Below are 66621 nucleotides of genomic sequence, written 5' to 3' on the forward strand. Positions count from 1 at the left end.
AGGGATGAAGGGTTTGAGGTGCAGGAGGGGGGTCTGGGCTGGGGCCAAGGGGTTTGGAATGTGGGAGCGATGTGGGGTGCAGGCTCTGGGAGGGAATTTGGGTATGGGAGGAGACTCAGGGCTGGGGTAGGGGGTTCGGGTGTGGACTTCTGCCAGGTGGTGCTTACCTCAGGTGGTTCCAGGAAGTGGCTAGTATGTCCCTGCAGCCCCTAGGTGGAGGGTCAGAGGGCTCCACGCGTTGCCCTGGCCTGCAGGCACCACTCCTGCAGCTCCCTCGGGCCGCGGTTCCTGGCCAATGGGAGCTGCGGAGCTGGTGCTCAGGGCAGGGGTAAAGCGCTGAGCCTTCCTGCCTGCCCCTACGTCTAGGGGCCACAGGGACATACTAGCCACTTCTGGGAGACACAAAGAGCGAAGGCGGGCAGGGAGCTTGCCTTAGCCTTGCTACGCCTCTGACCAGACTTTTAACTGCCCTATCAGCAGTGCTGACCAGAGCCAATGGGGTCCCTTTTTGACTGGGCATTCTGGTAAAAAAACAGATACCTGGCAACCCTAGCCTCCCTCCTGGGGCCCCGGGGGTGGGGAAGATGCAAAGAGGAGTAAGGGGGTGGAGCCTGGGGTAAGGGCCAGCAGCCAAGGCCCCAGGTGAGGGGCTGAGGTCATGAGCAGAGCTGGGTGGTTCTCCATCCCTGCCCTGCATTGGGGCTGGCCTGGGCCCTAACCGCACCCTCCCTGATGATCCTCCACTCTCCACAATGGGGGCATACCCCACAGGGGACCTCTGTTCCTGACGCTGCATCTGTGTCGGTTCCTGCTATCTTCAGTTTCAATGAGGTATTGAACCCAGCTTTCTTGAGCCCCTATCCAGCATTTGCCCCATAAAGCCAAGCTTTGAGTTGCTTTATGCATAGTTGATATAGGTTGTGAAAAGTAATGACCAAAGATAATGAATTAGGGCACGTTCACAAGCTTTTTGTTCATCAGTACAACATTCCAAATGACAGATCTGAAACAGCTGCATGAACTACTGCAGACCCCAACACGTCTGGGATGTGTAGACTTAAAAACTACCAACCCATTTTCTTAGAACATTTTACATGTTTAAAAACCAAACCCTCCTCTACTTTTCTGCCAAGACCTGAGCTCATGATGCTCAGATTTTCCTGCAATAGGTGGGGGCCTGGCAAACATCACTCCAGAAACTAAGCAGGGAGAGACCCACAAACCCAGGTCTTGTCAGGTAGATGAAGGAGGAAACGATTTTTAAATATAAATATATTTGAGATTTTCAGGGTATGCCTGCTGTGTATGTGTCGTGGCTGGTTTGGAGAACTTACAGTGTTTGCAAAGTATTTACATGACGTGAGGAGTTCCCCTTTCGATGTGCTTATGTGGTCAGCACAAATCAGGAATTAAGCATTGCGCCTTTAAGAGAAGCACAGCACATGACGTGTCAGCTTGCCAAGCAGAAGAAGATGTCTCCATGCGGCAGCTGTAGAGCACAGAGCGTTTCCTAGGTCTCTCTTCTTAGGTGAACGCTGCTGGTGCAGGTCAGCTGTAGATATGTCGGTGGGAGTTTGCAGCGGCCTGGGGAGGGCAAGGAGAGTGATGGGGACAATGTGCAGAATGCTATGCTATGCTGCTGCTTGTAGGGAGTTCTGAATTCCGGATTGAAGCCTGCTCTGAGTTGCTTAGAACTGCCTGTATTGTTAACTAGGTTTGCACCAACGTGTTAAATAGTTTAAGCAATGTAAAGTGAAATCTGCTGTGCAGAAAGCAAGGGGCTGCAGCTCTGTAATTCCATAAACCAATCTGAAAGGGAATGGAAATGCTTCCTATAGTTCATTTATTTCAGAACCTTGTGCACTGCCAACAGATGGGACCTGTGACTTGGTGGGATTATGATTTGCCGATTGCAGCTGGATCCTGTTTTATTTGGGAATGGAGTGAATGAAGTTTGTATAGTAATGCTGCTATGTTCACCTCAGGACAAGAAAGCAGCTTTGGATTCACAATTTGTGCCAGTAACCCTCAAAAACCCCGAAGTTTAGATGTTAAAATGTTTTTAAAAATAACTCAGTTGGATTGTTTACAAGTGTATCTTAATATAGAGAATGGATTTAAGAGCTGAAATTTTCAAAGCCACATAACTCAGCAAATTCAAGAGGCAGTTAGGGATTTTCGTGCACAGTTCCCTTTGAAGTTAATGGGAATTGTGAAGCTAAATTCCCTAGTCAGCTTTGAAAACTGCAACCAAGATTTGGGAGAACTGTTGCCATTGAGCAGCATTGCCCACCTCAAGCATTCAGAAGTCATGATTAGCTTTAATTCATGATTAAAAAAATTAAGTCCCCCCTCCCCCGCCCAATGCCTTTTGGTGTGTGACCTCTAGAGTTCACATCTTCAAGCTTTTATCCAGCATCATGAAGGCTATAAATATATATATTAATGAAAGCTGAGATTCTAATACAGGGATGGGCAATAATTTTCACAGGGAGGCCACTCAATAAATTTTGGTGGCCGGCTGCTGCTGGCTCATCTGTTTGTCCCCCGTGGGGGTAGGATGGGTCTCTGTGCGCTGCCCATGCCTACAAGCACCATCCTCGCAGCTCCTATTGGCCGGTTTCTGGCTAATGGGACTTGTGAGGATGGTGCTGGGGGCAGGGGCAGCGCACGGAGCTGCCTCCCCTGCACCGGGGGCGCACAGAGATGTGCCAGCAGCAGCTGACCACTTCCAGGAGCGGTGTGGGGCCACAGCAGGCAGGCAGCCTGCCTGAGCGCCCTGCTATGCCACGGGACTTTTAGTGGCTTGGAGTCAGAGATTGCGAGGGGGCAGAGGAGGCCGGACAGAAATGTTAGTCATGGCGGGCTGCACAGAAACGTTAGATGGGCCAGACCCGGCCCATGTGCTATATTTTGCCCACCCCTGTTCTAATGTAATCTTACCTGACCTCAGAAGCTAGAGCTCTAAAAATGCCAGATGTTGTGGGACTGATGATAAAATTGTGAGATGTGGCCTCTCTGTATAAATCCCCATTGACCACAGCTTTAGCTCTTTGGGCTAATTATTCTTTGTTGGAAATGTACTGGTATTTCAGTTAGAACTAGTTTGGGTCATGTGACCATCTCAACTGTACAATGCCAGCACTAATCACAGCTGCCTTGTTGGAATAAATAAATGAAAATTTAGGGTCTGTTTCTGCTCCAGTGAAAATTGATGGGAGTTTTCAATTCTGCACTGATGAAGTCAATTGGAACACAGTTTTGGGGTTACTCTTTTTTTTTTTTTTTTAATATTTATTTTCAAACTTCCTTTTTATTCACTATTAGACTTGCATCCTATTGTTCTTGTTTGTTTAAATAGCATTTTGTGACCTTTGCTTACTTTATACAATTTGGTTTTTATAGTGCCTGAAGAAGCCTTAAAAAGCTACAGAAAAGCCAAGAAATGCACCCCAAGTACTGCATTAAAATGAAACATCCCAAGAGACAGTATGTCTGGGCAAAAAGGTATCTTTTGCTAACATTTCATAAAAAAATATATGGAGGTATATACTTAGCTCAGAGAGCTGGAAAGGACCCCAAGAGGTCGAGTCCTGCCCCCTGCCTTCACTAGCAGGACCAAGTACTGATTTTTACCCCAGATCCCTAATTGGCCACCTCAGGGATTAAACTCACAACCCTGAGTTTAGCAGGCCAAATCTCAAACCACTGAGCTAGCCATTATTTATTCATATTATGCCAGTCCCCAAAGGCCCATCAGGATTGAGGTACAATTGTGTCAGGTGCTGTACAAAGTTGTTAGATGACAGGTCCTGGCTCCTTACACTTTAATTGAAAAAGATGCAACAGGTGAGTATTCACAAACAATAGGAGGGAAGGTGAAGATAACAGAACAGTAGAACATGTAGTTATATAGGCAATCTATGTACATGATATAATGGTTCTAAACCAATATTTTATTTATTATATAAATCAGCACCCTTCACAGCCCTCTATCTAGCTTCTTTGCTGAGCCTTCTGTGTTTGAAGAGACAGGTTCTGTCTGTCCCAGCATGTATTTGCACCAAAAATGGTGACCATAGGGAAGCAAAAGTGCAGAAATTTTGATTGCATGATCCTGTCTGCTTGGCAACATGAGGATATCATGTATACATATTCTTATAATAGAAAATATATTGGTCTGCAACTTTCTGCAATCATAGTTCATCCTCTCTTAAACAGGATGGTGATATTCTCTCTACTTTTCAGCCATTAAGGTCAGCTGGTAATGTGTATGTGATACAGCTGATTGGGGCAGCGGCCAGAATACAAATCCATGTATTCAATGTTGTGTATGTGTCTTGGAAAAATGCTTTGCAAGTATATAACACTTCTGAGCCTTTTCTGAAATACTAATATGGATACAAAAATACACAGAATGGGATGGGTCCTGAGTTTCAGTGAATGATAGCAGTGTTGTTAATTTCCCTGGCCCTAGTTTTGTCTAATAGCTGTCTTCAGATATTTCCATATTCTTCAGTGTTACTCTTTCACTATTTTGTGGTTGGCTTTAGAAAAAACAAACATTCTAATGTGCAAAGTAATGCTTTGAGTGGAATTTATTGGTGCTCGGTATTCTTACTCATCAGTTTTCATGCCTGGTGCTAAGGAAAAAAAACGTTTATGTAACTGATGATGGTGAAATGGTATGGGTCTTGTTAACATGAGAAAGACCATCAATATTTATGGAGGACTGAGAAGGTAAGGCAGTTATATCCTGTACTGGTTCTTACTGGTTATAGCCTCCAAGATTAAAATGGTGCAAAAGCAACCATGTTTCTCTCCTAACTCTAGGGGAAACAATACTGCCTTTGCATATATGGCTTGCATAGCCAGATGACTGTTTTATTTGAACTTAATTTGTTTGGAAAATGTTCTTTATAGTGATAAGTTTAAGGGAGTAGAGAGCCCTATTTAGCACTTTACTTAAGCCACACGCCTATTCAGTTCAGTGAGTTATGACTCATAAGTGCTGACTAGGGAAGCCTGTTTAAACCGGTGGCTCTCAACTTTTCCAGACTACTGTCCCCCTTTCAGGAGTCTGATTTGTCTTGTGTACCCCAAGTTTCACCTCACTTAAACTACTTACTTACAAAATCAGACAAATAGAGAAGTGTCACAGCACACTACTGAAAAATTGCTGACTCATTTTACCATATAGTTATAAAATAAATCAATTAGAATATAAATATTGTACTTACATTTCACTGTATAGTGTACGGAGTAGGGCTGTCAAGTGATTAATTGCAATTAATTTTTTCATCGAGCTGTTAAACAATAATAAATACCATTTACTTAATTTTGGATGTTTTCTACATTTCAAATATATTTTCAATTACAATACAGAATACAAAAGTGTACAGTGCTCACTTTATATTTATTTTGATTACAAATATTTGCACTGTAAAAAACAAAAGAAATAGTATTTTTCAATTCACCTAATACAAGTATTGTAGTGCAATCTCTTTATCATGAAAGTTGAACTTAAGAATTATGTACAAAAAATAACTGCATCTATTACTCCCCACTCCCATCACGATTTTTCACATTTGCTGTCTGGTCACCCTAGCGTGCCACATGCACTGGTGTCGGAAGTTTTTCCTTCAGCAGTATCCGTAGGGGACCAGCTCTGGCGCCCCTTGGAGTGGAGCCCGCATGGCGCAGCATAAGGTGCGCTGTGGTCTCCCCCCCACCCTCAATTCTTTCTTGCATGAAACTGACAGTGGGGAAGGAGGGCGGGTGATGGAATGGACACGAGCAACACATCTCGAAGAACATCAGTTACGGAAAAAGTAACTGTCTTTTCTTCTTCGAGTGCTTGCTCATGTCCATTTCAGATTAGGTGACACCAAAACAGTACCCCTGAAGGTGGGTAGAAGTTCACGGATGTATAGATTGCAACACAGCTCTGCCGAACCCAGCGTCATTCCTGGCTTGCTGAGTGATGGCATAACAAGCGGTAAACGTAGACAGAGGACCACATTGCGGCGCTACAGGGATGTGTGCCAGGAAGGTTGCCAAAGACACCTGATCTCTCATCAAGTGGGCTCTGACAATTGGCAGCAGTGGAACCCCTGCCAGGTCGGAACAGGTCCTTATGCATGAGGTGATCCAATTGGAAATCTTCTGTGAAGACACTGGATGAGCCATCATCCTATTGGCTGTAGCAATGAAGAGTTGAGTCAATTTATGGAAAGGCTTGGTATGTTCTAAGTAAAAAGCCAAGGCCCTCCGGATGCCCAGTGCATGAAGACCCCTTTCACTAGTCTTGTGTGGTTTGGGACTGAACACCGGGAAGAAGGTGTCCTGGTTCATACGGAAGGTGGAGACCACCTTTGGCAGGAAGGCCAGGTGGGGCTGCAGCTGAACCTTATCTTTGTAGAAGGCCACGTACGGCGGTTCTGAAGTCAAGGCTTTAATTTCCAAGACCTCATCTCGCTGACGTCACTGCCACCAGGAATGCGACCTTCCATGACAGATGGGAAAGGGAGCAGGAACCCAGTGGTTCAAAGGGCAGGCCAGTGAGCCTAGAGAGGATCAAGTTAAGATCCCACTGTGGGACGGGAGCCTGCACGTGTGAGAAGAGTCTCTTCAGCCCTCTCAAGAATCTGACCGTCATGTCATGGAAGAACACCATCTGTCCTTTGATCAGCAGGTGAAAAGAGGAGATGGCTGCAAGATGCACTCTAGTGGAAATGTGTGCCCTGGTTCCTCAAATGGAGCAGGTAGTCCAAGACAGCCCGTGTGGAGGAACACGAGGGAGAGATGCCATTCAGACACCAAGTGGGAAAACCTCCTCCACCTGGCCAGGTAAGTCAGTCTAGTTGCAGGCTTCCTACTTTCCAGGAGGACCTGTTGGACTCCTTCTGAACAGGTCTGCTCCTCCAGGTTCAGCCACACAGCATCCATGTGAGAGGTGGAGGGACGCGAGGTTGGGGTGTAAGAGCCGACTGTGTTTCTGCAACAGCAGGTCCGGTAAGTTGGGCAGGGGCCAGGGAGGAGCCACTGACAGGCTCATGAGCATGCCAAACCAATGCTGACAAGGCCAAGCTGTGGCAATTGTGATAACCTGCGCCTGGTCTCTTGATCTTTGCCAAAGTCCTGATGATGAGTGGAATGAGCTACCATACCCAAACGCATACATCAGGCTCCCTGACCATGACAGGAAGAAGGCATCAGGGAGGGAGCCCTTGCTCAGAACCTGTTGAGAACAAAACTGGTGCCATTTCCTGTTCTGTCTGGTAGCGAACAGGTCCACTTGGGGAGTTCCCCACCTTTGGAAGATCATGAAGGCTACCTCTGGATGGAGTGACCACTCATGGAGAGAGAAGTCTCTGCTGAGCTGGTCTGCCCATGTATTCCTGATGCCGGGAAGGTGACAAGCTTCCAGGTGGATATCGTGGCTGATGCAGAAGTCCCACAGATGGAGCATCTCCTGCCAGAGAGCCAACAAGTGCACTCCCCCTTGCCTGTTGATGTAGAACATTGAGGCTGTACTGTTCATCAGGACTCTTGCCACCTTGCCCGACAGGTGGCGCAAGAAGATTCTGCATGCCATCCAGACTGCTCGGAGCTCTTCGAGGTTTATGTGTAACTGTGCTTTCTCTGGGGACCACATCCCCTGTGTCTGGAGGTTGCTGAGATGTGCCCCCCAGCCGAGGTCTGAGGTGTCCAACGCCAATGCGATGGAGTGAGGAGGGTTGTCGAATGAAACCCCTTCCAGGACTGTCCTGCGGTCGGTCCACCATTGCAGTGAGGTAAGTTTCACCTGGGGAATGGTAATCTTCTCCAGGGGGTCTTGGGACTGGGAATAGACCGTCACCAGCCATTGTTGCAGGGGCTGCATCTGGAGCCTGCCATGGTAGACTATGTAAGTGCATGCTGCCATGTGGCCCACCAGGCGCAGACAGACCCTGGCTGTAGTCAGAGGGAATGCGGAGACTGCTGTGACGAGGTTTGCTATCGTGTGGAACCTTTCCAGCAGCAGGAACCCTCTGGCACAGGTAGAGTCGGGGACCGCTCCGATGATCTCTATCCTCTGCACTGGCAGTAATGTCAACATTTTGTTGTTCACCAGTAGGCTCAGAGAGCGGCACGTGGCTTGAAGCACTGCAACATCCCTTTGGACTTGAGACTTGGAACCACCCTTGACGAGCCAGTCGTCGAGGTACAGGTAGATCTGGATACCCTGGCACCTGAGGTAAGCCGCTACCACTGACATGCACTTGATAAACAACCTTGGTGCTGTTGCCAAGCTGAATGGGAGGACTATAAACTGATAGTGGTGGGGCCCCATCATAAACCCGAGGAAGTGCCTGTGTGCTTGAAAGATCGCTACGTAGAAGTATGCATCCTTCAAGTCGAGGGCGGCATAGCAATCTCCTGGATACAGAGAGGTGATACTAGAAGCCAGAGACCATGTGGAAGTTTAGCTTCTGTAGGTATTTGTTGAGGTCTCGCAGGTCCAGGATAGGCTGTAGACAGCCCTGAGTTTTTGGGATTAAGACGTACCAGGAATAGAACACCTTGTTCCTGTACTTGAGAGGAACTTCTTCCACCGCACCCAGCAGTAGTAACCCTGTTACCTCCTGCACAAGGAGACTCTCGTGAGAGCAGTCCCTGAAGAGGGACAGGGAAGGGGGGCAGAAAGGAATTGGAGGGTCTGTCATAGTATACTTTCCTCAGTCTGAACCTTAGAGTCCAAAAATGAGGTACTAGTATGAATTCCTCTAAGCTTAATTACCAGCTTAGATCTGATACGCTGCCACCAATCAGGACTCTGAGTGCCTGATAACTCTGGTCTCCCCAAAACCTTCCCTGGGGACCCCCAAGACCCAGACCCCCTGGATCTTAATACAAGGAAAGTAAACTCTTTCCCTCACTAGTGCCTCTCCTAGACTTTCCCTCCCTGGGTTACCCTGGAAGATACTGGGATTCAAACTCCTTGAATCTTAAAACAGAGGCTTTCCACCTCACCCAGAGGCAATACAGATTCAAGCTCCGTGAATCTAAACAAAGGGATTCCCCCTTCACCCTCCCCCTCCCTTCTTTGTCCCTGTCTCCCACCACTTCCCTGGTAAGTACAGACTCAATTCCCTTGAGCCTCAACTGGGGAAGAAATCAAACAGGTCTTTAAAAGGAAGTTTTTAATAAAAGAAAGAAAAAATAAGAAATCTCTGTAAATACAAGATATAATATTACAGGGTCTTTCAGCTTATAGACACCAGTGAGAAAAAAGCCTCCCCAGCAAAAATACAAATTTTAAAAATACTTTCCAGCAAACTACACATCTGAAACTAAAGAAAAGACAAATTTAAAAGACTATAACCGCCTTCTACTTAATACTGCACTAATTATGAATATATAAGAGACCTGTAGCAGGGAGATTGGCAAGAAACCTGGTTGCACATCTAGTCCCTTCCAGGACCCAGAGAGAAACAAAGCAAGCCCAAAAAACCACAAACAAGGCGTTCCCTCGAGATTTGAAAGTATCTTGTTTCCTTGATTGGTCCTCTGGTCAGGTGTTGCAGGTCACTGTTTGTTAACCCTTTACAGGTAAGAGAGACATTAACCCTTAACTATCTGTTTATGACAGGGTCTAACCCCATTCAACTGTGGTGAGGACCCAGCAGTCTGACATTATAGTGGTCCAAGCTGGAAGGAAAGGGGAAGGTCATCAGAGAACACAGGAAAAAGATGGATCCGGGGACTAGTCTGGTAGGTCACCCTTGGGCGCACTCTCAAAGTGACTGTTTGGCCCCCTGCTTATTAAGGGTCAAGCCCAACTGGGCAGAGGGTGGAGGCGGGTAGTTCGGGCAGCACTTGTAGCCCTTGGCTCATTTATGGGGTTGGTCCTGGTGGCTCCCCTGGCCCTGATGCTGCTGTGGTTTGAACTGCTTATGCACCAGGGCTGGGACGTAGAGACCCAGGGTTTTCAGGCTGGTGCGAGAGTCCTTGAGGCCATGCAACTTGTTGTCTGTTTGCTTCTCAAATAGGGCCCCACCACTGAAGGGCAGATCCTGCAATGACTTCTGGGCCTCGGTGGACAACCCAGAGAGGAGCAGCCAAGAGACTCGTCGCATGGAGATAGCGTAAGCCATGGTACAGGGAGCAGTCAGGTCCTCATCAAGGATCGCTCGGAACTCCTTCCTGGAAGCCTCAGGGAGCGACCCTTTGAACTTGGCCATGGCTTGTCGCATATTGAAGTCATATTGGCTAAGGAGGGCTTGATAATTGGCTACTCTCAACTGAAGTCTGGAAGATTAATAAACCCTTCGCCCGAGAAGATCGATCTTCCATCTTTATTTTTGGGGGTGGCCTTGGGTTGTCCCTGCCTCCTCTTGTGGGTCACCACCTCAACCCCAAGAGAATTGGGGGCTGAGTGGGAGTATAGGTACTCACGCCCTTTGGTCGGCATGAAGTACTTATGTTCGGCCCTTTCAGAGATGGGCCGGGAAGAGGGGGTCTGGCACAGGGCATTAATGGTTTTGGAGACCCCTTCATGAAGGGGTAGGAGCACCGTGGTGGTCACCAAAGAATATAGGACATCAAACAAAGTCCGAGGACTCTTCCAGTTCCTCTGCCTGAAGCACCAGGTTAGAAGCGACCCTCTTCAAAATTTCCTGGTGTGCTCTGGTGTCATCCTGAGGAACCAAGTGAGAGGGCCCCATCATACCCTCGTCTGGTGCTGATGAGGATGATGCTGGTGCTATGGGAACCTCCATGTCCATTGGTGGTCTAGCACCTTGCGCCCCTGGGTCCTCCTGGACCTGCAAGGTCTTACCCCCTGAAGCCTTGAGTACCAGAGGGGGATGGGATACTGAGGCCACTGGCCCCTTCGAGGCTCCCAACACCGATCGGGCAGCCTGGGAAGGTTGGGCGAACCCCCAGGGGTTCTATGGCTACCATAGCACTTGCCACTGCACTTAGGGCCATGGGGCAGGTTTTGGTGCTGATAATGTAGTCAGCTCCGCCAGTACTGGGGCTTGTCTTGCAGTCAGAGAACCTCACTCTGAGCCAGAGATACCAGCAGAGTAGTTGGTACCAGGTGACCAGGATCGGGGTGAGAGGTGGCTCTTGTCTGACCAGTGTCGGTTGCTGCATCCTGAAGCCGACCTGTCTGAGCGAGATTGTCTTGGTTGGGCTCTCAGGGTCCGACAGCATTCGGCAGATCTGCATCTGATACCTGGTGATCCACGCCTCACGCTACTCGACTGGTACCAGGACATTGAATGGGAGCGGGAGTTACTACGGGTTGGTTGCCAGGAGGATCATCCTGAGTAGGGCCATCTCCTTCTTGGACGATGATGGCCCAGCAATCGGTGATCTCTGGTGTCTGATTGGTCCCAGGATCAGTACCAGACCCTTAGAGAAAGTCTGGGCAGGTCCCGAAGTTCTTGCTGCGTGGTGCATGTCCCAGAGGGTCTGCGCCATTCCATCAGCGATGTACACCTTCAGTCCCTTGATCGGTGCCCCTGGTGTGGGCTCATCTTATTTATAATGTCACCTGAAAATGAGCATAGGTGTTCACATTGCACTGTTGTAGCTGCCATTGCAAGGTATTTACATGCCAGATATGCTAAACATTCATATGCCCCTTCATGCTTCGGTCACCATTACAGAGGACAGTCTTCCATGCTGATGACACTTGTTAAAAAAATGCCTTTATTAAATTTGTGATTGAACTCCTTGGGGGGGGAGAATTGTATGTCTCCTGCTCTGTTTTACCCACATTTTGCCATATATTTCATGTTATAGCAGTCTCGGCTGATGACCCAGCACGTTTGTTTTAAAAACATTTTCACTGCAGATTTGACAAAACAAACAAAAGGGATCAACATGAGATTTCTAAAGATAGGTATGGCACTCGACCCAAAATCTGAGAGGGATGAGGTGTGGAGCATGCTTTCAGAAGTCTTGAGAGCAACACTCCGATGTGGAAACTACAGAACTGAACCACCAAAAATCCACCTTCTGCTGGTGGCATCTGACTCAAATGTTGAAAATGAACATGCATTGGCCTGCACTGCTTTGGATTGTTATTGAGCAGAACCTGTCATCAGCATAGACGCATATCCTCTGGAATGGCGTTTGAAGCATGAAGGGACACATGAATCTTTAGCGCATCTGGCACATAAATGTCTTGTGATGCTGGCTACAACCATGCCATGAGAATGCCTGTTCTCGCTTTCAGGTGACACTGTAAACAAGAAGTGGGCAGGATTATCTCCTGCAAATATAAACAAACTTGTTTGTCTGAGGGATTGGATGAACAAGAAGTAGGACTGAGTGGACTTGTAGGCTCTAAAGTTTTACATTGTTTTGTTTTTGAGTGTAGTTATGTAACAAATCTGTATTTGTAAGTTGTACTTTCATGATAGAGATTGCACTACAGTAGTTGTATGAGGTAAATTGAAAAACTCATTTTTTACAGTGCAATATTTAATAAATATAAATGAGCACTGTCTACTTTGTATTCTGTGTTGTAATTTCAATATATTTGAAAATGTAGAAACATCCCAAAATACTGAATATATTTCAATTGGTATTCTATTGTTTAACCGTGCAATTAAATTGTTCAAGACTAATTTTTAAATCATGATTGAGTTAGTCCTGTGAGTTAACTGCAATTAATCAACAGCCCTCATATACAGCAATATAAACAAGTCATTTCTACATGAAATTTTAGTTTTTACTGACTTCACTAATGCTTTTTATGTAGCCTGTTGTAAAATTAGGCAAACATCTGGATGTACTGTACCCCACTGAATACCCCCATGCATACATCTGCCCCTGGTTGAGACCCACTTAGAAATAGACAAAGAGGCTTTGTTAAATAACCACATCTGCTATTGCTCCTCTCCAAATATGAAAGTGATGGTTTGTTAGAGTAATACTGCTTTTCCTCCAACACGTTCTTATGAAAACTCAGACTCTGGAACTTGTCACACCTACATTGACTTATATAAACAACTGACATTTCTGAAAACTGTTTTTAAAGTGATGGAGACAAGGTGGGTGAGGTAATATTTTATTGGACCAGCTTTTGCTGGTGGGAGGGACAAGCTTTTGAGCTTAACATTGCGCTTCTTCAGGTCTGGGGAAGGTAACTAGAGTATCTGAGCTAAATACAAGTTGGGACTATTAAGCAGATGGGGCAGGGCAGAAGGGAAAAGCACACCTGCTATAGGAGACAACTTAACATGAAGTGGGCAATTAAGGGTTAGCAGGCTGTAGGATGTTACAGATTGTCATAATGAGCCATAAAACCAGTGTGTCAGATTAGTCCATGGTGATGTCTAGAATTATTAGGTTCCCAAGCTTGTCTTCTGAAGGTGTTGTTCAAGTTTCCTTTGAGGACAAAGAGGTTGCATGCAGTGTGATGACTGCTTAATAGAAAATGCCCACCCACGTATGATTGTATTATTTCAATCTGTACTATAAACTGATCATTTATAGAAAAAATGAACAATTATGATAATGAAAACATATCTAACGTGTATCTTTACGCACAACTCGTCTCCTAAACAGAGTGGAGAGAAAGCTATTACTCTGCAAAATTACATTTAACTCAAATAGCTTTTAGTCAATTTGAACCTCTTTGAAGAATTGACTTGTACATTCAAAGCAAACTGTGGGACACCTATTAAATATCTACAAAATATTGGCAGTGCAGCAGATCTTCAAACTGTAGTAATTAATACTTAATATTCAGGTTCCAACAAGCTTTTGGAAAGACAATCCAAGAGGGAAAACAAATGCTTCTATTGTAATTGAATACTTAAGTTACACTACTGTCATTTCACAGTAAATCTGACTAATCTTTGCAATGGTAACCAGAACTTGATATTAAATATTAAATCAGATACTTCTATCAAGACTCCTGATTTGCAAGAATGTTGCATTGTCTTTCATTTGTCCTTTCCACCCACCCACTTTCCTTTACTAAGCTATGAGGCTTCATATACGCTACCTTCCTCCCCAACCGCTGTGGGCAGGGCTGGGAGAAAATGTTAGCTACTGCCAGAAGGGCTAAGGGTAGCAGAACCAAGCAAATAAAAGGCAGTGCTGTGTTCATCTCAGCTTTGACAGAGGGCAACTGTAGGATCAGATACCAAAGGAAAAATTTTCAAGGGGCCTTTGAAGTGGAGAGGCACACCTGTTTGTGAACATAACTCATTTAACATGATTATATGTGTGAACCACTGATTTGAAAAGTAAATATTTGCTAGCAGCAGAGAAATACAGTGTCTATAATTCCTTAGTTGTGGTGGTGTAGATTCATCAGGTTCTTATTGCATATGCATGAGCAAGCATATGTTTTTACTTGCAAGAAAAGTACTTTCTTCATGTAAGATCAAAATCTTAAATATTTTTACAAAGTATCTTGTTGCACTTTTCCAGGATTTTTTTTTTTTTTTAATAAAAGGTACTTGGAGGACTAAGCTTCCCCCTTAACTATAAGAAAAGCTTCAGAATGCCTTGGAATACAAGTCACGCTTCTGGAGCTACATCTTCAGAAGTGACTCAATATGTTAATTTGTTGTTATGGAATATAGTCTTACAGGAAAATGTTAGCACTAAACTATATTGGTAATTGTGATGTCTTCAATTTACCTGTACAAAGACTAATGTTAATATTTTGATTTCTTCAAAGCTAGTTTAATACAGAATTGCTATAGCTGTTCTAAGCACTTGTACACAAAACTGTTTAAAATACTACCTCTGGGCAAGGCATTTTTCAGTAGCTGCTTTCAGATGATTAAAACAAAGGCTTTAAACTACAACATTAACTAGTAATCAAAGCATCGCTATTTCTTATTACACCCTCTGGTGCCTCTGATGATAAGAAATGCTAAGAAGAATGACTAGCAGCTGTTCTGGCCTCAGCAGTATGCTTGAAGTTGGATAGTATAGCCGTGGTAAACAAGGTGGATGTTATGTCTGCTTACTAGTCTCCTTTACTGTGACAGCAGTATCAGGATATTTTAACCTGAATGGAGAGAGATTAGGAAAGTGTCCTAATTTTAAAGAGAACCCCCACATCCAACATACTCATAAGTTAATGTCAAGAATCACACAATTTAAATTTGACAATATTTCATTTATTGTGTTTAAGAACATTCAATAAATATCAAGTTTTCAGTTTCAGATTTGCAATCCTTGTGCACGGAAAGTCTGATTTTTTCCCTCTGGCATAAACTCCATTGCCAGCAATGGGTGTATGAGAACAGCCAGCCTGAAGAGGCTAATAAATACTGTAATACTCCTAAATAGCAGGTTTCTGAGCATACTCCTTCTAAATGGTATGTTACAGATTCATCACACAAATTCTTCACAGAAGAAAATAAGGCTTTACTACAAACTGTTCTCTGAATATTGTTCTTTTACTAATAGTGGTCATTTCTTTCATGGAACATAGTATTTAGAAATACAAAGTAGACATGGATTGTTAAAAATATCAGGAATTTAATTTCATATATGAAGAGTAAATTGAGATGCATGTGATCAGTACTGAATTGTATGAATTTAGTTGTAATGTACCTCTAAGTTTCACAACAATTCGGACCAAATGCTCACAAGAGAGGAAAAGGCAACATTTAAAAACCTCTTGCATTGTTTTGTGGGATTTTTGCTTGTTAGAACATTAAAAAAATAATCTTCATAAGTTTGGAAAAAACAGTTTAAAAGCAAATCAAAATAGTTTTAATTGCAGTGGGTTATTGTATTAAAAAAATAAATATTTAAAGAAAATTCCTTCCCTTAATGAGCATCACATTCAAGTACTTCCATTTGAACATCCTTCTAAGCAATACCTGCATCAGTCTGGTTTTCACTGCTTATTTAAAAATTGTGGGTTGTTTTTTTTTTGTTTTTTGTTTTTTTTTAATGTGTGAACACTAGTGTAAACCAAATAAAACTATAGTTAATCTTAACATACACCTCTGAATCTTGAGAAGATTCTTCACAGCTGTATATTACTTGTTACTTCTTATTTAGCAAAAAATAAAAATAAACTCTCAGACATTCTTTATATACATGAATTATCCTGCTCTGGGACTGAGTATTTTCATTCTGCAGTCCCTCTAACCCAAGGCATAACTTTGGGTATATCTTTCTGCGTCTTAGCTTCCTGGAAGCTTTCAGCAAATCTCTCTCTTGCTTTATCCCAGTTCTTTTTGTTCTTGCTGTTGATGATCTGAACATCTTCAACTGAAGCTGGTCTACTTGTACCCAAGCCTGCATGCATCTTGTGTATCTCAACCTGGATCTGTCAGACACATTGAAAAGTGTTATGCATTCCATATTTCAAATACTTCAACATTACTGTCAGGGGTGAAAGTAACTTAGAAGACTTACCAGTATGATGGAGTCCTTAGCAGGGCATGGCCTCAATGGAAAGAGGCGGGGCAGCTGCAGAGGCGGCTGGGAGCTCAGGGGCAAATTAAAGGGCCCAGCGTTCCAGCCACTGCAGGGACCCCCGGGCCCTCTAAAGCACCGCAGAGGCGGCAGGGTTCCGGAGGTGACTGAAAGGGCCCGTGCTCCAGCTGCTGCAGGGAGCCCAGGGCCCTTTAAATCACCACCGGGGCCCTCCTGCCACTGTTCTGGGGTAGCGGCAGCAGGGCTCCGGCGGCAATTTAAAGGGCCCAGGGCTCCCTGCAGTTGCAGGAGCACCAGGCCCTTTAAATCCCTGCCTGAGCCTAGCTGCCGGAGCTCCAGCAGTGATTTAAAGGGTCTGGGGCTCCCCACAGCAGCTGGAGCCCTGGGCCCTTTAAATCACCACCACAGGTACACCATAGTGGCTTATTGTCACCTCTGATTACTGTACACCTATCAAGCTCTGTAAAACATTAAGAAACCTGCTATGTTTGACTAACAATAAAATACCCAAATCATGAACACTGATCTCATGTTGATAAAAGCCTGCTACTCATCTCATTCATTTTAGAGGTGATCTGCCAAAAAACAAAACAAAACCCCACAACACCCCAAACCCTGAACTTTTTAGATGCTGAACAATCTAAAGAAACATAAGAGGATGTTTTAGCATGTATGCAACTAGCATGTTTTTTTAAATTTGTGAGGCACAGTCCACCCTCTACCTATTCCATGCAAGTGCCAGATTCTCACTCCATAATATAGCACCTACCACTCTAAAATCCAAACCCAGTATCTATTCTATCTGCATTCTGCTGCTCCACAACGATCCTTTCACCTTCGGAAACTGACACAGTGGCTGTGCTGGATGCAGAAGGGGTGCATTGGGAACGTGCTGCAACACAGCACTGTATAGATTCTGGGCAGCTCAGTTACCCTTAGGCAAACAGAACTTAAAACAGAACTCCCACAGCTCTCTAAGTTACACTTTTTTGATGGGAGATGTGGCAAGGAGGCCACACTGGCTTCCATGGCAGCTCAAAACTGGAAGGGCACGAAGTGGCTTAAAGCCACCTTAGCCCTTTTCTACTCCTCCGTTGGTTGCAAGTTCTGTGCTATGCCACTGTGGGGCACAGCAGAGGATCTTACCCAAAAAGTCTATCTTTTAAAATACTTGCATGCTCCCTATAAAAGGGAGAACACAAAGGAAATTAGTTCTCTAGGCTTTGTGTGAAGCATTAAGATAACTGAACTACTGATTAGCTATCTAGACACAGTCTGTACCCCAGCCCCAACCTCAATTCCCTAACAATGTATACACCACTAACATTTTCCAGTGAAGCACGGCAACTATTGATATATAATTTCAAAATACTAGATTAATAATTTAATAGCGAGTACTGCCCTGCTGAAATGCCCCACATCTAGTACTTTGAAATCCTGTAAGTTCCTCATGACCTAAATGAAACTAGCATTTTCGGTGCAAATGCATTTTTATATCTCTGTGTAACCTGTAAAGCAAAAAAGTCACAGAAACCTACCGGATTCTTCATTCCACCACCATCCTTGCCTAGCCCTTCTCCTTTTTTCCATCCCATCTTCTCCAGCATTTTGCGACCCTTGTTGCTATCACTGATTTCACTTTAAAAGTAAAGTAAAGTTAGCTAAAAACATGAGGAAGACAAAATAGAATTTTAACTCTATTCCTAGTGTTTGCGGTCTGTTTTTCAAATGCGTGCACAACTGCTGCTCCTGCAAACTAGGCAATTGCACTTGCCATTACCTATATGCAAGCATGAGGGGCTGAACATGTTCATGTCTGCCTCCAGACTATGCTGAACACAATGCAAAAGTTAAACTTTATTGAATTTTTGTTGGCACTGACAAAATCTGTTTCAAGAAATGAAGTGACTTTTTTTAGTATACACTAGCTTGTGAAATTGAGTTAGTCATCCTTTGCGAAAATTGCCATTTTAAGTGAAGGGACTGTTCCAATCTTGGCTTGCTATACCACTGTGGGGCACAGCAGAGAGTATATGAACAGAAAGTAGTAACTCTTGTTCTCCAAATGAATTGCCTCCACAGAGCCTCATTGTACAGTCTGAGTCCCTGGCAGCTTGACACCAATACTATCACTACAAACCCTATATGTCCTGAGCCCCTTGTTTCCCCATCCCAAACCACCAGCCTCTGCGTCCATCATGACCACCATCAAAACCCTCCTCTGCCCACCAATCCTAAGTGCCCTATCTGCAAGTTCTCCCATTTGACAACCTTTACTATCCTTGTCTTCCCTATGCCCCAAGTTTATCATTAATCTCCTCTTTCAATAGGAAATGTCTACAAACAAACAAACAAACAAAAAAAAAACCCAAAAAACCAAAAACAAAAAAAACACCCCATGTTTGTTACCTCAGAATTATGGTTGGCTCAAGTGTATATTCTACCAGTGCAATCATTAAAATCAGGGATATCGCCAGGTAAGGCTACATTAACATCCTGAGCAATGTCAATTCACCTGCCGTATTACTCAAACTTCGTAATTCTTAAAAGCTTATTTGTCACAACAAATGTCTTAACTTCCAACACACAGCCCCCTACAAATGCATACATTCAATTCCTCTAAAACCCACTCTTAATGATAATCTTGGTAAGATTATGATTTGTCATAATTAAGCATGTGAAACAATGTGATTTAGAACAGTGGTTCTCAACCAGGAGTCTCGGGCCTCCTAGGGGGCCTCGAGCAGGTTACCGGGGGCAAGGTCTACGGGCGGGGGGGGGGGGGGGGGCCTCTAAGCAGGGGCAGGCATTTAGACTCGCTGGGGCCTAGGGCAGAGCCATAGCCCCACTGTCGAAAATGGGGCTGATACCCGCAGGAAAGGCTGAGCCGTGCCAGCTCCATAGGGGCTGAAGTTGAAGCCTGACCCTAATGTAGTATGTAGCTTTGTGGGGGGCCCTGCAGCATGGGGCCCCAGGCAATTGCCCGGCTTGCTACCCTTGATCTCCGGCCCTGGCTTTTATATATAGAAAACCACTTATGGCAGAGGTAAACCATGGTGTTTTTACAGCATGTTGGGAAGTGGGGGGCGAGGGGGGCTCAAAGAAAAAGGTTGAGAGCCTCTGATTTAGAAGAAATGGTTGTATGCATTGTGAGTGACTATATGTTGGAGATGAAGAATCTGAGTAAATGTAGATGTTACAATGGCTTATAAGTAGAGCTCTACCAAACTCATGGCCAAGAAAAATGCATCATGGACCACGAAATCTAGTCTTCCCCCATGAAATCTGTTTTCTGTGTGCTTTTACCCTATTCTATAAGGCTCTCACAGGGGAAACCAGCATTTCTCAAATTGGGGGTTCTGACCCAAAAGGGAGTTGCAGGGGCGGGGGGTGTATCTCAAGGTTATTTTAAGGGGGTTGCGGTATTGCTACCCTTACTTCTGCGCTGCCTTCAGAGCTGGGTAGCCAGAGAGCAGCAACTATTGGATGAGTGCCCAGCTCTGAAGGCAGCGCTCCAACAGCACAGCGCAGAAGTAAGGATGACAATATCATACCATGCCATCCTTACTTCTACGCTGCTGCTGGTGGTGGCTCTGCCTTCAGAGCTGGGTTCCTGGCCACCAGCCACCCCTCTCCAGCTGCTCAGTTTGAAGGCAGTGGAGCTGCCAGCAGCAGCGCAAATGTAAGGGTGGCAGGACCGCAACCCCCCTTACAATAACCTTGTGATTCCCACACAATTCCTTTTTGGGTCAGGATCCCTACAATTATAAACACCATGAAATTTCAGATTATTTTAAAAATCCTATGACCATTAAATTGCCCAAAACAGACCGTGAATTTGGTAGGGCTCTAGTTGTAAGGCATAGGAACTGAGGTTGCTGTGGACACTAACATAGTGTAACTGCTTATTTCCTTGACTTTAATTTATTGTGTTGATAAGAAATGCACTTGAGGAAATTTAATGCTAGATTAAAATTTCTGTGTGGGAGTTAATGGTGGCCTAATGTGAATCTGGGAGTCAGTGCAGTAACCTGAATGCTCTTACACTATACATTCAGCCCAAATGATATCAAATCAGGTTACCATTATAAATTCACTTTATCACCACCTATAAATGTGCATGAAAGGTTTGCTATGCATTAGCAGAGCACTGAATAAGATTTTACAGACTTACACATGGACTGAAGCTGGAGTATCATCCCTTTGAAATGTCCCCTCACTTCCAATGGTCTCCCTGCGTTTTCCTGCTCTATCTTTGTAATTTGGATTTTTTACTGCTTTGTTGTCTTCATAGTCTGTATTCTTTACAAACACAAAAATTCCATTACGGAAAGAGATCAGTGACAGGCTTTAAATGCTCCCTTTTTTGTAAACCTGTTTTTCTTTTTCCCAAACAACTCGAATAGCGTCACCATATTTTATTAATTCAAAACCTCATGACCAAATACTATAGAATTCTCCTTCAGTAGTTCCATGTCACTACCACATGATAATGTGTTATTAGCAAGTACATCAGGTTTTATGCCAGTCTAATTAAAACCATATAATCTCTCTATAGTACCATGTTCCTGGCGTAATTAAATATATGTGACCTCCTGACATGAAGAATCAATTTCCTCACATTAAGCACAAAACCATAATTTACAAACCATTGGGAATTTCATGTATTGCAATTTTATCTCTCTAAGTAGTGCCCCAGGAATCCTGCTGCCCATTAATGTCAATTACTACAGAATGAACGAGAGATTCTGTACTTATACAGATTCTGTGTTGGTGATATTTGATTAGCTGCTAAAGTAAAGGGACCCTGAAGGCGCCCTGTTTCCCACATGAATGTGCACTACAGAGGGGCTGGTCATGACTACATAGAATCATAGATCATTAGGGTGGGAAGGGACCTCAGGAGATCATCTAGTCCAACCCCCTGCTCAAAGCAGGACCAATTCCCAAATGGCCCCCTCAAGGATTGAACTCACAACCCTGGGTTTAGCAGGCCAATGCTCAAACCACTCAGCTTAAGGTTGGGTTCTAAAATATCCTTAAAATTGGACACATATGCATATAAACATGATATATGCACACAAATATCGTATGTGCATATATATATATATACATACACACACACACACACACACACAAAATACATATTCACAATGTGTGAACAATATATGCACATTTTAAAGTATAAAAATATGTATGGATACATATGCTACACTATTGATTGAAACAGTGTTATGCCCCTCCAAAAAAAATTGTACTAGAGCATGGAAAAAAACCACAAATTAAAAACATATGATAACTTTTACAATAAGCTGCTTAAGTGAGACTCAAGAGAACCCTCAACTAAGCTTCAGAACACTAAAAAGTATTTCTTTAAGGGATGGTAGAAATAAGAAAGATTTAATTTTTTTCCCTTAAATCCTCTTTCCTCCTATCATTTCTTCTCCATTGCTTTCTCTTTTTCTCCCTTCTTATTCCTCAGGCTCTCTCCTTCCAAGTCTAGTTTGTGCTGAACTGCAGTGTCCCTTTCCCAGCTTGTAGTAAGAAAAATCACAGGATATCTTATCTTCAAAGGGATAGGCATCTGGCTTTATTCTCAAATCACTACAACTGGACACTTTTCCCCTGAGCCTGTATGAGAGAACTTCCACCTCCCCCTACCAACTTTTCTTCCTCTTTGAATGTTATTTGTAAAATAGCAGCTATAATTAGTGGTGTAAGATTAGAATTTCTCATTAAACCAGTATTCTTTAAATAAGGTGCATATTTGAAAACTTTCCCTGTTAAAAATCTATGATTTAAACTAGGAATCAGAGTAAATATAAACTCCACAGATTTCGAGCAGTTCATAAACACTTATTGTGAACTTACCTGTAAACCATATTTCACCCGTATTTTTTTTAATGCTTTTCTTCTAACTAATTCTCTCTCTTCTTTATTCAGTGCTGGACCTAAAGGGAGACCACAAGACCAGATTTAACTGGATAATTAAGTAATACTGTTTTGAAGTATAGACAGAATTAATATTATAGAAAATTTTGTTCTAACTACTGTTGTTCTACAATTGCTAAAATGATCAATACAACTGAGTATAATGACGAGATATAATAGATTTAAGTTTCTTTTCTGTTTTGTGCGTTCCTAGATCCTAAACAAAAATTGCTAGCTGTAGCAATACGATCAGAATGTTGTATTTCTGTTACAAGTTAACTTCAAGAACACAATGGTACTAAATAACCCAAATCTTCTAACATTTATGTATATGTATTGAGAGGAAAATACATCACATGACATATAGTATAGAAATATACCCAGCTGACAGCAGACCATTTTCTTTCTTATAACTATTTGAAATAGAACTACCTGGTTCAGGGAAAAGGGTGACTATTTTACATTCTCAATTAATTTTGTAATGTAAGAGCTACCGTCAATACCATATCCAACAATATCATCACTTACCAGAACATTCCTTTTTCTTATCAAGGCGAAGATGTGCTCTGACCTGTCCCGGTTCACATCCATCACAGGTGTCACTGCCAGGATGTATGTGGAAGGATAACACAGTTTCTCCGATCTTTACTTCATCCCCATGTTCCAGAACATAGGGGTCACATTTTGTTTTAGGCTACAGAAAAATTACACCATTTTGTCAGTTGTATTTATTAGAATAACTGATAAAATGCACCATTACATGTATTCCATGAATATTGTTTATATGTGAGTCATTCAGTATATTTAAATTGGTATCTCGGTAATCTAACTACATTTTTAACTAATCCAAAATAAATATGAAAAATGTATCATAAGTACACCTAAAAACTGAGTAGAAGCAAAGAAATGATTCATGCATGGAAGAAAAACCACTTAGCAAAATCATCAGTGGTGATTTATAAGTCAGAATTTCATTTAAAATGACCATGTGACTGATCTGCTTTTCTATAATGCAGTATATGTCCCTAGTGTCCTAATCACAGTAAATTGCAATGCTCACCTGTAGAATCTGATTTCCGTTAACAACTGTGCCATTCTGACTGCCTTGATCCACAAGAACATAATTTTGCAATTCATGGTCAAAATATACTTCTGCATGAAACTAGAAAAATATAATGAAATAAAATGTTTTCACTGCATATCATTTAGTTTACATATTATCTTAATATTCCAGGATGTATTTTAGTGGTCTGTTAACATACATCTGGTATTGTAGTTAAGTCACACTGCTGCAGGCTGACTTGACCAAACTGAGGAGTACATGAACAAAACCTAGTATTTCTAGCATACTAAATTCCATATCAGCACAACTGTATTTGCTGATTGGGCTGTACAGATTTACAACAGGGAACAATCCTATAATGGCAGAGAGATTGACGAAGATGACCTCAGATCTTTTCTGTCTCTAGATTCTATGAATAGGATAAACCACAATTCAACTTAAGTTTATTTTAAAGGTGTTAACCCTAGAGCTTCGTGATGATCTTATTTTAATCTTTTTTTTCCAAAAAGATGTAAACGTGAAAGTGATCCAGACAGCAGCATTTTGTTGCTAAGTATTGCAGGTGGAAGAAAACAGCTTACTGCCACTAACTTTCTATGGTTCCACTGGAAAGTCACTTCACTTCTCCCTGCCTTAGTTTCTTCATGTAAAATGAGAATAAGCCCTGACTTCATGGGTGTTATGATATTAAAGCAGTTTGAGATTCTTGCATGACAGGTATTTTAAAATAACTCAACTGCCCACAAATTGGTGAGTTTGGTTATTCACACTAGGAGGTGAATTAAAAAACAAATTATGGTGTTACAGAGAAATAAAAGCTCTTGACAGAAATGACAACCTTGTTCTAAGAATTCTAGGGATGTTTATGAAAAAAAAATTAGAGAGGTTGTTTGGACCAGCAGCAAGTACCAAAGCCAAATAGCAGAGGGCCTGGGGTAGCGTCTGAACACTTGCAGTGAATTTCAGATGCAATTCTGTCCACGTTAAGAGTAACTGAGGCCTCTCTTCTTCTATCCTCCTCCTCCCTGCAGAAACCACAACCTTTGCCCCCTCCCCTCTAAAACCAGGATCCCTCTTCCCCTGTCCCCTCCCAGTCTATGGCCAAGAGGGGGCCCTGGGACCTTCCTTATTGTGCCCCTGACCCCACAATCCCAAACAGGGAGGATGGTAGGATTGGCCCTAGGAAAGCTGCCCTCCAACCACCTAAAGCTCTTAATTACCTTGGCCAGTCTTGGGCCTGGAGCTCCTTCTCAGATGATCCTCCTCCTTTGTCATGTTCCCTCTCTCCTCCTCCACCACCTCCTCCTTTTCTCCCCAGCAGAATATGCAGCTAGGATCTGATAGGATGTACGCTGCGGTGATTGTCAGTGGGGTTTGGGTTGCAGGATTTGCTGCTCAAGCCACAAGCTCCGTGTGTGTTGCACTCCAGTTGCCCAATGTGGAGCCAGCTGGCCTGCTCTAGGTCCAGCAGGGTCCACACAGGACAGCTACAGTGCAACATGCAACCTGTGGCTTGGCCCATGAATCCAGCAATGCCCCAAACGATTCTAAGGCCAGGTCTACACGACGCGCGAAAATCGATTTTAGATATGCAATTTCAGCTACGAGAATAGCGTAGCTGAAATCGATTATCTAAAATCGATCTACTCACCCGTCTTCACCGCGCGGGATCGATGTGCGCGGCTCGCCATGTCGATTCCGGAACTCCGTTGGTTTTGGTGGAGTTCCGGAATCTATGTAAGCGCGCTCAGGGATCGATATATCGCGTCTAGATGAGACGCGATATATCGATCCCCGAGCAATCGATTGTAACGCGCCGATATGGCGCGTCGTATAGACGTGGCCTAAATCACTGTGGCGTGCCTCCTATCAGACCCTGACTGCACAGTCTGCACATATGCCACTGGGTGGTGGTGAAGAATGCCACCCTGTGGTACTATTTTCTGTGTTGGTCAAACCCAAGTGGCAATGAGTGACTGACCCCCACTTTTCTATATATAAATAAAGTGTGCATAGTTCAGCTTGCAAAATTTGTAGATTTAAACTGATTTAGTAATTTTACAATTACATGAAAAAATTAGGATTACAAAAAAATAAGGAGGGATGGCATCTCTGTATTGAGTTGCTATATACTCCTGATTCAAACAATAACTATTAATGATCTTTTGGGAAGGTAACAATCATTTAACCATCAGAGGAATGAGATTCTGGAACTGCCTTCAAATAGGAGTAATGGGGGCAAACAATCTAACTAGTTTTAAGATGGAGCTTGAATATTTATGAACAGGATTATATGAAGAGATTACCTGCAATAGTAAGGGATTGGACTCGATGACCCAGGAGATGCCTTCCAGCCCTATGTCACTAATAGTAGAAAAAGGAATTTCACGGTTTTCAGTAGAAACCACTTAATTGACATCCCGATAAATGGTATGGTTGGATTAACTGGAGTGATGGTCAGGGAACAGATTCAGTAAAATGTGTTTCATGTACTAGAAGCAAAGGAAAACTGGTAGCGCTAGTCTGTTTAAATAGCTTATCTATAGGGCCCTACCAAATTCATAGGGCATTTTGGTAAATTTCACAGTCACAGGATTTAAAAAATCTTAAATGTAATTATTTCAGCTATTTGAATCTGAAATTTCATGGTGTTGTAATTGTAGGGGTCCTGACCCAAAAAGGAGTTGTGGGGGGACTGCAAGGTTATTGTAGGGGATTGCAGTACTGCTACTTACTTCTGCACTGCTGCTGGTAGTGGCACTGCTTTCAGAGCTGGGCAGCTGGAGAGCGGCAGCTGTTGACTGAGGGTCCAGCTCTGCAGGGAGCAGCACAGAAGTAAGGATGGCATGGTATGGTATTGCCACCCTTACTTCTGTGCTGCTGCCTGCAGAGCTGGGCCCTTAGTCAGCAGTTGCCACTCTCCAGCCACCCAGCTCCGAAGTAATGGTGGCATGGAGGGGGCAGGAAGCAGATCACTGCCTTCAGAGGTTGGCGCCTGGCCAACAGCCAACGCTCTCTGGCTACCCAGCTCTGAAGGCAGTGAAGAAGTGAGGGTGGCAATATCGTGACATTCCTAAAATAACCCTTTTGATCCCCCTGCAACTTCCTTTTCAGTCAGGACCCCAATTTGAGAAATGCTGGACTGCCCCATAAAATCTGTATAGTATAGGGTAAACACAGACAAAAGACCAGATTTCATGGTCTGTGACACATTTTTCATGGCTGTGAATTTGGTAGGACCCTAGTTATCTGGTTCTGTCTGAAGCCTATTTACAATAGTTTAAAGGTGTTAAGGGTGTTTATATAGCCTAAATGTGCTCACTTCATACTGCTTTTCTTGATGAAGACTACTAAATTTAAGGTCTGTACTTTTTTATTGAAGTAGTTAGTGAAATAAAAATAAGTATATAACAAAATATAGTTGTATGAACCTCTGGTAATCTCTTAATTAGAAAAAATATTTTTCCATTGCCCTGTATCAAAGAAGAGAATGCTACTAAATTTCCTCTCCCCTTGAGAGCTCATTTTACATAACAATTACCTAGAAGATAAATCAGACGAACACATGAAAAATCTAGTTCTCAACTCATCTCTGGGATTTGAATATTGATATGACCAGCAAAAAGTCCTAATTAGTTTTCCAGAATATTCCGTACCCACCGCTGTAATAGGTTTTAAACATTTTGAATAACTGGAAAGCTCAAGATTAAAATTGTATTTAATAAATTCCTTCCTGTGTTACTATCACAAGCTATTTAAATGCAAAGAATTTTAAAAAAAAAAACACCAACATTTATATTGTGAATTTTTATGTTTTTCATGTCACTGCACTTGGACACTGAAATTAAATTGCTGGTTTTGGTCAGTTTTACTTTGTTTCCTTTCCATTGGGACAGCGCTGTACTGTTTTCAAAACTGTAGGGAAATCATCATAAAACATTCCTCTGCTTAAAGACCAGTTCATTTAAAAAAAAAATACTTCTTTTAATAGCAAGACTCTTGCAAGAGACTCTTAAAAACACACACTAAAATTTTGGCCTATATTTCTGACAGCGTACTTTTAAATTTCTTGATCTATCGGAATACAAAAATAACAATTTAAGAATTACCTTACTGACTCCAACTTCAGGAATCTGGAGGGTGTGTTCCATATCTTTCTCTCTGTAAAAACAGGTAAATAGTTAGTTAACTTGATTTCTGGCATACATAATTATGTAACTTACATCACGGTACTAGAGAGATTTAAGATATTTCACACTAATTTGGTTGTGTTATAATTTCTTAAAGAAAAAAAGTTTTAAATATAATCAGTGATAAGAAGCACACTTTGTACAAATCGCAATATCAAATTTCCTTTCTGAACTATTAAGAAGCTGTACAGACTGAAAAACTATCGTGATGCAATATATGATGGAGAGAATTATGTTATGTACCGTCTTACATCTATAAATACTAACCCATGCAGCAGACAATGAACATATAATTAAGCTGAATCTGTAAACTTATCAGGGAAAAAAAGCTGATTCCACACAAGCAGACAAGGCCTGTAAGAAAATGGCTTTGGTTATGGAGAGACGACAGGGAAATCCTGCATACTTTGTGCTCTTCAGTGGATCTCTACAGTAGTGTTTAGGGCACAGGTATGCATTTTTAGCATCAGACAGGGGATATAACTAGTGGAACTATAAACTACATGGATCCCTTGGCCAAAATTCCTATGTAGTGGACAGTCATCACAATCTAGGAGCCTGCTGTAGTAACTGATGCGTGACTGTACAGATAGTAAAGGACCTCAGGATGCAGGTTGAGAGTTAGGGGGAATTTCCATCTATTACGATCTCCACAAAGTTGTATACTACAATGTCCATTTACTGAGCCTGTGGAATCAAATCTTATATACATATCCCACCATTGAAATGCCAACAGCACGCAGCATACTACACAGCTGAAAGAGAGGAAAAATTTTGGCAAACAACACTGCTCTTACATAATATCACTACTCTTGCATAAAATACATCCAAGAGAACTCTGATATCCACAAGGAGCAGACAGGACTTTTTGAAGATCTCATCCAAAAGACACCCATGGAAAAATAAACTCAAACTCAACTTATGTATTTCAGAGATAAAGAGTTGAGTCAACTCTACTGGAATGTGAATATGAGAGACCAGGGTTCCAGCATAAATATCTAATATGCTTCACTCTGAATTTCAGAATTATATTTTTTTACTTGTGAAAGAGGCACTTAGTGGCCTCAAAGTCATTATCACCTTTTGGGAGGTGATAATAGCTTTCACTGAACTCTCTGCAGCCAATCACACTGCACTCATTTGCAATCTACTGGTTACTATTATACCAAAACTTCAGAATTGCTAATGTAAAAAGATGAACGCAAACGTAGTGACTCACACAATTTTTCAGTGTCAGACATGAGCCAGGACTGCATAGATTCCAGTCAATTTTACCTTCCAATTGTAGCAGCTTTCACAGCTGTGATGATATAAAGTGATCCAGTCTGCAGTACTGGTGATCTAATTACAATTACTCTGATACATGGAGGCCAAATTCTCTCTTCATCTATATTTACAAAAAAATAAGTATTAGTAAAAAGCAAAGCCTACAACTATGATATCACAGTTCTCTAACTTTTCAGATGCTTGGAAAGGATTTAGCCACACCTCAACTGCAATTAATTGGTGTTGTCCGGCACAATCCTGCATCAGTTTTAGCAAATGGAATGTACAAGCAGTTCTGACAGAACAACTTTGATTAAGCTATTCTTCAAAAAGCTTAATTTGTCCATTTCCAGTCCAAACTGTCAGAAATGTTTTTTCCTCAGTGTGTTGGAATGGGCTACTTGGATTACTTGTATGTATTGAAGTGCATATTTACTTCAACCAGCATAAAAAATAACTTTGTAGAAGTTATAGACATGCTATTTATTCATGAGTTATTAGAGACAGTTGATTAGAAATAAACAAATTAACATTTTGTTTAAAATGTAGTTCTACTCTGAAAAGAAACTATCTAAAATATAATCTTATTCAACAAATGTGCTCCTTATTGGTATTCAGAATTATATCTGATAACTTTAATAACTAAAGTTTAATTTTGAGTACTTTTTAGCACTACAGAGCCATCGCAGTTAGAAGAGAATGAGCTGTATTCTGTTCCTTCTTGTGCATGAAGAGACTTGTTAACTGAATTCCAGTTGCTTGGGTAAACTGTGTGTCTTCAGATAGACAATGCTGTTGCACATGTATTTAATGACGTTGAGCAGGTGTAATTAAGGGCACAATTTGAAAATACTGGGTTGCACAGATGCAAGGACATAAATCTGCCTCAGTTTCTTTATTCCTCTGGTGTTGATGCACAAGCTAGAAAGAACACAGCTTGACTTTCAGAACCTAGGTTGAGTTTGCAGAGTTGATAGTTAGAAAAGCATTTTTCTAATGAGTAGAAGGATAAAAATCAATCAAGGTGTCACAAGGTAAGAACCACCGTATTACCAAGATGCTATTTCTACATTCACTTTTCAGACTAGTATGTTCTAAGGATGCCTTTATTTATACTAAAAGCACCTGATGGTCAGAGACTACCATGAATGTAATTCTGATGTTTACTAAAACCCAAAACTTACCTCTGAAGTCAACGATCTTAAATGCAACTGTAATATATTATCATACCAGTTACATGGGATTTATGATTAAATAACACTAGAGTTCTAAACCAGTTAGCGTGGAGTTCACTTTATCTGCATAAAGCCTGAGTAACCTGGCTCTATGTGAATGAAGAAAAGGGATGTTACAGATAAAATTTCCTAACTGTAGCCAGGTCATGGGGTTGCAGTACAGGGCCCTTGCAGCTACTACTCAAATCTGTGGGTTGGAAAAACAACTGCAGACCCTCCATGCACTTTTTGGTAATGTTTCTAGGTCACAGGATCTGCATAAAGCTAGATCCTGTGACCTCTTCCACAGTCCAGTCCTTCTGCCAACCTCTGTCCCAGGGTTTCTCAAACAGGGGTTGCCGCTTGTGTAGGGAAAGCCCCTGGCGGGCTGGGCCATGTGTTTACCTGCCCCGCCCACAGGTCCGGCCGTTTGCAGCTCCTATTGGCTGCTGATCGCTGCTCCGGGCCAATAGGAGCCGCGATCAGCCGGACCTGTGGGTGGGGCAGGTAAACACACCGTCCCGGCCCGCCAGGGGCTATCCCTACACAAGTGGAGACCCCTGTTTGACAAACACTGCTCTAACCTATCCAGAGCCAACAATGAAGACACTTTGGCAATAACTACTAGGAGCTCGGGATGTGATTCTCAGGTCGCATATATATATATATATATATATATATACACACACACACACACACACACACACACACTCATGTCAGCTCTCATCTGAGCTAGCGCACTAAAAACAGTAGAGCAGCCATGGTAGCATGAGCAGTGGCAGTCAGGGCTAGCAGCCCTGAGCACAAACCCACCTGAACCCTTTGGGTATGTACGTGGGGTGGCTAGCCCATGCTGCTGCTGCTGCCGCCGCCGCCCATGCCTCTGCAATAACACTACTATTTTTAGCTCACTAGCTCTGATGAGAACTAATGCACGTATGTGTATGCAAGCTGGGAATCACTCATCTAGCTGGTAGTGTAGACACACTCGTTCAAAGGGCATAGAGGCCTCCCTGTACACCTACTCCATCCACAGTCACTCGAACACGTCCAAAGTAGGACTTAAAGTGGTCTGGACGGATTGTGCTCGCCCTCTGCAGCATAGATGAGCTTCACCCTCAGTAGATTATATGGTATTTGTCTAGAGAACCTTTATCAATAAACAAATTCTATGCACTACTTGGAGAATTGATCCCAGAAATTACTATAAGCATAGGACTGTGATCTTAATTTTAGTATATATAGGTTACACTCTCTAGTGTATATGTATTATGGCATTGCTTCCCTGTCTAAAAGCTCCTGTTACAATTTTCACTACACAAACGATATTCAGTCTATGTAAGCAAAGAAAAAGTATCATGTTAACATCACAAAATAAAATAAAATAAAATAAAAAAAAAAAAAAGAAAGATACTCATATGACAGCTTTTACAAGAACAAAATCCATATTTGTTTTTAGTCCTAAAAATAGTGGAAGGAAAGAATGGAAAGAACACAATGAATATTGGCATAAGCTTTTATATTTCATGAAGACTGCAGTTTTTAAAAGCTAAACTACCTCAAGTCATCCCTTTTCCGTTTTATTTTTATGAGTCACTATCATTTTCTTATAGTTTGCTCTCATGTATTTACTGGACTTCTGAAAAAACTACAGAAAATACTGTATATAAAAGCCATAATAATTCACCTTCATTTTCAGAGTCTTCTGAGTTTACACTCTCTTCACTTGTTACTTCATCTTCAGTGCTATACTCCTCACATTCAGAGTCAGTAATTTCACCTTCTTCTGGCTCACTCTCTGTCTCTATTATTTTACTGTCATCCATAAATGCAGCAGTATCTTGTGTTTTTCTGTTAAGGTGTGAATTTATACCATCTGCAATAATTGATTCTTTGGTTGTTAGTCTGTTTCTTATATCAATGTCCACTTTAGCCTTCTTTCTTGCATTTGGAGACTCCTCCTCTTCAGTAGAATTTATTTGCTCATTAGTGGTGAAAAGGCAATTCAGACTTCTGGGTGATTTCTGCTCTTCTTTGTCCAAATCCTGGAGAGGATTTATAGAAACCAAACTTGAGGAATTAAACATTGTCTTTAGGGACTGAATTCTTTTAATCTTTAAATAACAGATTTAAATCCTTCACTAGATGTTATAACTAGTGTCAAGAGATTTTAAAATCAATAAACTTGTGTGTGCATGCAAGAGAGGTTCCAGATGACACCTTTCACCCATTTCAAGTGCATCCAAGATGTTATGGCTATCTTCAATTCCTGATATTGTATCTATCACTCTCTTCTTCTAATCCCTTCACTGACAGCCTCTTTCTTCACAACAAGCTTCAGGATTCTTGTTCTCACTCTCAAAGACCTGTGTAAATCCATCCCAAATATGTCTGTTCTGCTTTCATCTCCTAATTTCTCTTTCCCCCTCACTCAATTCCTATGCTCCTTCCAAGCTTCCTCAATTGTTCTTCATCTCTTCCTCTATGTCTGTCTTCTCTTTTTTTACACTGCTCCCTATGCCTGGAACTCCCTGCTACGTTCGCTGATCGACCTTCCTTTCTTCTTTCAAACTTGCATCTTTAACAAAGCCTTTCATTACAAGGCACTGCAGAAGTAGTTTAATTTTCCAAGTTCCCATTATAATGCCACAGAAGAGTCATACTGAAAATCTATTTCCTTACTGAAAGACTTTTCTCTATTACACATACACACGCGGCTTTACTGTATGTTTGTCCATCAGTGTTTGGCTTATAGCATGCATTTGATTTTCCTTCACAAGACCATCAAAAATTTCACAAGACAAAATATTAAATCAACACAAAGAATGACAAACTTTTCCAGACTATTTAAGAAAAACTGTAGTCATAATTCTTAATCTACCAACCCTGAGACTTAAGTGAACAGAAAAGCTTTGTCAAGTAAATGAAAAACATTTAAGATCCCAAATTATTTACTTATTTGGAACCCTGAACTCAGAATAGATGTTTTGCAATAAATCTAATACTCTTGAAACAGAGCAAGTAAACAATGGAAAAGTGCCAAGTATTTTTTTAAAAGATTATATATAAACATGAATTAATCTTAATGTAAACCCTGTGAAAGAAGTTAAGTATTTTCATTTTATAAATGAAACAGGAATAGAGAGGTAAAGTAACTTGCTCAAGGCCACAAGGCAGGTCAATGGCAGAACTGTCATTAGAACACAAGAATTCCTGTCACCCAGTCTTGGCCTTAACCCACTAGGCAGCAAAAAACATTTAAGTCTACATGCACATTCAGCTGTTTTGGAACTTAAAATCATTTTCAAAGAGCTTTTCCGCTCAACGCACATTAAATTCTCATTAAACAGCAATTCTAGAAGAACTTTAGACTGTTCCAACCAAAGGACCACCACACTGCATCACTTAGATCTGCATAGGAAGGGTGGGGATGTCTCAGAGCACAAATCTTACCCCTTCTGCATCAAAGGGTATGTCTACATTATAAATCTAAGTCGACCTATATTAGGTCGACTTACAGCCACCACAATGCACATCCACACTACCCTCCCTGAGTCAGTGGTGAGTGTCCTAACCCTCTTGGCTCCTCAGGGCCTTCTCACCTCTGCACCACCCAGAGCTCACCAAATTGTGAAATTGACAAGGCTGCCCGTCTCCTGGAATGGAGCAGGGTCCAAAGCCACCCATTTCTCCAGGGGAGCAGAGGACAGCTGGGCTCTAGCTGCCTGGCTTTCTTGTCAAATTCATGACTCCTGCTGTGAAATTAACAGACAGCTAAAGTAAGGAGCACAGTGTCTACAGACATTGTGTCGCCCTAACTACACCAACATAAGCCTTACACCACTTGTAGAGGTGGAGTTACTATGTCAGTGTAGTAGGGCACTTACATCGGTTGGAGGAAGGCTGTAGTGTAGGCACTGACATAATTAGGTTGACATAAAGCTGCCTTATGTCAACCTGTATGGTGTAGACCAGCCCAAAGAGGAATTCACTTGATTGCCTCAGCAACACCATCTCTGCCTCCTTGGGTAGTGAAGGTGTAGGCCTGTCTGTGGTGAGAGGGAAGGAATGGATGCAAATCATTACTGCTTCAGCCCCACATAAACAAGGCACAAAAAAGATGATAGAGCTCAGATTGTATCTTTTCCATGCAGCCCTCCCTGGGGATGTTTGGGCTTCAAGTGGCCATGGCTGGCTCCAGTAGCCAGGGAGGGACTGGATGAGAGGGTCATTAGGGATCAGAGCCATTGTCATTTATTTAAAATTGTAATTAGCAATGTGGCAACCTGGTTGGTGAAGAGGTTACACAGGTCACAAGTGCCTGAGAGAGAATTATGGTAGAAGCTTCTTTGGTCAATTAGATCATAACTTTTATCAAAGATAAAGACAGATGTGTATTCACAAATTGTTCACTTTAGTATTTATGCAAATACGTGAAGATATTGTTTTAAACATCCCTTCAGATGTTGTATATTAGAAAATAGATAGTTGCCTGGCTCAAAACCTGGCCAGTAAGATTAGATACTCTTGGATGAAAACTGCAATATACATTTTAAATTCTTGTATGCAGATCAAATGTTCAGAAAAAGCATGACACATACATCCTGAACAATTTTTTTTTAAGCATCAATGCCCATATAAACATAAAACTTATACAACATTCTGATCTCAGCAGTAACAGACTACTCAATTTAAAAAAGAAAGCAAGTGAATATACATAAACAAAATCATCATCTAAAGGCAATCTCCCCCTCCTCCTGACAAAAATGTAGTATTACATGCGAACTCACTGCCCCAAATCAACAAGTATAGATGACTTTCAACACATTACGCCATGTAAAAAGAAAAAAGCAAAGTCAGCTTTAGAAATATACTGAAACATCCCAATTCAGCTGTTTAAGTGGGGGCATTTAGTACTTAATAGAAAGCCTGTTTATTTAAGTAAGTGTAGATATTTGCAGATTATCTTTAAACCAACAAAAAAAGAATTCAGTGTTACATTTTTAATTTACAATTTATTGGCCCAATTCTGCTCTTACTGAAGTTCATGGCAGCAGGGTCAGGAATTTATTGACTGGTTGTTTCAAATGTACAAAAACAAAGGCAATGTTATTCATGATATATATTGAATATCCCTGTTGGAAAGTTCTTATTTGAGACCTGATGCTGCATGATGCTGAGCCCTCACAACCACGGACTTAGTCCTGATCCTGCAAAGTGAGCTACAAGCATGGATCCTTATGCATGTGTAGACTACTGCTGAAGCAAAGTATTGAAGACAATGGAACTCTGTGAGCATAAGGATCCATGCTTATAAATCCCCTTGCAGGATCAGACACTCAGACTAAGTTCTTTGGGGAAGGCCCATGACTTTTATACTTGTTCATAAAGCTCCTGGCATGCTTTGGGTACAGCAACAAATAAATTTAGGAATCAAGGATGCATGAGATAGGGGTTTTGTTAGTTAATCCAACATTTCTGTAAAGATCTGGGGTTTATTTATTTATTTTATGGGTGGTAGCTTCCATCTTTCCATGCTTAAAAGGAACAAATTTTGTTCCTTCCATCATGCCCTGGTGCTCTGTAATGTTAAAGCTGTAGACACACTTCAATTCATTCTTAAAGCACTTGCAAGGGCATCTTAACGGAAATACGGCATCTGAAAAAATGCAAAAGCAGTGACGTACAAAAGAGTAACGGTGCAGAAGACGACTTTTCATAATATATCAGTTGTAGTATTAATGCAGAACATAACATCTCTGTAAATGTGCATCAACACATGTACTAGATTAATAATCAGACGTCATTCAACATAACCACTGCTTAGAGGAAGGAACCAGTACTTTTTCTGAAAAAAGCTGAGAAATGTCAATTCCTTAAGATTCAGAGAAATGTAAACGGAAGACTTCTGATTTTTCTACTGAAGGATTTATAAAACACTCATAGCTAAGCTTCCACTTGCTTAATGCCACCATTCCACTAATTCTCCAGTTACTCCAGCAACCCAGAAGCCAAATTTCCAATGTAAAGAGCGGAGAAAAAAAAAAGGGTCAGGCCATCTTCATATCATAAGTTCAAAAAAAAAAAGTTGGGAGGGAGGGGAAGGAGGAACAACCCCCCCACCCCAATCCTTTTGGCAGGCACCTTTACACAGCAAGCAGCACAAATGTGACTGTTACCGTAAGAACATCAAAGGTGATTCTTGGTTAGTCAAGACACCATATATTGATGTAACAGGATGCTTAATATTTCTTTTGGCAACTATAATTTAGACAGAAGGCTTGTCAAAGTTTTCTGCAGATGTCTAGATTTGTACATTTCAGTTCAATTAGAAAATAATTTAAAGACTAGATTTGATTTACGGCGAATAGGTGCAATAAATTTAATCCTATTTCCTCCAGCTAAAAAAAAACAAACAAACCATTTAAACAGCAACTACCCAGCTACTAAGAATTTTTTTTAATCTATCAAGGTTAAAGGTAAACATCCACAGACTAACGTGTTTGGTGTCTCAACTCTACCTTCACCAGAAGCTGCCAATTCAAAAGAAGAAATCTTCAGATTAGCCATGGTTTCTGTCAACTGATGTACCTAAAGACAGGATGAATAGCAGCAGATAGTAAACTGCACACTGTAAAAAAAATATCATCTGTATCAAGAGTTCTATGGGAAATACTTGCTATTAAATGCTGTCTCCTGGAGAGATAGCTAAGTGCACCTAGTTTTGAGACAGCCTATTGAATTCTGTGAGAGAAGTGAACTGTACAGTCAGCATGGCGTCAAGAGAAAAATGTTGGATACAGACACAATCAAAACTAGTTTCTACTGTGATCAAATAAAAATTACTAATGTGTTTTTCATGAGCAAATTACGTAAGAAACTGGATGCAGACAACAGGCCTCAAATTAGTAATTTTGTGTAGTCTCTCAGGCCCCAATCTGGCAAACAGAGCCACACAGAGACATCTTTGCACCTGTGTGGAACCCATGGCTCTAGTTACAGTATCGGAGGCCTATGTTTATCATTTATTCAATCCTTGTTTGGTTTTTAAAAGGTTCTGGTTTTTATTCCCCCAAATTCACTTACTTTTAAACGTTTTTTCCATGTATGAAGAGGATCTTCCCCCAATATTATTCTTTTTCAATCCCTCACAGCCAGAAGAAATAGAAACCTGATCCAATTCCCACCGAAGTTAACAGAAAAACTTCAATATGTATTACACCAAGCCCTTATTGATCAAAGAAAACATAAGTTTATCTGATTTTGTGTCCTATCAGACAAAAACAAAATTTCTTGGGCAAAGTTCTCAGTTTCATGCCTGCAAAGAAAAAAGGTCTGTAATAAGTGACTGTGGAGATCTAAAAGAATGAATATCCCTATAGAAGTTATTTATCCCATTTCCGTTATTTATACAAAAATTAAACAGCTTTGTTTTATAGGTGATATTAAAGATGAAAAAAATTCTATTAGTATTTTTTTGCAATAAAAGCACAATATTTTAGAAGAAGCCTTCTATGGGTTTCTATTATGTAATTCTATTTCTCCAAAATATGTAAAAGTGTGGGATTTCTTTTTTTAAATGACAGTTAATCTTTTGTATGCCTACACTTACATGTCTCTTTAAGGAACATTTCAAATGTGGGGAATATATTGCTTATTACTATAGTGTTAGGAAAATGTCCTGACTTGCTGAAAAACGGATCTCTGTTTAGATTTTTTGAGACTACAGTCAATAAATGCATCTCATCACTGTGGCTGCAAAAACGAATATTAAAAGAAATGTGGTTGAGAAGAATAAATGAGAGAAATTAATCTAATAAAAGCAGTAAATTAACTAACTACTGAACTCAGAAGAAAAATGGCTTAAGTGGAATAAACCAATAAGAATTCATTGATCACTTTTGTGGAAAAAAACAAACATACTGTATTAGTACTGTATGTCACCATATACCTAGAGTAACTCAACTTATACTGACTCTGAATTTCCTTACTTTCTGTATTTGGAACGCTCTCTTTTAATACTTATATAAAAATATGTATATCAACAATTTTGTTTATATTTAATAAGCTAGTAACTGAAGTGCACTTCTACTCTGAAAAGTTACTGTTATAAAGGATGGATGGGGCTCCAGGTTTTTTGTTTGTCAATTAACCTTTGAGATCTAATCTGTTTGTACAGGAGTTTTAAACAGTCTAATTAAAAATTCCTTCTCTTCCTTTATTTTTTTTAAAATCTGCTAACTCTGCACACTCAACCTGGAATCTGAAAGTCAAGCTGGGTTCCTTCTGACTTATGTATCACCAGAAATAAAGATTTTGCATTCAGAATTTAAGTTACCAATTCTGTTAATGATGTGCAAACCAAAACAAAATCCAGCTCATTCTCTCAGCTATATAGGCTCTGGAAGAGAGAAATGTAGAGTAAAATGTAATAAAAACTTATCTCTTTATGTTACTGGCTAACTATGACTATGAATGCAAACATGGACCTGGTCTACCGAGTAAGAAGTTGCTTTTTTCAGTCACTTTTCAGAGTAAATCTGCACTTTAAAGTAATTGGTAACTCAACGTGAAATAACCAGAAATAAATTTCATTTTCAAAATAACTAACATTACTAGTCCAATGAATATTTGTAGGCAACCTGTAAGTTTCTATGACCTACCCTGGGGGATGCTTTATGTTTTGTCATAATGAAATTATAGTGGACTGTTTAGGATTCCTGATATCAAGTGATAGGACTGATTACAGTATAAAGCTGGCAAAATTTAAATTCCTTTTCTCGTAAAAGAATGCTTTGTCTTATAAAGAGAAATGAATCGACATCCCTTGACTATGCAATATATATTCTCTGATCTCTAGAGTGACAGAAATGCGGAGTAGATCTAAATTTATATATACAATGATACATAAAGTTGGAGTGCAAGATAAGAGATATGACTTTTTCAAACAGTATTTAAAGTAAGGTATCCGGCAAAGATAATGGTTCAAAAGCAAGATTTAGCAGCAAAGCTATCTGCATAAGATACAACACTAGAACCATAACATTACTCATTACAAACAAACCTGATTCATTTTCAGATTAAAAAGACATCTTTAAAATGTTAAAATAATTACTATAAACTGACTATCTTGTGCCTCCCCAAAAAAAGGACCACATACAATGTTGCCAAGAAACACTACACACTATCAATATGAACGAATGACTTCTGACAGCAGCTGCAGTAGTTAATAAGGTAAGTTTTGCAACAGGAAAATCTTCCTTAGTATTTATATAACAGGTGCTGTCATAATCTCTACACAAGCTGGTAATTTTCTTATTACTCAATATATTTCTTTATATAATAAGATGATCACTGAAAATGGAAGTATTGCAACTGAACTAGATTAGCTGCTTAAGAACACCACAATAATAATTTATATAGTTATATAAAAATGCTCAAAAAACCTTTCACTGATTATTTTCAATATAAATTTTGACTATAACAGACTATTTTTACACTTCATTTTCTATTTATGTTTTGCCATTTGCTTGTATTTACAAAACAGCAAAAAGTAATTGCTGTTACTTGGAAACACCATTTCTTTTTAATTATTGTGCTCAAAGATACAACAACTACATTTAAGAAAATTGTGCACTGCCTATCTTATTTACTTTGGATTTTTTTTCATGTTAATGCATATCTCGTTGCCCAATCAAGTTGTAAACTGATTTGCCTGCTTGAACAAGGTACATAGTTAAAAAGCATCTAGCACAGACCACATCATAAATTATAGATGTTTACCTCTTGCCTTTTGACTATACCAGCCAATCTCCATACAAGATTTAATTTGCTAACCAGATTTCATATATAAAATATCTTACTAAAAATCAAATTAATTCAATCCAAGAGTCCATATGGAATATGATTACATAGCAGAAGTGGAAGACAAGGGCAATGTGGAAAAGCACCAAGATGTGTTGACATGCTTTTGCTAGCTAGGGTAGAGGGTTCCCTTAACAACTTGTATGGTGCTTTATTCTTGTAAATATTGTTAGATATGTGAAACACCTGATCACTCAGAACTAACTTTAAGTGGTCTGCTCTTCTTTTGCCAACAGACAAGCGTTTACCATTCTGACTTTTCAGTCTTGCAGCTTGTCATTAGCTGAATTAAGCTCTGCATCTGTAATATACTGGGGGAGAAGTGGCTTCAGTAGAGTTATGCTTTCACATTACTACTGATTTGGACATTTTGTACAAAATACAACTACTTTTAAATGCCCCCTTCGCTAGCTCCCCTCCTGGCCCCCCCTCCCCCCAAGCCTAAGAGTTCACTGTGTTCTTCAACTGTGCTAGCTGCCCAATGCATGCTTTCAGACTGGGATGGCCTGCTGCCTCTGATATTCCAGAGTGGGAATCTACTCTACTCATGGCAACTGATCTAGGTATGGAACTACTTCCACTAGCACTGTGAAAGGAGTCAACTAGAGGCCTCTTCACCTACAATGAAAGAAATTTAGAGATTATTCATACTGTGAAACTTGTATTAAGCAGCTACCAAAGGGGTCTGACAAAAATGGGTTCCTTAATGGAGATGGTCTTCTAATAAAGATGGAGCACAACTGTATTCAGTAAATTTGTGCATACTTTGAATGGGTCTCTCAAAACAGCAGGATGCCTAAAAAAGGTAGTCTCATCCTTCTCCACCTTGTCTCTCAAACAGAAAACCAGAGGGAGTCTGAGAACAGCAAGGCAAATAACTTAGTTGCTTCAGCTAGAGTACCCTCCAAGTTATTTGTGACCAAAAAAACAAAAAAAAACAAAAACTCTCTCACAAAAGAAAGGAGAGAATGTAAATAATAAACAGCTGTTTCTAGTAGAAATGTATGATACATGCTAGGTAATCATCCAGAATTTAAGCATAGATGTACTTACTGAAAAAGTAAAACACTTCAGGGCCATTATTTTTAACACTATATTTTAGGCAATACTGATCTGACCCTTATGACAAAACAACACCATTTTAAGCGCCTGTTCCAAAGAAATTAACTCCAAGTTTGCTATGAAAAATTATCAGATCCATCATTAACCGAATAAAGTTCTGCCACTCCACTTCCCCCCAAAGGCAGTTTTCCCCTACTTTCTGATACAAAATGTTTTTATTTTATTAACAATTCTCCCAAACAACTGAAATGTTTCTATGTAACTACTGAGCATGACATGCCTTTGGATCACTGCTACCAGGTGGAGTGCGGAAGGGCAGCCAGGCCAAACTTGAGTGAATGGCAATGCAACCTAGTGCATGTGATTGCAATGCCATTAAAGGCTCCCATCCCTCAGGAGAATTCAAAGCACCGAGCCTGCAGGTTAAGGGTGTGTGGCTTCCATTGGGGTGGGTCCAGAGCCCTTTCCTCAACCCCCCTCCTCCCAGAATCCCTGTCCAGAGCCCTAGCCATTATGGGTATTACCCTCCACAGCCTATAGCCTTAATGCTGCTACTTCCCAGAGGCTGAAGTGGAGCAGGGAGTGGCTGGAGTTACTATTAAGAGCCTGTTATTGTACAAGAAGCTGTGTCCACCCTCCCCCATCATAAACAGATAGCTAAGGGTTAATGTCTCTTTCACCTACAAAGGGGTAACAAACAACACCTGACCAGAGGACCAATCAGGAAACAAGATATTTTCAAATCTCAAGGGGATGCAGTTTGGTGTGAGGGTCTTTGTCCTGGTTCGTGCTCTCTAGGCTCTAGGGTGATCGCACTATCATCCATTGGCTCTCTAATCTTCTGTTTCAAGTGTAAGTACAGACAGAAAACATACATGTTTTTACATTGTTTTTGTATTGCACTTGAGTTGTACTTGGCTAAATGTTTAATTGTATTTTTTTTGAATAAGCTGTTTATTCATTTTTATAAGCAAATAACCTGTAATATTGTCACCTTGATTACAGAGACACTTTTTATGTCTTTTCTTCTTTTTATTAAAGCTTTCTTTTAAGACCTGTTTGATTTCTATTCTAGTTGAGCGCAATGGGATGGAATTCTTGGCCAGGATTACGTCTCTCTCAGGGAAAGATGGGAGGGGGAAAAGAAGAGGGGGAAGGTGAATGTCCTTCTGTTTTTGTATCAGGAGTTAAGTACCTAATCTTCCAGGTAACGAGAGGGAGGCCTGGAAGAAGGTAAAGGAGGGGAAGGGAGAGAACCTGATCTCTCTGTGTTTTGTTTCAAGGGACTGAGCCACGGTAACCTCCTAGTGTCCCCACGGCGGGTAAGAAACTGGGATGAAGAAGGAGGGGAGGAATGGTTTATTCCCCTTGTTCGTGGAGACTCAGAGTCTGGTCCTGGGGTCCCCAGCAACGGTTCTGGGATGAACCAAGAGTTACCGGGACTGGAGATTCCTGGTGGCAGCTTTACATTTCTAAGCTGTAAATTAGCTTAGAGGTTTCATGCAGGTACCCAAATTTTGGACGCTAAGGTTCAGATTTGGGAAATATACCTTATAACACCCCCCACCCTGCAATTCCAGGGATTGCCAATATGGGCACCTCTGCAACTCTCCAAGCCCAGAGGCCCAGTGCATTGCCAGACCTAAGGTTGAGAAAGGGGAGGCAATGTGCTGAACCCCAGTGTTGCCACCAAGTGATGTGAGTAACTGGAGGAGTAAAGCCAGGAACCTGAAGTCTGTGCCCTTAAGATGCCTGGCTAAGTAACTTACAGGTGCAATCAGATCATTACTAAGTGTATGCAACTAGAGGTGTAAATAACACCACCTACAGAACTGGAGGCCATTTTTATAACTTTAGGTCTGAGTGTCCTGTGGATGCTGTTAAGTACTCTAGATTTAGCTCAGGAATTTAGCTCTAGATTTAGTTCAGATAATGGAACCTATTTTTTGGGGGTTGCCACTTGGTATTGTAAGTAGTTGGGGGCCAGAGACCTGAGGTTTATACCCTTCCTCTCCTTCAGGCATTTGGAGCATCCAATTTTGCAGTTCTTCTAGTGCTTAATCATTAGAATAGCTGCCTTGTACAGTACATAAAATGGATCAGTTTTTGTGGCATGAAAAGAGATGGTGATTGTACTAGTGCTTCATCTTCGAAGAAACAAAGTTTGGATGTATGAAGAAAGTTACTTGGAAATGAGATTTACATTTATTGGCATTGCAAATGAACCTCATCCACAAAGCACTGTCTGTGGTGATGTACTGGCTAATGGTAGCCTGAAGCCTTGCAAATTGAGATGAGACATTGTGGACTAGAGGGTAGCCACCTGACTTTTTCAAAGGAAGACTCAAAGCATTAAAGCAGCCAAAAAGTACTATAAGCAAGCATGCTACACTGCCTGCAAAGCATCTTAAAGCGTCTTGTGCCGTGTCATACTAAGCCTCACACCACAGCAGATACACTGATTTTGCCAGTTGCAAAGGAGATTTGTTCCATTATGTCTGGGGAAAGCTCAGCTCTGCAGGATGGTGCCATTCCACTGTCAAACACCACAGTGAGTTGCAGAATTTCAGAACTCAGTGGTGTGAACCACGAAGTGTTGAAATATATTCAGATGAGTCAATACAATGCAATCCAACTTCAGACAACAGATATTGCTAGAGCTGTACAACTGCTTGTTTATGCGTTTTGTGCACTGAGTCACTTCTGAACAATTTTTTTTTGTCAACGCCTTTCAACATACATCGGGCAACAAATCTGAAATGCTAGATCAGTGGTTCTCAACCAGGGGTACATGTACCCCTGGGGGTACGCAGAGATCTTCCAGAGGACACATCAACTCATCTTGGTATTTGCCTAGTTTTACAACAGGCTACATAAAAAGCAGTAGCCAAGTCAGTACAATCTAACATTTCATACAATCATTTGTATGTATTGCTCTCTATACTATACACAAATGTAAATACAATATTTATATTCCAATTGATTTAATAACTTTAATAATTAAATTAAATTTTATAATTACATGGTAAAATGAGAAAGCAATTTTTCAGTAAAACTGTGCTGTAACACTTTTGTATTTTTGCCTGATTTTGTAAGTAAGTAAGTTTTTAAGTGAGGTGTAACTTAGGTGTCTGCAAGACAATTCAGACTCTTGAAAGGGGTACCGTAGTCTGGAAGGGTTGAGAGCTACTGTGCTAGATAATATTCATTTGATGCCTTGGGATTTGCAGTGATGGTGCTTGATCCATGATGGGAAAAGCTCAGTAGTTTTATCACCCACATTCAGTAAGTTGCCACCAGTCCCAAATGGACACACTGCATTACACACAGAGAAGCTTCGGCTGCCAAGAAAATGCATCAGCCTTGAAGTCAGTTATAGACTCAGACTCGAAGACTGGAAGGGACCTTGAGAGGTCATCAAGTCCAGTCCCCTGCCCTCATGGCAGGACCAAATACTGTCTAGCACCATCCCTGAATAGACTTTTATCTACTAGTTCCTTAAATATCTCAGAGATGTCGCAGATTCCGAACAACTCCTAGGCATTTATTCTGTGATTCAACTACATCATGACGTTAGGAACTTTTTTCCTATCGTTCCATCTAAATCTCCCTTAGCTCAATTTTAACGCCCAGTGCCTTCTTGTATCTATCATTAGAGGCTAAGTGAACAAGTTTCTCCCTTTTCCTCCCGGATGACACCCCTTTTGATCCTGAAAACTGCTATCATGTCCCCTCTCAGTCTTCTCTTTTCCAGACTAAGTAAACCCAATTCTTTCAGCCTTCCTTCATAGGTCCTGTGCAGGATAATAAATTTTATAAAACCATGGACACTTAATGCACATTTATTTTCAGTTCTGTCATGAAATGAGATCTGATCATTGTGATGTTGGCAGACCAGATGCCAACTCATGCCAAAAGCACAGTGCCTCAGTGTACACAGACAAATGCATAGGTGGAAATCAGTCTGGCTTACCTGTGGGTTAGTACAGTTAAAATAGATATTAGTGTTATAGGAACGTATTTAGTGTTTAGACTTTATGGAATGTTTGTAGGATGTTTCATGCATTAATCCTACTTATAATACCTGTAGCCCATGGCATAAAGTTATACTGAGTATTTGCATTGTAAACTTCTAATGGTGTAACTCACCAAAGAGGAAGCAGCATTAATTAAGGTAAAGTGCTTGTCCTAGACACAAGATGGTCCACTGAAGGCAAATAAGGCTTTGTGTAGCATCAAAGGATAAAGACCTTGTCGATTGCCTTCCTTACTCCTTCCATGAAGGGGAGACCTACACATGAACTTATCCCATCAGCTTGGATTCTGGGGTGAAGCGGATAAAAATCTCTGACAAGGAGAAACTAGATTTTATGGTGTCTGGACTCCGAGGGGAAAAGACTCCTAAACAAACAAAAGATCCCCATACAGTTTAGCATGGGTCAGCCCTAAAGAACATATAGGTATGCTTACTATAGGAGTTTATATTACACCTCTACCTCCATATAACACTGTCCTTGGGAGCCAAAAAAATCTTACCATGTTATAGGTGAAACCGTGTTATACTGAACTTGCTTTGATCCACCATAGTGCACAGCCCTGCCAACCCCGGAGCACTGCTTTACCGCATTATATCCAAATTTGTGTTATATGGGGTGGCGTTATATCGAGGTAGTGGTGCACCTTTTTTAATCTAAGACTGTAACTAATTTGTGTGCATGTGTTTCCTATTTTAACCTTGTAAATAACTCATTTCCCTCCTTAGTTTACAAATCTTTAGTTAATTTATTACAGGACTGGCTACAGGTGTGGTATTTGGTTTGAGATCTGAATACAAATGACCTGGGATAAGTGACTGGTCCTTTGGGACTGGGAGTAACCTGAATGTTGCTGCGCTTTTTGGTGTAAAGTAACCACCTATCACACAGCCCAGCTTGCATGGGTGGCAGGATAGACTGAAATGCCCAAGGAACTGTCTGTGACTCCATAGTAAGACTGTTATATTGAGCAAATTGAGTTCATCTTGTTATTGGGTTGGTGAAGTCTAATTATAGAGCATACAACCAGTTTGAGGTTTCTGCCCTGCTTTTTGAGTCTGCCTTGAGGTTGGCACTCATGGTTGTGAGCCACTCCAGACAGCATGACAATAATCACCACCTACTACTCCAAACCAAAGGTAGTTATCAAGAAGAAAAGGACTTCGCCTTCTTGAGTCATGTGAAGAGATTAAAATCATCTTAACTGATGCGAAGTTAACCATCTTCTGCGACTACCTTTGGCTGGCTCTATTTGCTTACTTGGTTAAAGTTTTCAACCATCTGAATTCACTAAATGCATCTATGCAAGTGAAGAATAAATCCTATCAGACAAATTAACAAATTCTATTCAGAAACAGGACGTGTGGGCCTCTTGATTTGCAAGCGGAAACTACAACATTTCCCACATTTTCAGATTTCCTCTAGGATTGTGGGGTGGCAATTATGCTTGGCAGAACTAATTTTTATTCTTTTATAATTCAGTGGCTAATATCTGTTTATTTTAAGCTTTTACTTTTAGCTATTTAAATGTTCACACTTGTGGAAAATTAAGGGGGGGTCCAAACAGTAATTTAATGATACATGTTGATATTCAAGCTGTATAACCATTAAAACACGAGTTGTCAGCATCATGTCAAAATATACAAAGTAAATAGCCTTAAACCAAACTAAGTTTTCAAGCAGCAATTTTCTTACTTTGCCTATCTGTAAATTTCAATTATTATTGATGGAAATATTTTTATTGGCATGAGTATACATGGTAAAACTGACATTTACCAATAAAAATCTAATCCTTTCAAGCCTAATTTTGATGAACTGCAACAGGGGTCAGCAACCTTTCAGGTGGTGTGCCGAATCTTCATTTATTCACTCTGATTTAAGGTTTCACATGCCAGCAATAAATTTTAATGTTTGTAGAAAGTCTCTTTCTATAAGTCTATAATATATAACTAAACTATTGTTGTATGTAAAGTAAATAAAGTTTTTAAAATGTTTAAGAAGCTTCATTTAAAATTAAATTAAAATGCAGAGCCCCCTGGACTGGTGGCCAGGACCCAGGCAGTATGAGTGCCACTAAAAATCAGCTCACATGCCGCCTTTGGCACGTATGCCATATGTTGCCTACCCCTGAGCTACAGGCTGCCGTTGTTGAACATGTGATGGGACTGAAAGCACTACTCAGTTACTACTTCCAAGAAGACTGCAGCTCATTTGCCTGGACTCATGATCTGCTCATTTCTGTAGGTTAAAGCCATCTTTCAAGGGAGCTAGAAGAATAGCAAATTGAGCTGAAATGCCATAGCAGACAGGACAACAATTTTGGAACTTTTTCCCTCTCAAACTTCTGGCTTTCAATTACAGAGAAATTCCCAGAGCTCTCTACTCTTTCTACCTTTTGCTTCATTGTACCCGTGCAAAGATGGGTTTTCCAGACTTACCGCATTGAAGACAAAGTACAGAAACAGCTCCAAGTAGATGACCCACAACTCTGCCTTCCAAACACTGAACCTCGCACTGATCTGAGTTCCAATACCAAACAAGCCCAAACCTCTCACACTGACTGACATCGCAGCACTAATACAGAGAAGGGATGTTTTTTACAGTACCATTTGACTTGTATTTTAAGTAATTTGCCTTATCTCCTGAACAAAATGCTTTAGCAACACTAGGTGACAGTATCCTACTCACTATGGTAAGGGTGGGGTGAGTAGGAAGGGCTCCAAGTGAAAAAATAAAATAAAGCTGGTTGAGGGACTTGATTCAGGAAGGTGAGAATCCCTACTGTAAAAGCATGATTTTTTTTATTCGAGGTTTTAGACAACATGACTGGCTGAAATGTGAGATGCTCATGTAATTTCATGGAGGAAAATAGACAATACTGCATTCTGTTTAGAAATGCAAACTAGCAAGCACTGTGAACTGAGGTAATCAACATGTGTAATTAAATGAGTAATAGAAAAAAACTGATTTACAATTCAAATGGTGTTCCTCTGCAACAATCATTTGATATAGCAAATACTGATATACATTAGGAAGATGTTTCTTTAATTCTGCTATAAGCATCAATGACAACAGAACTTATACTTGTACCACTTGAAGATGATAGTATGTCTAAGTTCGAAATGTCTACTTATAAATGTAGTACACAGCAAACTGTTTTAGCATTTGTAAGACAAAATGTAATAAGAGGCGCTAAACTTTTCTTAAAATACACACTGATTTCAGTGGCCATTTACATATTAAGATGTATATCACAGTAGTTCAGTTGACACAGCAGATGACAAAAAGATGGCCTGAACAAATGGTATCTGAATAGAAGGGTGGGATATAACATTAATTAAAATAATTCTATGAATTTCATACTGGATCCAAATCACTATAGATTCAAGATGTCAATGGAATGGGCTTGGGGGATAAAAGGTATTCACATTGATTTTTCTTAAAGTTTTCCTATATTTTTATACACAAAAAAGAATTAAAAAAACACATTAAGGTAACATTAGTGATCTGACATAAAAGCAATTATATTCAAACTAAATCTGCTACTCCCTTCTTCAATTTACCTAGCTGTACTTATCTATTGCAGAGTTATGACTCATGGGTGAGTTTAAAGTGTTGTATATACTTTGTTTTTCTCAGTTTGAACTATAATTGCAGCACAAAGACATGCTGACTTAACCCCCCCCCAGCCCCGTCAATCAGAAAAGAATTAAACACTAGAAAGTGTTAAAATAATTAACTTTTAGTGATGCATTGATCACATTTTGGATACATATCATTCTTTCAGTCCACAAAATGCACACACATTTGTTAATCACAAGTTGCATCACAGAAAAATAATTTTTGCATTTGATAAATTTGCAAATCTGAAATAAATTACCTTATATTCATTTGCAGTAATCCACTCTGGATCTTTTCTTTTCTTTTTCCCTTTTTTATCTCTAGTCTGAATGGTTGAAGCCTGGTAAGACTGCAGATCCACTCGTGAATGAAACTGGTATCGGCCACTTTCAACATCACAATAGTAATAGATTCCAGTGGTTGGATCATAATAAAGTTGATTTTCCTTTAAAAGGAATAATAAAGCACAATGCATTCTTTAATCTGATTTATGTACTAAACATTAGGAATAAGCATCCCTAAAAGCAGAGAGTAAAACAGGTGATGGTGCAGGGTTGAGCCAAAATGGTGAATGTGTTGGAAAGCTTGTAAAACCAATGTCTATGCTGTAGCTGTCCTTCACTTTCTAGTGCTGTCAGTATAGCACTTTTTACTAGCATTACATAGGTTTCCAAAGCACATGATTGAGTTTGCCCATGCAGAGTTGCAAATTTAAGAGTCTAGTCTTCCTTCAGTATAGAACTTCCATTAAGATTAACATGTCTGCTTTTGCATTCATCGCAAAATAGACACCTTACAAAAGAAAGACATCCACATTTGTAAATGAAGACGACTGTATATTGCTGAAGCTGAATAACTCCAAGTATTTTGATCCACTTTGCCTGAGGTCTTGGGCTATGTCAACACTATATTATTTAGAGTGGCACAGCTGCGCTGCTCCAGCACTTCTGGTGAAGACGCTCTAAGCTCTGTGTCATCTTAATAACTCCTGCCTCCACACTTAGGTCAGTATAATTTATGTCGGTCAGGGGTGTGGATTATTCACACCCCTGAGTGATGCAAGTTATACTGAAGTAATTTGTAGCGTAGACAGTCTTAATATTCTTTATTTTCTCCCAAAATTATTTTCAATTAAGCATAAGAGCATCCAGCTAAATGGAATGGTTTTCTATACTTTCTCTGAATATGCCTTCGGTAGCAGAGAAATCTCACTCACTCAGGGCAGGCTACTACAATCTGTTTTGTTCAAAATTTGATTTTTAAGCTCAAGTTTCTAAGTATAATTTTAGAATAAAGACTCCAACAGAAGCTTTGCTACTGTAGAATAATTTGCTGCAAAAATAATTTTCTCCTTAATAAGAGACATCTTTGTTAATAGTATAAAAATGTTAACAGCACACAGCATCTGAAAGGAACTAGATAAAGGCCTAAATTTGCTATTCATACTGACATTTATCATCATTCAGCAACTGCGCTTTTAAACGGCATATGTGAACTGGATGACTGCACAAAACACTGCAATTGCATGTGTAGGAACCCAACACTTTGAGAGTAAGTGTTTGCACTGATCTTTGAACTACAGTGAATGTCAATTGGTTCACAGAAACCAGACCACCATCAATAATGCAAAAATTATGGAAAACACTGTTAAGAATACCTTAAAACACAGTAAACATGATTTATATTGTTCACATCAAGGGACACATTTCTGTGATTTTTTCCTCTGACTGAACTAATTAAACAGCTTGATGTCCCACGCAAAACATTCAGCAGTGTCTGACCTCTGTTGCATTGGTTTTCAGTGGTTTAACTCTAGACTGAAACAACAGTGTTACTCCAGTTTTGTCACTCTGTTTACAAAAAACGTGCTTGGATATGAAATTTTCTTTTCAAAATTATTTCTCAGGATATTTGCATGAAAACAATATTTATAGAAAGTACATTTCTGAAAGTAGTAATTATTTCTACCTGAAATCACTGGCAACTTTATAAATAATTATTAAGTTGACATGGTGATAGCACACTCAATCAATATTTACTTTAAATTATAAAATCAGCTTGGGTCTTAGTTCTCTGTTGATTTCATCAATATTTATTACTCCAACGTATATCAGGCAAATGGTACAGATCCATATATACAAAACATCAATGATTCTGAAAAACAAACTAACCGAATTATAGTAGAATCCAGTGCTATGGTCATAATACAACCCAGTATTCTCATCATAAATAAACCCAGTCTGTGATACAGCAGCTTCTGCAGCAGCTCTCAAGCTTTCTGCTAATGTACCTTCTGCTAACGAAGTATCTTCTGGTTCCTAAGATCAGATAATAAAAAGGTAAGTTGCCTGCTACAAGAAAGGTCAGCTTTTATTCTTCCATTGTAACACACTTCAGCATTTTAAAGAAATATCCATTTTAATGAACTGATCAAAATCTGGTGCCTTAGGGATACAGATGGCTCGGGGGATTGTTAGTGGAGAAAAGAGGTTGAAATGCTGTCTGCATTGACATCAATGGCAATACTCCCACTAACGATGTCAAGGGGGCCAGGACTTCACCCAAAGCCTTTCATTTTTCATCAATCAATACAGAAGCGACTCAGGTCACTGACAGTAGCGAAGAAAAGTTACCATCTGTTGTCCCCACAGCGACTTTTATAAAATAAATTCTGGTTCTCAGTTCAGTGTTTAAGTACTAGATTGCAAAACCAGCACTGAGATACTCTGAGAGGTGGAGGACTAACAGGAATAGAGTGAACTCCTTTCTTAACCCTATATATTCTCCAACTACATCAGGGGGTAAGGCAAACTGACAGCATAGGGAAGCGGGAGAGCTGGCACTGCCAATGCCCATGTTATATCTATTCTGTTGATAAAAGATTTGAAAGTAAGTACTTTCAATCCAATACTGTAATTGACATAATCCTTATGAGCACTGCAATTATGCCCATAAAGGCCTACCTATGCATTTATGTGCTCATCACCATGCTATCTGATTTATAAAATCAGCCCTATACTATATGAAGGGTACATTTATTAGTTTATAAAAGGTTATAGTATCTATTACTAGTTTATTAAGTATGTTATAGACACAAGTAGTATGTGTTAGAGATTGATATCCATGTCATTGGGTTGGATGTAACTGTCTGTTACAGCTGTCCCCCTGCTAGCATTCTTCTTTCCCTTCTCCTTCTGTTTGTCCTGGTGGCCGCCCCTCCCGGCCATTGTGCTAACTAAAGTCACAGCCCTATTCATAGGGATGGCTTGTACAGACTAACTGGAGCCACTGCCCTGCCTAGGGAGGGGGCTTGTTGCTTCTGTGTTTGACTCCTTTGTTCAGACCCGGGCTGGTGTAGGGAGGCGCTTGTCCAAAATGCACGACCTGAATGGCCAACTATTAAGCATACTGATTTACCTGTGGTCAGCAATGCCCAGGCATGCTTATGCTTACCTCAGTTTTTCCCTGCCTCTCTCCTCTCCTGTATCAAGAGGAGCCAATCAAAAGTAGTGGTGGGAAACTGCCTAAGTTTGCCTTTAAAACCAGACATTTTCTGATCAGACCCCAGAAAGGTCCTTGCTTTGCCACCTGGTCTGATCAGCTAGGGGTCTTTGGGGGCCCTCTCTCACGCTCTATTGTTTTTGAGCGTACCCCCGTTTTTAAACTCCCCTCCATGAACAACGAATTTGTGCCTGGGATTTCCTGATTACTGAAAGCGAATCGAGTCCTCTCTCCATCCTCCAATGCTACTGCTGTTTCTCTCTGTTTGTTGCCGTCCTGGGATTGGTAAGAGTTTTCTCTTGCAGGCTCCCCTGTCTAGCTGCTGGCCTTGTTTCCAAGCAGACAGACCAAGCTAACTCCTTGGTCTGTATCTATAATCTGTTTCTTGCTCCGCAGCTCCTTTGCTGCTAATATAAGCCTGTGCCGCTGCTGGCTGTGGCTTCCTGGACTGCCAGCTGCAGCCCCCCCACTGCTGTAAAGGTGACCTATTAGAATCAGGTTTTAGTCTAGTAAGTTGTAATTCATTTTGCATAGCTGTGGTTAAGTTAGTTTAGAGAATTGTTTGTATTGTGCTCTGTAAGTTAGGTTTAAAAAATTGTTGATTGTGTTCTGTACTTGCTAATTTGTGTATCTTGGTTAGTTAGATCATAGATAAGATTTTGCTGTTCTGTGATATTGTGGTTAAGTCTTGTCTTCCCTGCCCCTCACCCCCACCCCGAAAGCCCCCTTCCCAGTCACTGGTTGCGTGTCCTGCTGTTTAAAACTTCAGCCTGTCTGCTCTCTGTTCCCCCTGGGGTTAAATCTCCCTCGCGCACCTCTGCCTCTGGTTCTTGCTCACCACGTGACTCCTTCACCTCCCCCAACCTCATTCCTACACTGCTCTCTCTCTCTCTCTTTCTTAATCCCTCCCCACATGTTCACTCGGCTCTTTACTGCTCGCCAAACCTTCAATTGTATACTGAAGTCTAGCATAAAATTCTCTTGTTAACCCTTTTTCTCGTCTAACACACCTCACATTTTACATTTTACCACTGAGAACACTTTTACCTAGAGTTGTTGATATATTTAACACTTTTTCCCAATAACTGTTAGTTGGTGATATTTGCTGCCTGTCACACAATCCTTTACAATAAGAAATTGTTAGCTACCTGTTACATTATATTTCAGTGTCAAATCGGGTACCAACTGTATTGTACCCCACTATTGAAACCCCCTATACTATTTACTAAAAGAACCCCCTCCCCAATTGTCTACCTTAACAAACCCCATACCCCTCACCATTAAATTTTCCCTGTTTTTTGCATTTTCTTAATAAAGTTTATTTTGCACCCCACCAGTGCAGTAGTTGTCCCCCAAGATCCCCTACCTGCTGGCAGGGTCAATAACCATCTAGAATACCTTCCGTTGTACTAGTATCTATCACTTATTAAAACATTCATAGATTAACTATTTATAAAAGTACCCTTACTAGAAAGTGACGTAAACTCTATAACATAAACATCAATGTCACTGGCTTGAGTCCACCTCTGCTGAGATCCCCTATTCATGTTTTCATCCCCTCTGCCATTGACTGATGAAGCTCCTTTCTCTAGAACCTTTCCAAATTCTAGCTCTCCAGCTTCCAGCATGCTCATAAGGCTACTGTCTGCCTTATCAAGCATACAAAAGAAGCATAGCCACATCACACCCCTTTTCTCAAACTCCCTCCTCCTATTCCCCGTTCATTTCAGGATCCATTTTAAAACTAGCTGCTTTGGTTTTAAACTGCGTGTACTACTTGCAGCCTATTCCATATACTATGGTGAGAAGCACAGTATCAATTCTTTGGCCATGTCTACACTAGCACTTATGTTGGCAAAACTTTGAAAAAAAAACAAAAACAAAAAAAAAAAAAAACAGACCACACGCTGAGTGACACAAGTTTTGCAAGCATAAGCTATGTGTCCCACGGACACAGCTACTGCTGCTCATTCAGCTGGTTTTATTATGTCAATGGCAGAGCTCTCTCCCATCTGCATAATGTGGCTACACAAACGATCTTACACTGGCACAGCTTTATTGGTACAGTTGTGTCACTGCATGCTTGTAAGTGTAGACATGGCCTTAGATAAGATACCTCAGACCTTATGTCTCTCTCTCGTGCCTCTGCTACTTCCCCTCATCTTCTGGAAACAACCCTCTCTCCCAGGCTTTTCCCACAATTTCACAACTAATGGTACAAGAGCCTTCTCCTTTGCAGTTCCTACTCATTGTCACAGCCTTACCATTGTTCTGATCCATGAATTCCATTTATCTACAATTCATTTAAAAGCATCCCTTTTCCCCCTTTCAGGTTGCTACACACTCCTTCTTCACACATCTGGAGCTTCTTCCCACACTCACCTCCAATGCAGTACCTCTGGCTTCAATCTCAATTTCCTTGTCCACTTCTGCATACCTCTCCAGCTGCACCTCCAACCTACCTGCACACGTTCTGCAAATACTTCTAGCTGGGCTACTTGTCATGCTTTCAGGCCATGCCAGCCCAGGCCCACGCCACCACATGCACACACACACACACGCATACTTCCTTTAAATTGTGCCTTAAAAGAAAAAAAATCCCATTTGGTTCCAGCTTTACAGAGATGGACAAATCAATGGACTACTATCCCTAGAGGATGCAAAGTTCTGTGACTGCTTTAAAAAAAAAAAAAAAAGCAATTACAAATGCTGTTGTGTATTTATGGTTCCACCTAATGCAGATTAGAAGGATGTTCCCTGTGTAAAAACATGCACAGAATTTAGACTAGGAGCTATAATTGCAGCATCTTAAATTTTCTTGCTTTAAAATGTGTATACACCTTCACAACCTAGCCCCCATCCTGCACCCAGATCCACACTGGTGGACCTGATCAAAGAACTGGAACCCTAGTTTTATTGCACAATGGAGAAAAGTTTGTAAACAATCTTCAATACTGGATCACTGAAACAGCTACCTTGTATAATAATATCGGAACTGAAGCTAGACTTTCAAAATCATAGACATGTTGACAGATTAAGGACTCCAAAAGTATTTTGAAACACACAGTTCTACTACCTGTAAATTTTCGATTAAGTTATCCCTTTGTCCACTTTCAGCAAGTTCTGTGCTACCAATGTATGAATGAATATCACCACCTGCCTGTGATTGCTCTGTAGAATTAGGATTGGAACCTTCACTCTTATGGTTCTGCTGCACTGATAGTTCAGATGTGTTATCTTGAGCATCAATGTTGTTACAATAATTCTGATAATTGTAATAATCTGTAGAAAAAAGTTTAAATTGCATAAATTAGCAAAGTAACATTTTACACAAAATCAGCCTGAGGAGTCTAATGCATGTGCTTCACTTTTCACAGGTAGGCCAACTGGAATCAATTTCCAGGTAGCATACAACATTTTTTGTTTACCTCACTTTTGTTGAGCAAATGAAAACTTGCTTAAATGTACTTATGCAGGTGCTGAAGTGTATGCACAAGTAATCCTGTTATTTATTCTTCTATTATGCTAGTGCCTAGAAGCCTCCATTAAAGATCAGCATATCATTGTGCTAGGCACTGCATAGACAAGTCAAACAAAACAAAACCAAACAAAAAGAGCTGAGCTCCTTGCCCTGGAAGCTCACAATCTAGAAATCAGGCAGCACATAATAAGTGGATGAAACAGAAAGGACTAGGATGATAAAATGACAATAAAATGAACTGTGTTTGGTAAAAGCTTAAAGGGCAACTCAACATTTGCCTAATTAAAGCCAGACAATAGTGATTTAAATGTATCGCAGCAGAAGTTGTTTTTAAAGAGATATTTAAAAGAGGATAAGGGGATGGGATCCTAGCAAGTGCCCCTTTCCAATCACTGACTAAGACTGTTCTGAAGGGAAACCAAGCCTCTCTGCTCTGGATCCCCTTGGGTCTTTAGGCTGTGGTCTTGAGTCCCTTGGGCCATCCAGACTCTGGAAAGCAGACAGGGCCTTCCTTCCTCATGAGGCTTCTATATGCTGGGTGACAAAATGGACCCTTGAGCAGATCAGTTTCTACCCTTTTAAAACCTGCAGCCCCATGTTCAGTGACCCCCTTGCCAGCTCCCTCACATGAGCACAGGCCTGCCAGGCGACTTACCAATGAGACCTCTCCCCATTAAATTAGTTCTTTTGCACAGGAACAAGTCTTTTAGCAAATTAACAACCTTTGAGTATTTAATGGTCAACTCCCCTCTACTGTTATTCTTCTGTCACCAGCCTTTTGAATGCCAACACAACATGGAGGCAAACAGACCTTGGAGAAGGACAGAAGAGTGTATAGTCAAAATAGAGTTTGCAATCTGACAGACACCTGGGGTTCATAATCTCACACAGAGTTCAAAAATTGTAGAATCATATTCCGAATTCCTCACAGGTAGCTTTCCAATTTTGATTACGAGGCTTTTTTGCATGCATAGAGGGCAGCATGACTGCTTGAGGGAGAAGCAGACCAAGGGGACAATCGAAGCTACATCACCAGCAGTACAAAGCCGAGATCAGCAGTTTGATTTCCACAAACAATGGCTGGGCTTAATAGTGAAAGGCCTTAAAGGCAATGACAAGAAGTTGTGTTTGATGCAGGAGAGGAAGGGGAGCTACATGTGCATATAAAATAAGCTTCAACTGAATAAGAAATGGAAAACAATATTTACAAGGTTAGTTAAGTCAGAGAACTCATTTAACTAATTAACGAAAGTGTTAAGGATCTCTTTCCACTGTTTCCAGTGCAATTTCCACTGGCTACCTGATTGTTGCCAAGAATCATAGTCTTCAGTTTGCACTTCTACACTAGATGTCTCTCTCTCTTTTTTCTTCCTATCATGAACTTCCTTACTGAGTTCTTCGACCTGCAAGAAAAAGCATGCATTATAAAAAAATATTAAATCAAAGCCATTATAATTATCCATCTCAGAAAACTATTCTGCTCTATTTGCTTGCAGATATTGTAGAGAAACAACTATTTAAGTCTACCATAGACCCCATAACTGATTTTAGTTTCTTGAAACTCCCATATATTAGATCAGTGGATATCTAACAAAAGATGACATTCCGGTCATATTTAAAGTTATACTGATTAAATAAGAAAATGTGAAGGAAGGGACCTAACCCCTAATTGTTTGTAAGATACAAGTTTAAAATTAGAAAAACACCCATTTTTCATGTGACCCTAAAAGATAATATTTATCATCTTAGTATACTAGTTAGTAATGTATCTTAAAATGTGTAAAGGCTATAAAACCTCTGTGAGGCATACTGTCCCAAATCTTCACCAGGATGTCTTCCATCTTTTTCTTTCTCTTGCCTCTCCCTAGTGTAATCTTCCCTTTTGATTAAGGAACCAGATTTGTGAATCTGAATATGATATAGAATGTACTTTTAATTGGTGGTTTCAAAAATGCTGGAACAAAGTTCCAGCGCTGGACACTCAATTTGAGAAGCTAAATTAGATCAAATATCCCTGTGGGACTTTCCATGAGCTAAAGAATTTTAGAGCTTATGATTGTCTGGTGCTGCAGCTGAGGAAAACAGCTCAGCGGCATGATGGACTAACAGGACCCAAAGCCTGTCAAGAGCCAGAGGGAGCATGAGGCTGGGCATGCAGGCCCGGATCTCTCAGGGAAAGCCCTGAAAACTCAGGAATTGATGAGGTGCCTGGCTACTAACGAAAGGGCAGCGGCAGTGTGGGAAGGGGGCTGTCTGGGGGAGGGGAGCAGACCCCAGTGGCGAGGGGAGGGCGTGTCCGGGTGACGGGGGGGTCTCGGGGAGGGGACAGACCCGCAGCGGCGCAGGATAGGGTCGGTACCTGCGTCTGCAGCGCCTCGTTGCTCTCCTGGGCCTCCCGGTAGAGCCGCTCCGTGTGGCGCAGCAGCCTCTCCACCTGCTCCAGCTGGCTCCGGCAGGACCCCAGCTCCGCCTCGAGCACCTCCACCTTGCCCTGCAGAGCCCGCAGCTCGGCGCCCGGCTCCGGGAGCGGCGGGGAAGCCATGCCCGGGGCTCTGGCTCCCAGGGACCCTCAGCGGCCGCAGCAGAGGCGCAGCCAGAGCCGGGAGACAAAGCGGCAGCGGCAGCCTCCCGCCATGGCCTCGGGAGTCCCTAGTGCTCGGCTAATAACGCTCCTGAGGAAAAGTTTCCGGCGGCAACGAAAGGCTGCGGCAGTGCGCGGCGCACTAAACTGCTACCAAGGGGCGGGGCAGGTGACCGGAAACGATCCCAGGGCAACAGGAAGCGACGGAGACTGCTAGGGCTCAGCTGTGCGCTTGCGCAGTGCACGTGGGCTTATAAATGGGGGCCGGAGTTGCTGTTTTCTTCCCTATTCGTTCCGGGGGTGTTCGGAGTTCAGTGCGCTGGGCACCGCCCTTGGCGGCCGAGCGGGAGGGGCTCAGCGTTAGTGACGCTGTTGGAGAGCAGCAGGCAGGGTGGGGCGTAACCAGCTACAAGGGACTCAGGACAAATAGCGGGCGGGTAGGAGAGCCTGATCCTGGGCTGGGGCTCATAGACTTTAAGGTCAGAAGGGACCATTATGAGCTCTTGAGCCCTGCTTGAGAGAGAGGCTCTCCGGCAGCTTCCAGTCCGCCCCTGGGGAGACCCCAGGGGAGGGGGAAATACGTGTGTGTAATGACACCGGCAGAAATGCTGAATAGTGATCCCAATCCCATTAATCACAGTGAGCTGGGAGACTCTGCTGCTCAGCCTGTAGTCGTCATTGCTCTGAGCAAGCGCTGAATTGGAGACAAACCAGATTGGCTCTGTTTTTGGTTAGATTTGACCTTGCTTGTATCTTATAAATTGAAATCTGAATATGGTACAGAAACTGGTGAGTGATAGAGCTGGATTAAATTTTAAACTACTAATGCACTCCCCTTTCCTGCAAGCTGGTGTAACTTCTTGCTGATGTACAAGTCAGAGCATTGCCTTGTAGGGATTCTTAAAGCATCACGCAGTCGAATCTAAGAGCTCTTGCATTCAAAACCCTGAATGGAAGGTATTATTAATAATACTTCCAGTCAGTTTCAAAGAGTGCCACACAGTTTATTAGTAGCCAAATCTTTATACCAAACACATGCAAACATTGTAAACAGTAGAATATTCCTGAAATTACTTTTAAAACAAAAAAACCACTCCACCTCTGCTCTGCCCTCTTCCCTGAGACACCTGTGATGGGTTCCCCCTGGGGTGCTGTTTGGAACTGGGGTACCACTGAACCCTCTGATCAGCCAGCTCCCTCTCTCACTGTGCTGTTGTGACAAGCTGTAGACCCACTCCTGGTCTTACGCTTCCACAGGCATTCATACAGGTAGGGACACACCCAGCTGCAGTTACTTGAAGGCTCTCTGACTAGCCACTGCACAAGCCAACAGTAGAAAGGCTAAAGTCAAGGTAGCTTTCAGCTCTACAGGCTTGTACCCCCTCTGGAGCATAAACCCAAAATTATACCATCTTGTGCTGCACAGGGAACTGTACAATGTAAGCTCATAGAGTTCTCCTCCTCTAATGTGGAGAGGAATATGCAACAGCCTTTGCCCCTTGAGCTACAATTTCCCACGCACTTCACTCCAACTCACTGGTTTAGATAAAGCAAAAACAAGTTTATTAACTACAAAAGATAGATTTTAAGTAATTATAAGTGATAGCAAACAGCTCAAAGCAGATTACCTAATAAACAAAAACACGAACTAAGTCTAAGATACTTGAAAGATAGGATATGAATTAGCAAATTCTCACCCTGGCTGATAATACAAGTAGGCTGCAGATTCTTAAGGGACAAGTTGCACTTGCTTTATAGCTTGGAATTCCAGGGTCTTTCATATGTAGGCTAGAAATCCCTTTAGCCTGGTTCCAGCACTTCCCCCACATCACTCTTTGTTTCTCAGGTGTTTCCAGAAGTCTTCTTGTGTGGGGAGTGATGAACAACAGATGATGCTCACTCCCTGCCTTATATACCTTTAGCATAGGGCAGGAACCTTTGTTTCAAAACTTGGTTCTCAGATCAGTTTGTGGAAAAATACTGACATCCCAAGTTGGAGTCCAGAGACGTGGTCTGGTCACATGCCCTTACAGTGTTATAGCTGCCATTGCTTATAGGCTGGCCAAAATGCCCACAGGAAAGTTAAGCTCTTCCACAGTCCATTGTCTTTGCAGATGGCCCGTCAGTCCAATGTGACTTCTTCACTATTGTACCTGAAAGGCTGGCTGTCAGTATTTTCCAGAGTAAGCCCATTTGAAATACAGATCCCTAGTCAATATTCATAACTTCAGATACAAAAATGATACATGCATAAAAATAGGATAACCATATTCAGCAAATCATAACTTTTCCAATGACACCTCACATGCCCCATCTTGTACAAAATGCATCATAATTATGTCATAATTATATCAGATTCATACAACTACAGTGTCACAAGCCCCTCCCTGGAGCACCTCCTGTCCACCACTCGCTCCTTTCTGCTCCCTTTCTGCAATGAGGGGGCAGAGAGGAGGGAGTGGCAGGGCAGACCGCTCAACAGCCGAGGGGTGCCAGCCCTGCTCAACAGCTGATTGGGGGTACAGGGGCAGCCCCACTCGACAGCTAATTGGGGGTACAGGGCCAGGGCCCCTAGATCAGCAGTGCCGGTCAGCCCCATGGGTGCTGAGTACCCCCTATTTTTTCTCCATGGGTGCTTGAGCCCCTGAGCACCCACAGAGTAGGTGCCTATGCTTGCTGCAGCACTCAGTAATTTCTCAACAGTTAGCTCTCCGAATGTGAGCAAATCCTCAGACATAGCCACAGCAGCTACTAAGTCCTCTTTTTCCATGTTGACTAGAAGTGGAACATCATTTAGCGGTTCGTCAAACGCTTCAATATTCTCGTCTTGCACACTTTCCGCCGGCACAACACATTTGTCTTTCCTGAGATAGTTGGAAATTGTTGTTGGCTTTTACATCTTGCTATGTATCAACAACAAGATGGACACAAGCTAGCAAATTTAAAGTTTTCAGGACAGTCTGACCATCTGCACTGGGATCTGCATCAAGAGCTACAATAATCTAATTTGTGATTTTTTGATTGGTTATGTCCCTTCATGTTCTTAATCACACCTCAATCCATAGGTGTGCAGAGCAGTTATCCAGGTAAAAGGCATATTTTATGGCTCTGCAAGCGAAGCTGGCAATCCCACTTGTTTAGCCAGTTGGTGAAAAGCTCACCCCATCATCCAGGCATTTGCTGAGCTGACAAAATTGAGGGGAAGTTTACTGAAATTCTTCAGAAAGCACGTGGGTCATTTTGACTTCCCAATCATCAACGGTGGGCATTTGTCACTCTCATCCATGTTGGCACTGACAAGCACAGTTTCCTGCCCTTTGAAGCTTTCCCTCCTTTTTGCTTTTCATTTTTTTCTACATGTCCTCTATCACAAAGCCCTTTCAGATAAAGTGCTGTTTTGTCAGCATTGTAGATGTCAAACAGGGAAAACTTTTCAAGAATGACAAAGTTTTTCACACTGTCACCGCTCAGCTGCTGGTTGTCCACCAACTGTTTTTTGACAGGCTCTTTTTTGTAAGCAACACTGAAGTTTTTCTTCCATCTGGTAAACCAACCAATTGTTCAATCTAAGTAAAGCGGCAAGCTGAAGGGCTTTTTCCTTCATTGTGAGTCCAGCAAGCAGTGCTCCCTGCGTCCTCTTTTCCTTGAACCATATAAAGAGAACCTGGTCGACATCAGGGGCTTTTCCTTCATGCCCACGCTTACGGCAGCTATTGAACTGTCTGTCTTTGTATTTAGCCAAAAGCTTATCCTGCTGTTTCCACATTCCGCATGCAGCCAATCTGTGCAACTCCCACTTGACTGCACGTTGGTTTTGAGTAGCCCCTGGCATTTGACAGTCTTGGACTATCTGTCCTTTTTCTTTCAGTGAGAGACTTGGCATTTTGTCTGTTTCTGCCACAAAAAAATGATGCAAGTAAGCAGAGGATGTGATGTCATGACATCACAAATGTTGCTCTTACGTGGCAGCTATGTTGCTGTTCCAAAGTGGACAATTCATGGTAGGGAAAGTGTTCCTGGGGAAATGTTGCTTGTAAGTGGAAGTTGCTCTTACAAGGTGTTGCTGCAAACAAGCGTCTCTGTACTGGGATTCTATGGTGGCCTCCTTGGCAATAATCTGGTTTAGTTCCCCACAGTAAATACATGCACTGGGAGTGTTACTGGAGATCTTGTTTTTGTCTTTAATGGTTTTGTAATTCTGTCAGAGTTCTTTAGCTCTGGCATCACACTGGGCTATATCCTGGGAGTTTCCAGCACTCATTGCAATATGCACACACAAATGTTTGCATTCCAGTGACTCTTGGAAAGATGGAACTGGACATGCTCCTCTCCCTAAAGAGCAAGGAAATCTAAGACTTCTGGATGGGACCGTTTAGAAACATGGACATGATTGCTATAGTGAACTTGGCAAGTGAACTTGACATGATCTTGAATTACAAATGGGCAAGCATGAGTGTGTGCTAGCATTTTTTAAACAGACAGATGATGTCCAGTCTAGATGACCCTGTAGCTGTGGAAGGCACACAGGCAGTCAGACAGGCCAATCCAGTGTGAAAGCAATGGTGAGTGGGATAGCAGTGGGAAGATGCCTGAAGTGGCATAGTTAATTTTAAATGATGATGCATCCACACAAATCTTACAGCTATATAATTCATTCCAAAATAGTTGTCACTTCTAAAGCTGATTGATTAAAGTGGGATAAGTTGCCAGATAAATAAAAAAAACAGTTTGTGGTGTTGGACGTAAGGCAGCTCATGGTGAAAAAACTAAAGATATATCAAAAAACTTTCCTTTGTCGACAAGCCCTAAGAGTGCAGCCCTCTCTGCGTCTGCATCTGGGGTACAAAACATGCCAATCCCAGAGGACCCTGTCAGGGCTCCCTGGGCATGTACTTGTGATAGAGGCTTGTTCCTCCAGTCAGCCTCCTTCCAGGAATCAGCCCCTTTCAGCATTATAGCATCTTAAGTCTTTTACCTGCCAGTCAAACAGTAACCTATTGGTAGCCAACATTAGAATAGCCCTTCAGTCACTGGGCATCTAGGGTCTCTAATCTGGTTCACCTTCTTGCAGGCCTCCTTGTCCTCTCTTGGCTGTTGTCTTCTCTTTTGGGCCTTTAAACAACTCCCCCCACCCTGGGACTGATTTTCCTTAATTCTGGCTCTCTTCCTTCAGGGCCTGATGCACAGAGATATTAGTTCCCCTGTGCCCAATGTCTTCCTCCTCCTAACTTCATTCTGTTCCTTAACAATACCTCGGTGCACCCTATGGGGTGCATGAGGGACCAACCAGCAGCAAAACTTCCCCACTCCTGTGGGGTTGGTCTAGAATTCCAGGCTTCTGTGGCTCGCTGGTCAGATACTGCTGTAAGAAGGTCTGAAATCATCACTGCTGCTCCTGCTTGAATGCCTGTTGTTCCTGCATCACTGACGAGTCATGCTACCTCTTCCATATTTCCTCTTCTCTCCACCACCAGCCCCAGGGCTCATTGTATCCACCTATCTTCTTGACCACATGTAGGCTAGTGGGCTGGCTCACCAGTGTGGGGAAATAACCAGCCAGTCCAAGTCAGTTCATAGCCCTTGAGTCGGGGCTTTGCTTATTGTCTTGAAAAAAAAGAAAATGTGGAATGACAACTGTCATAGACAGATGGTTAAGGGTTAATGTCTCTTTTACGTGTAAAGGGTTAAGAAGGTCAGTGAACCTGGCTGACACCTGACCAGAGGACCAATGGGGGGACAAGATACTTTCAAATCTTGGTGGAGGGAAGTCTTTGTTTGTGGTTTGCTCTTGGGGGCTAAAAGGACCCAGTGTACAAGAGTATTTCTCAATCGTTTTGAACATCAGTCTTCATAGTTTCAAATTAGAAGCTAATATGCAGGAAAGTGCGGTATAGTATATGCTTTGTTTTCTTAACTTGTAAATGTGTTTTTGCTGAAAGGATTTTTACCTCTGTTTGCGTGTAACTTTGAACTTAGGCTGCGGGGCGGGGGGACGTCCCTCTCTAGGCATATAATCTTTATACACTGCTTGTAAGCATTTTCCATCCTGATTTTACGAAGATAATTTTACCCTCTTCTTCTTTAATTAAAAGCTTTCTTTTTAAGAACCTTGATTGTTTTTTCCTTGGTTTTGGAATCCAAGGGATTGAGTCTAAACTCACCAGGGATTGGTGGGGGGAAAAGGAAAGGAATGGTTAATTCCTTTTTGTTTTAAGATCCAAGAAGTTTGGATCTGTGTAGCTTCCCAAGGCAACCCAGGGAGGGGAAAGTCTGGGGGGAGAAAGAGGGCAGATGGTTTATTTCTCCTTGTTTTAAGATCCAAGGGGTTTGGGTCTTGGGTTCCCCAGGGAAGGTTTTGGGGGAACAGCAATTGTGCCAAACACTATATTTTTGGCTGGTGGCAGCGTACCAAATTTAAGCCAGTAATTAAGCTTAAAAGTGATCATGCAGGTCCCCACTTTTTGGACGCTAAAGTTCAAAGTGGGAAAAAAACCCTTAACAACAACATAAAGGAATTTTCCAACAAAGGTTGTAGGCCTCCAGTAGTTGAATGGTCAGGGCTTCTCCTCAGCCTAGGGAAGTCCATAGGCCCTACTGCCTGCTCACAGTCCTTTTCTGCATTACTTGCAACCTGGACTTTAGTTACAGCAGAGCACTTTCACTATATCTTTAGCTGAATCCCATAACTTCTTTGTGGGACTTCTAGAGCCTAAAGAGTCAATAACAAACTTCAAAGCATACTTTAATATTGAAAAAACACCACCATCTAAAACCTCCCCCTTCTCTTTTACTCAGGTGCTGTGGCATGCTGTGAAGGACGGAACTGCTCACGTAATTGCTTTTAAGGTTCATAATTTTTTATCTGCTTTTCCTGAAATGATAGTTCCGTCTACCTTGTCCAGATACTTGGCAAGTGAAGCAGCTTCTGGAGACTGTAGCCACCCCCACCCATTTTTTCCCCAGGGTTCTGGGACAGGTTGCATGACATGAAATTACAGAGGCATGCTCTTCTACAGTTTTTTGTGTCCTCTTGGGTTTTTTAAATATCCTCTTCAGGGGATAGATGTGGTTAGAGGGAGAGATGCCCCTAGTATTTTGTTAGGTGATGGCCAAATGTGTTCTAAATTTGATGACGGTTCAGCTTTTTTCAGCTGCTTCCATTGGTGTCCAGTAGATGGCACTAGTTTATTACAAATTTTCATGGGGTTCTGTTTTGGCATCATGGATAGAATGACTGACTTTTTACTTCATGGTGGCCAGCAGGAGGCTGGTGAAGGAACTTGAAGAAATCCACAAATGTGTAATGAAAAACTTCTGTAATATCCAGGTTGATTAAGCTAATTTATTGACTTGGCAAGAGCTTATTGTTCCTGACAATCCTCTATATGATAAGGGAGCCTTCAGAATGTTCCATCTTGTATTTAGCTGTAACACTCCAAGTACATTTCCCAGACCTGAGGAAGAGCTCTGTGTAAACTCAAAAGCTTGTGTCTCCCACCGACAGAAGTTGGTCCAATAAAAGATAATACGTCACCCACCTTATTTGTCTTTTACTTCTACAGTCATTCAAGCAATGTCAATTTAACAAGAATTCATGTCAAGCAGTTTCTATTTTTAGGCCATACTTTAGGTGTCTCTATATTTTTTATAGTATTTAATCTTTCAGTTCAGGTTACAAAAAACTAATCTTTCTATAAGTATAAATTCCTTTTTTAGTAAACAAGTGTATTATGTTCTCCCACACTTGGGGGTTTTGTGGGTTCCTCCAGCATTTTGTGCAAGCATTTTCTGCATTATATAGATTGTGCCTGATTGAATCCTTCCAGCCTTGGTAATCACCTGACATAGCGAGAGTCTCTTCTGCTGTGATTGTCTCTAGGTAATTCAGAGCAAGATGCTCTGCACGGGCATAAACTTTTAATAAAGTTGCACGTGGACAGCGTATTCAGCCTTATACAGAACTTTATGGTCACTGTCCCAGGGCAACTTAATATCTAATTGGAGAATATGCTCAACTAAGTAAATGTTGGTTGCAGGTAATAGCTTTCACTCTTTCTCTGGTTGGATGCCTGACACTCAGGCTCTTTCTGTCTTCATCCCATAGTTGTCTTCCTCCCAGACACAGTGAAACAGAATTGCTCAGGGAGCTCTTGCTGGTGATGTATGATATGGGCCTGTTCCACACTACGTGTTTATACCGATTTTAGCAGTGTTAAACCGATTTAATGCTGCACCCGTCCATACAACAAGGCCCTTTATATCGATATAAAGGGCTCTTTAAACTGGTTTCTGTACTCCTCCCCGACAAGAGGAGTATCGCTGAACTCGGTATTACCATATTGGATTAGGGTTAGTGTGGCCGCAAATCGACGGTATTGGCCTCCGGGCGGTATC

General features: G+C 41.4%; 1 protein-coding gene, 1 long non-coding RNA gene and 1 other non-coding gene across 7 annotated transcripts; 2 read left to right on the plus strand and 1 right to left on the minus strand.

Moving 5' to 3' along the window:
- Positions 1-1458: 1458 nt before the first annotated feature.
- On the plus strand, positions 1459-4863 carry LOC142047045 (uncharacterized). Its single transcript, XR_012656193.1, has 2 exons — positions 1459-1547; positions 3406-4863. It is a non-coding gene; the product is annotated as an uncharacterized LOC142047045 (long non-coding RNA).
- LOC116823640 (small nucleolar RNA SNORA47) lies at positions 4726-4863 on the plus strand. Its single transcript, XR_004373464.1, has one exon. It is a non-coding gene; the product is annotated as a small nucleolar RNA SNORA47 (small nucleolar RNA).
- A 10258-nt stretch (positions 4864-15121) lies between these two features.
- AGGF1 (angiogenic factor with G-patch and FHA domains 1) lies at positions 15122-58387 on the minus strand. 5 transcript variants are annotated; one of them, XM_075067000.1, is made up of 15 exons: positions 58006-58080; positions 57473-57554; positions 56947-57049; positions 55242-55447; positions 50836-50982; positions 48924-49109; positions 31771-32128; positions 28879-28990; positions 27523-27574; positions 23411-23512; positions 22879-23044; positions 22291-22370; positions 20594-20721; positions 17958-18057; positions 15122-16309 (listed from the first exon to the last, which is right to left on the minus strand). In XM_075067000.1, the coding sequence occupies exons 2-15, from the start codon at positions 57485-57487 to the stop codon at positions 16109-16111; spliced, it is 1956 nt and encodes a 651-aa protein (XP_074923101.1). In that variant the 5' UTR covers positions 57488-57554; positions 58006-58080; the 3' UTR covers positions 15122-16108. The 5 variants fall into 5 exon arrangements, with proteins under 5 accessions (XP_074923101.1, XP_032634231.1, XP_032634235.1 ...); XM_032778340.2 differs by lacking the exon at positions 57473-57554 and having other exon boundaries at positions 58006-58387; XM_032778344.2 differs by lacking the exons at positions 31771-32128; positions 57473-57554 and adding an exon at positions 36605-36674 and having other exon boundaries at positions 58006-58387.
- Between the last annotated feature and the right edge of the window lie 8234 nt (positions 58388-66621).

Source organism: Chelonoidis abingdonii, chromosome 6, assembly GCF_003597395.2.
Source record: "Chelonoidis abingdonii isolate Lonesome George chromosome 6, CheloAbing_2.0, whole genome shotgun sequence".
In the NCBI taxonomy this organism is placed as follows: Eukaryota; Metazoa; Chordata; order Testudines; family Testudinidae; genus Chelonoidis; species Chelonoidis abingdonii.

What these genes read in the sequence shown, in the direction of transcription:
- AGGF1 (XM_032778340.2), bottom strand. Translation starts at nt 58,188, where the DNA reads ATGGCTTCCCCGCCGCTCCCGGAGCCGGGCGCCGAGCTGCGGGCTCTG. An exon ending in AAAGCTGCTACAATTGGAAG is followed by an intron (nt 27,575 to 28,878) that starts GTAAAATTGACT and finishes CTGTTTTTACAG; the next exon opens with AGAGAAAGATATGGAACACA. An exon ending in ACTCCAGCTTCAGTCCATGT is followed by an intron (nt 18,058 to 20,593) that starts GTAAGTCTGTAA and finishes TTACTTTTAAAG; the next exon opens with TGAAATCAGTGATAGCAACA.